Below are 72,089 nucleotides of genomic sequence, written 5' to 3'. Positions count from 1 at the left end.
CAGTTTTTTGCCTTTGATCTTTGTTGCATTTAGCGTAGGTTAGGATTAGGAAATCGGATTGGAAAAGCCTAGGGTTTGCTACTATAAAACAAGGCAAAACATGGCACAAATCATGCAAAAATGGGAAAAAAGAGTGCTTGGGATGATTAATGTCACCAAGTGAGTGATTGGGGACATCAATACCTTACCCGAGAAGGGGTTTAAGAGCCAAGAGGTCAAGGAAGAGCTCATTTCATACCCCCAAATTGAGAGAGAGAGAGAGAGAGAGAGAGAGAGAGAGAGAGAGAGAGAGAGAGAGCTCTTGGAGATTCGATTCGATCTTGCCACCAGGGAGTCCACCGTGCATTCCAGGTATATCAAGCCCTTCCCCTTATGCCTTCGTACTGATCTGGAAGCTCTTATGTGATATGATTGCACGTGTCACAATATTTGAGCAAATTAGTGTCAAAATTATGGGATTGAAGGAAAGAGTCTCACTTGTAGCTTTCTTGCTTGCACAATGGGGGAATACACACAAAGGTGGAGGCTGAAAACAGTTTTTCTCTTCTTAGTTTGTGTAAGCCAAAGAGAACTCTAGTACAAAGAAATAGAAGAACCCTATATATGGGTCTCAAACCAAACTCAACTAACTAAGGTGGCATACTAACTAAGCCACGAACTAGAGTGGATAAGGATAGCTATCATCTAGCTGTTATTCATGGGCGGTGTACCAACCGCATCTGCAGCTAACAAGTCGGTCACATAAATGCACAACGATCACCCTCGCATATCACGAGTGGAGCTCGATATCTCAACACTCCCCTCGAGCTCAATCCCAATTCCTGCACACCAAGCAGGTCTCTGAAATTGCGCAGCTTCTCTGCGCCCAATGCCTTCGTAAATATGTCAGCTACCTGATCCTTTGTGCTGACATAAACTAGATAAATAAGACCTAGTAAAACCCTCTCCCGCACATAGTGATAATATACCTCAATGTGCTTTGTTCTAGCATGATAGACTGGGTTATTTGCCAAGTGTATACTACTCATGTTATCACAATAAATGACAACTAGCCCATCTATAGGGCTGATGCATATCATAAAGTAGCTTATGCAACCAAGCTACCTCACATCCAGCCATTGCTGCACCCCTGTACTCAGCCTCTGTGCTCGACAAGGCAACTGTAGGCTGTTTCTTGCTGCTCCAAGTGACTGCAGCACACCCAAAAGAGAACACATATCCACTGGTAGATCGTCTATCAGAAATACTACCAGCCAAATCAGCATCAGTGTATCCATGCAACTGTATCTGAACCCCAGTCTCATAAAGTAGTCCATACTGCAGTGTGGACTTCACATACCTGAGTATGTATCTAGCCGCATCCAAATGCGGTTTCCTTGGAGCCTGCATAAATTGACTTACCAATCCAACAGCATAGCTCAAATCTGGCCTGGTAATAGTCATATAAATCAAACTTCCTACTATGTGTCTGTACATAGTAGGGTCTTCCAGAAGCTCACCTGCATCTGCGCTCAGCTTCACATTCCGCTCCAAAGGAACTTAAATAGGCTTACAGCCTATCATCGCATATTTGGGCAGCATGTCCAATCCATATTGCCTCTGCAAGAGCGTATCCCACTTGGTGATCTAATCACCTCAATGCCCAAGAAATAATGCAGCTCTCCCAAATCCTTCATCTCAAACTTCTACTTCAAAAGCATTTTCACATGAAGGATATCTTCATCACTATCACCTGTCATAATCAAATCATCAACATAAAGGACAAGTAGCATAATACCTTTCTCTATTTTTCTCACATAAAGTGAGAAATCTGCCCTGGAAATCTGAAAGCCAATAGTGACAAGATACTGTCCTATCTTGTCAGACCATGCTCTAGGTGCTTGTTTCAAGCCATACAAGGCTTTCTTCAACCTGCAAACAAACTCAGGATGAACAGCATGCACATAACTTGGTGGCTGCTCCATATAGACCTCTTCTTGCAAATCATCATGCAAGAAGGCATTCTTTACATCCATCTGATATAAAGACCATCCCTTTGATGCAGCCATAGCAATGACTGCTCTTACGGTTGCCATCCTTGCAATCGAACTGAGTTTTTCTTCATAATCAATGCCATATGTTTGTGCATACCCCTTGACTACTAATCTTGCCTTGTATCTATTCACAGAACCATCTGCATTGTGTTCCACCTTATAAACCCACTTATAACCAATTGCATTCTTATCTTTAGGCAAAGGTACCAATTCCCATGTAGCATTTGCTTCCAAGGCATCCATGTCTTCATCCATGGCTTTCTCCCATTTTTCTTTTCCCATGGCTTGCTCAAAAGAAGTGGGTTCTAGTTCCTGTATCACTTTGACCATATATGCATAGTGAATGGCTATAAATCCATCATATTTCAGCCTATCCACAGGATACCTAGCTCTGGTAGACCTGTGCAAAGTAGGTTCACTCCCAGGTGCTCTCAAAACATCCCTGGTCTTCCTTACTCTAGGTGTAACAATAGAAGGAATACCCAACTCATCATCAATGCTCTGTTCTGAGCCATTGGATTCACCATCCACATAAGAGTGACCTGCATTCACATCACACATAGGCTGATCTACCTTCTCTTTTCCTTTTCATGATACCTGCATACCACTATCTGCATTGCTTTGAGAAGATTCTCCTGATCTCAATCTGTCTGTCCATGGTGAAGAATGTGAACCACTGCTAGAGGACGCTCCAGGTCCACTAATATCTTGTGACTACTGCTGTGAATTCTGTGTAGCATTACCATTTTGTGCATCTACATTATCAATCACATTTACTGGTTTATACCAGCTACTCATCTCATCAAAAACAACATCTCTGCTCACTGTAAACTTACGAGTAGAAGGGTTATAGCATCTATACCCTTTTTGCTGCAGAGAATAACCAATAAAGATGCACTTCTCAGCTTTTGGATCCAACTTGGATCTCAACTCATCTGGCACATGAACATAGGCAATGCAACCAAAAATTTTCAAATGAGAAATATTTGGTTTCCTACCAGTATACCTCTCCTCTGGAGTCATGCCATGTATTGCTGTAGTGGGAGTCCTGTTCATTATGTAGACTGCTGTAGCAATTGCCTCAACCCAGTAAAAATCTGGCAGGTCTTTTTCATTGAGCATGGCACGAGATACCTCTCCAATATGCCTGTTTTTTCTTTTAGCAATTCCATTTTGATGTGGGGTATGACTACATAAATATTGCTGCTTTATGCCATGCACCTGCAAGAACCTTGCAAACTCATTTGAGAGGTACTCTCCCCCTCCATCTGACCTTAGGCATTTTACAGAACACTGCAAAAAATTCTGTCACTGCAAAAAGCATAGCTTTAGCCTCACAAAGGCAAATCTGCAAAATTGACGAAAGTGGTATTTGACCACACAGTCACTTCCTAGTGACGATTTTGCATCAACAGGCAACAAGGATGATTCTGTAACTCCCAATGTCTCTACGCACAAGCATACGATGCAATTTTTACAGTAACTTTTCACCGACCTGTAGAACAGTGGTCGCACAGCAAAAAACAAGGCCTTTTCCTGAGTGCATGCGGAAAACTTCTGCCTCCAAAATAGGCACCAAAATGGCCTCGAATCAAAAGAACAGGGCAACCGAGGGCTAAAGCTTTTGCCCGTAGCATATACTGCCCTCTTACTACACCGCGAAGGACGTCTCAATCTGAGACAATGCACTCTTGCACTTCCCGGCTGTGCTACCTACAGAGACTTGCTCCCAAAATAGAAAAATGAAAGCAACACAGGTCCTCTTACGAGAACACCGCAAACTTGGTTTGCTTTCTTGAGCTCCTTACCACAAACAAGTCTCTGATACCATGTCAAAATTGTGGGAGAGAAGGAAGGAGTCTCACTTGTAGCTTTCTTGCTTGCACAATGGGGGAATACACACAAAGGTAGAGGCTGAAAACAGTTTTCCTCTTCTTAGTTTGTGTAAGCCAAAAAGAACTCTAGTACAAAGAAATAGAAGAATCCTATATATGGGTCTCAAACCAAACTCAACTAACTAAGGTGGCATACTATCTGAGCCATGACCTAGAGTAGATAAGGATAGCTGTCATCTAGCTATTATTCATGGGTGGTGTACCAACCGCATCTGCAGCTAACAAGTCAGTGACATAAATGCACAACGGTCACCCTCGCATATCACGAGTGGAGCTCGATATCTCAACAATTAGTGCCTTCATTGCCGTCGTCACGTGCCATTCAGCCCGTCTGAGTGGCCGGTTCCTGGGCCAAGTCCCAGAATCGGCCCTCGCTCCACTTACTCTCGGCTAACTCGGCCCACTAGTCAATTCGGCCCGTCCAAGCATATCACTCGCCCCAGTCGCAACTCGGCCCTCGGCCAATCTACCCCATTCAGCCCTCGGCCCATCCAAACGAACCAACTCGGCCATATCAAAACTCGGCCCTTGGCCCATCCGAATCACCCCGTCCGAGCTTCCCATTCGGCCCTCGACCACTACAATTCGGCCTGTCCAAGCGACACACTCGGCCCACAATTTCCATTCGGCCCTCGGCCCGTCCGAATCCATCACTCGGCCCCTACAATTCGAACAAGTTGGGCCGAGTCAAAATTTTTCCAAATTTTTAAAAAATTAGACCAGACCTGGCTAGTGTTCAGCTACATAAACCTTCTGAGTCCTCCCGACGCGCAGAACTCGATTCTGGCACAGGGAATAGGCAAATTCATAGGACGCAGCCACTTAGCAGCTCGAGTAGGCTATTGTGAGACCCAAAGTCCTAGCAACAGCCAGCTAAGCCAAAGACCCTGAATAAACCTAAAAGGGGTAAGACAACGCAGCGACAAACCCCAAAACCTGACAAGACAGTAGCCAAAAGTGGGTCAACAAGCCTATCAGGCCTAAAACGAAGCGAGAGTGCATAAGCCGCTTAGATAATTGTTTTCCGCACTCATCCTGAATTTCCACACTCGAGGTACACTTTAGGACAGCTGAAAGCCTGATTGAGCACAAGTGTACGTGAAAGAACATACACACACTGAGTAGAGATAAATTGAGGATTGGATGTAATAAGTCAAGGAACTCACTCAGATAAACACCTCAAGGAACCCACCAATAGGAGAAGATCCCAAGACATAAATAGACGACCAAAGCACAGAGTAGGACCAAGGAAGCGGCGCTAGAGAAGTGGATTTGACCAACTTGCTCTACCTAATCGATAGCTTGGTGGAGCATGAGAATGTGATCATGACAGAGAAAGCTCGACCGCATGCCTAACAAGGAATTCGACTTAGGAGTTTTTCCAGAGGCAATTCAGCAGAAGTGAGCAACTACAATGTGCACCCTTGGTATAAGCTCGGTATGAGCACCGCGACAGAGCAGCAAAGCCCATCAAACAGACTTGGAGGAGGAACGGAAGCTAGCCCACAAGGCGTTGCAAGGCATAGTGAAATACAACCAAGACCAACATGCTAGGAGCTTAAAGCAAAACGCATAATTGCGCAAGGTATAGCGGGTGTTGAACCTAGCAGGTGGGAATTGAACCGATCATGAGAGAGCCCTAGAAGGAGACTTGGCATTGCATGAGCTTCTCATGAAGCGACTGCTCAACAATACAGCAGCAGAGCAGAGTGCTGCAGCACTAGCGACATCATTACTAGTAGGATTACGAGCAAACCAAGGCTCTAAGGGCTAGTCTAAAATCCCAATTGTTGCAAATCAACTCGACAAGTACCAACCCCACGATGATCCATACAGCTTTGTAGAGCAATTCAAGCAAGTCTGCGAGGCCAACGGCCTCACCAACTTGACTCAATGCTCTCAAGCATTCGAGCTTTACTTAGGCGACAATGGTAGGACTTGGTACACGAGTCTAGATGTCGGAGAATGAGCGGACTTTAATGGCCTCAAAAACCTCTTCATCAAGAGATTCTCCAAGTGCAGATACTCTGACAATCTACTAATAAGACTGATGAATGTCAAGCAGAAAGAGAAAGAGGACATCACGACTATGTCACCCACGTGAGGAGCCTCTTCAAGAGAATCCCCATGGGTGAACAACCTACTGAAAGAGTGGTGTTCACCGTGTTTATCAGTGGAATATGGAGTGAGATGCTATGTAAGGCCTTGGCAGGCAACTCGAGCTTGCAGTGAGACTCGCCAGCTAGGGTGTTTAAAGAGGCCATTTGAGTAGATGACCAGTTGAAAGAGCGGAGCTCTAGGAGCTCAAATTCAGAAGAGACCAACTCGCGGAGTTCAGAGAGAGCATCAACCTCTAATGAACGATCAAGTCCAACGGCCCACGACAAAGGAAAAGCCATTGAGATGGCTGAGGTAAAAATGGAGATAGCCAAACTATAGGATATGTTGAGACAACCAACGCGCCCACATGTTCAATGCGTGTATTGTGGCGGAAACCACTTTTCGACCAAGTGTCAAGACCCTAGGTCACAACCTTGCGCTAATTGCAGTAGATTCAGTAACGATGTCACGCATTGTAGATTACCGAGAAGACTTCCGTACTCACAACCATATGGCCAGCCATATCTAGCGAGCAAACCCCAATAATTCTTCAAAAGGGGAGCCCCATTGGCCCTTCCTGTGCCTAACAATGTTAAATCGGTTGTTCCTAGAATTGACATAAATCCTATAGGCATACCTAGACTGCCTGGTCCCTGCGTGACCCATCCACCGAGTGACGCTCCAATCCACTATTTGGAGGAGCCAAATGAGGAAGAGACTTACGTATACCCATACGTCTCGCATGACGACGAGGGCAATACAATCCTTATGGACTATCGACCAGTACTGATGATGGCGTTAGGAAGAGGCTGAGGTAGAGGCCTAGGAGGGCAGACATAGGATCCAATCATGTGTTGGACTTGCGGTCATCCACGGCATTTCTCATCACATTGTCCTGAAAGGGAGCAACCAAATAGAGACAAGGCAAACCTAAGGTGCCCTAAGTGTGGAATCACTCATCTCTTCATTGACTATCCCAAGCGAAAACCATCCTCAAGTTCAGCCAACGTCCCATCTGTCCCATTGGGGCTATTCAACATCGAGAACCTTGATGTGGAGGCCACACCTATCCCATTGTGTATCATGACCCGAGCACAAACGAAGCAGGACGGCATATCGTTGCTAGGTCCTAGTGACCTCGATGCAACCTCGATCGTCGAGAAGAAGAACCGTAGACGAAGAAAGAAGAAACCTGAAGCTAAGATCACACTAAAAATTGAGAGTGCACGACTCTACCTGTGCTAAAAAGAAGGTCACTGACGCAAAGGCAGAAACCTCATCTCCTAAGACGGCCGAAAAGGGAAGTGCTAAGGTAGGGGAATATCCGTATCCGAAGCGCCAACTAGAGGCTATCGAGAAAGTGAAGGAATGGGTAAAAGAGGTCCAAGAGCACCTAAAAGATGCTAAGCCCATCCTAGATGATGAGATCGAAGATCTATGCCCTTCACCTTCTTCATTGACTATCAAGCTTTTCTTTGTTTGGTGAACAAAAAATGCACTATAAGACACATAGCTAGATGGTTACTTCTGTTTCTAGAAATTTTTAAAGTGGTTATTTCTAGTCGAATTCTAGAAATAGAAAAAAATTCTAGATGGTTACAAGACAAAAAACTTGTGCTACAAGACACATAGCTAAATGATCCTAGCTAAATTGTTAGCATCATTACATGGCAGACCATATGTCCTGTATACCCATAAGAGAAGTTTCTAGCAACTTACTTGATGCGCATCTTTTTAGCATATTTAGTTGAATGAGACTTGTTTAGGGCTGAACTAATGTCCTATTGGGTAGATGACATAGTCCGAATCCTAGAGCATGTATTGCTTGAAAGACCTATAGAGAAGGCTAGGCTAAAGTGCCTTATCCTCAAGATTCAACCCTATCAATTAATAGTCGGCCAACTCTATAGGCTAGGACAAGATGATTTATTGTGAAGATGCATGTGTGAGCATAAGATGCATGATGTACTTGCTAAAGTGCATGGTGGAATTGCTGGATGACACTTTAGTAGAGATACTACAATATGCAAGGTGCTGCAATCTCAACTATGGTGATCCACCCTCTTAGCTAAGTTTGTGAAGCATTGTGATGAGTGCCAAAAAAGGACCAAGATCCCCATCCATAAGGACGAGATGGGCCGATTAGTTTCGCAACATAGTACTTACATGTGAAGTTATCTCATGAAATGGGTGGAAGCTTGGGCCACCAGGAAGAATGATGCTAGGATCATGACTAACTTCCTTTGGGAGTAGGTAATCTCATAATTCGGCTACCCCATTGAACTAGTTAGTGATCAAGGCATGCACTTCGTTAATGAAGTGATTGTCCATTTTGTATCCACCTTCTTGATCATCTATAGGAAATCCTCACCATACTACCATCAAGCTAAAGGTCAGGTGGAATCCACAAATAAGATCCTAGTGAATGTCCTAACTAAGATAGTCTCCACCTCGCACACTGAGGACTGGGACAATAAGCTCATGGTAACACTATGGGCCTATAAAACATCTTATAAGATGGTTGTAGGGCAAACACCATTCAAAATGACCTATGGGATTGATGCAATCCTATCAACAGAGTTCTTTGTTCCCAACTTAAGAGTGGCAGTTTAAGAGAGATGGAATGGAAAGAACGCCTGGTGGACGGAATGCTTGGTAGAGTTAGAATGCCTCTTTGAGACTTGACTCCTAGGCATCATTGCACTTATCTATGAGAAGGCAAGACGCAAGGGGTGGTTTGAAAAACATGTCAAACAACATGACTTCGAGTAGGGCGACCTAGTGCTGTTGTACTCTATAAAGGGCCATAAGCAGAACATGAAGTTTAGAGGATTGGGACCTTTCAAGGTCTGCCAACATTAGTTGAACTGGTAATGTAGAGCTTGAGATTTTCGAAGGAGAGAGCATAGGTTTCTTAATGGCAGCTGCCTAAAAAAGTACTACCCTCCAACGCATCTACTACATGAGCCTCCAATGTTGGAACCACTAGTGAACATAAGAGTTACCACCATCTCACTGAGATAGAGGACTAGGATGTGGGAGTGGTAGCACTTGCCTACATGCACATATCAGTCATTGCCTAGAAGACACATGCCTTTGATGCCCTCATTGACAAGGGAGTTGACTTTAATATTCTTACACACAACCATTGGACTCTCATTGGTCAACCCCAATTTCAACCTTCTAATGCTAAACTCAGCCCATTTGGGGGGCAGTCTTACTCACTCTTGGGAAAGTGCAAAGTAACAGTCTCTATATCGAGAGAGTGAAAGCCCTTCCAATGATCTTCTATGTGTTGCCTAACACTAAGGATGTCAGTAAGGAAACATTGCTAGAACACATATTCAAGAAACAAGCACATTGCAACATTGATTGCGACTCACAACATATTCACCTTGCCATTGGCAGTGTTTGAAGAGTGAGAGCTTTCAGCAAGGACAAAGCGGTTCCATCTAAGCTGGTATGGTGCCACCAATAGAACAACCTAGTGCCAAGCGTAAGGAGAGAGGTTGTGACTTGTCCCACCCTACCAAAGCAAACTAGCCGCAACAACCCCCAATAAACACACTGAAGTCCACTGAGCACCAGCTCAAATGGGTACCCAAATGACAATCGCCACCATCTAGGAGCCAACCCACACGAACTCATAATCCCAAAACCTCACGCCCCAAATCCCTATTGTACGCTTAAGGCTACTATGAAGGAAATAAATGGATTTGGTTGCCTAAGGCCAGAAGTGGCATGTGGGTCTCTTAGACATGCCTTTCGATCCATCTCTATAAGACAGTAAGCCAGCTAGCAATGAGGAACCACTTGACTTAAAAGGCAACAAACCCATAGGACCACAAAAAGTTTATCAACCAAAACCATAGCGCTCTACACTGAAATCAACTCAACCTAACATCTCTAGTTTCCCAACTATTCCACAAGTAGAGAGCAACACACCAACTGAGTTGTGAGACCAACCCATTGCATAAGTAACTGATAGTTACCCTATTGACTAGTCCATGAAGCAAGCATCAATTGCTAAGTTATCTAGTTCAGTCAAACCCCAACCTCTCGTAGGCCTTGAATCCTCCTACGAGTGGAGATCTATCCTTACTTTGGCTCCGAACCTGGCCGTGAATATGGGGGATGACTTGGTCACTTGCATCAGATGCTTGGATGCCACCTTCACCATGTTCACTACAAGCTACGAATTGTTGGATTTAGGCTTCTTAGATGAGCCATTAGCAATGGATGAACACTTCTTGCCATGCATATGGGAAGAATATGAATTCATGTTTGTCAAGATTCCCAAGTAGTCGAGGAATTGATCGCCAATGAGATTTCTCAAGAGCGAGCTCTCAAATAGTGGATGATCACCTTCTATAGCAAGATCAAAGTATCTATAACAAACTAGGAGCTAGCAGTGCTAAAAAATCTATCTGACTCTGATTCTTCCCTCTTGTGAAAGTGGTATGCTCTTCGTCTCCAATGGGAATAAGAGGGCTGCCAAATTATGACCAATGCCAAGCAAAGATGTGTAATCAAAACCTTCAAGTATGGCCCAACCTATGTGGCCCCTACCTTGTTTAGGGTCTTATCCATCACTCGCAATCGATTATTAGAAGATCATGTTATGGTCTACCCCTATTTGGACCAAATCCTGACCAAGGAAGAACTGCACATTGATAGTAGAATGAACTTTGGTGACTTCCTAATTGATGTCACGACCTACATTACATGCATAGGCATTAGGCCATTGTATGACATGGACTATCACACCCACTTACAGTATAACCCATAGTTCTATGATTGGCTCATGAAGAAATAAAGGCTAGCCAGTGGATGCTATTAACACCATTAACCCTTCATCCTCCAATCCTAGGAAGGATTAAGCAAAAAAGGATGGTTAAAGTAGACTTGTAATTGAGGAAAATTTTCATGAAATTCTTGTTGGAATGTGTGGACTACTTGAAACAAAAAGTTTCGTTCTATACTTGAGCATTTCATTGTTCCATAACATACAATTGTGATCCTCTTATCTTTTTGGAAAAAATAATTTCAAGTGGACTAATAGTGAGTTGTTGCATCATTACAGGTACGTGAGATGGCAGGGCACCATGACAAAGGTAGCAAGTTTCCATCAAAAGAGGAGCATACCAAATACGACCTAGCTATTGACATGAGAGCCTTCAACCAGCTCAAATATAGGAGTATTCATAACCTAGAAGACAAGGTGATAGAAGAGCATATTGTGAAATAGATAATCAATCAATGCGACCTCAGCAAGTACCTAGAGAAGGTTAGCCAAGCCATCGATTACAGCAAGTGCATGAAGTTCCTATGATCCTTTAATGCCAACAGGAAAGGTGGCATAGTGATGGTGAGGTAGGGAGGAGACCCAAAGAGTAGAAGTCAAGTTGATGGGGTAAGGGCTCTCCAGCTTGTCAACAAGCTCAAGAAGTGGCCAAAAGGAGACGTCTATGGCATGTTGGGGATGGATAGGGGCAAGATGTACACAAATGTTGGGATCAATTTAGCCAACATTCCCAATCTTGACATAAAAATATAGGAAAAAATGGTCAACATATTGTTCTCTAGCCAGAAGTACAATGCTTCGATGAGCAGGATCGAAGTACCATTGCTCAAGAGCCTTGCAACTAGATCATTGGATGAAGTAAACTGGAATGGCTACATGCATAAGACCATTGAGTTTTTAGTAAAAGCACTAGCTATGGGCCCCAGAGTAGTAGGTAGGGAGTCTTTTGCTTCCACAACGGAGACAACAAGGAAGAAACCAATGGCCAACATAGGGTTCAGGGGGTGTGCTAATCGTCCTAATCTAGGAAGCTATGGGAGATGTAGAGAGGGAAGAAGTGGTGGAAGAAACACTTGAGCGCTCACCAGCCCATGGGTCACCAATGCATTCACCCATTAGTGAGCAAAAAGAGGAGGGATCTATCCCATCGAGCCAAGAAGGAAAGGGAAAAATTAAGTTGAGAATTCCAGGCAAAAAGAAGGAAACTACAATAAAAGGGAACAGACACTTAGAAGTTGCACAAAAAGAATTAAGAAAGCTAGAAGAGGAGCGAAGGAGGAAGCAAAAAGAGGAGGAGGAAAGGATAAAAAGAGAATATGATGAGCAAATGGCTCTCACCCTCAGATTGTGAGTGGAGCAAACCTCCTGATCAAAAGATTTGGCTAGGATGAGCCTAGAAGATGCACCAGGCACCAACTCCGCAGCATTAAAAGCAGCTCAAGGACCTACAATGGCAAGCAAGGGGAAGGCTCCATTACAACCACAATTGCCTATCATGGTTGCCATGCCTACCAACACACAAGACATAGTAGAAGCTGTAGTGAACCAAAGTAATGTGATGGCTTGGGTGCAGTACCTAGTCATCAGCATAGTGCAATAGCTTGTTGGTCGAGCGCCAAGTAGGGAAGCCCCAGTGCCAGGGAGATGAAGAGGCTGGTTGGCTGTTGTAGAGGCAGAGTGACCCAAAAAATCATAGAATAGAAGCCTCAACAACATCCATACCCTTGGCCATGCTAGTGCCAACAAATTATGATGAATACATAAAAGAGCTGCTAGCCCAACTAGAAAGGGTGAAGGAAGAGAGAAAGATAGTGTTGCCAGAGTTGGAGGCAGAAAGAGAGGCATTCTCAGCTTATCAACTTGAAAATTCAAAGAAAATAGCCATCCAAAAGACACAAATAAATGACTTGAAGAAGGAGTTAGAAGTGAGGAAGGAAGAAGAGAGCGCAAAATAGTCCCATAATGGTGAGGTAGGGGAGGAGATAGGGCTGGAGATGGATTTCTCAGTTCTCCTACAACACAATAAGAACATGGAGGATCACCTCAAGCAATTGAGGAAAATTGGAGATGAGCTCACCGAGGGGTTGGAAAGAGTGAGAACTTAGGCTTATGCAAAGTTACGTAAGGAGAAACATCAAAATGAATGGCTGCTCAAAGAACTACATGATGCCAAGGCACATAAAGACAAGGTGTAGCTAAAAAGCAGTAGAGGTGGAAAAATGACTCCATTGACCCTCCTAGAGCAAGAAAACAATTGGAACAATAGCTGAACTGCCAAAACGAGTATAAGGAGGAGATGCTCAAGATCTGCAAGGAGTAGGAATAGATGGCAATGATGCAGTCTTAATGTCAGACTCGGGGCATAGAAAGGATGGAGGAGAAGGCCAAGGCTTGGGAAGAAAAGAGTATTGGAAGGCTTAGAGACCTTTCCAAACAACTTGCCTTGGCAGAAAGCGAAAGAATCATGGCACTAACAAGGGTGGAAGTAGTGGGATAGGTATAGAAGTCCAGCAAAAAGCCTTCCTTAATACCATGCTACATGTGACCTAGGCTGAAGGTGAGGACATAGTAGAAGGGTTAAAAAGGAAGCTAGAAATTACAAAAAGAGCCATAAAGTATGGCCTATAGGAGCACACCCCTGTGGCTAGCACTAGCCTAAGCACCAAGAAACAATGACAATACTTTAGGTAGGCTGGGCTCTCGATAAAAGAGCCAGAGGAGTTAGGGTTTGGAGAGGAGGAACAGCAGGTGCAGTGTCCCACTGAAAAGCTAAGAGAGCAAGTGTAGGAAGAGGGGCTAGACTTTGAGCAAGACAAAGACAAGGAAGAGCAACCACATGAACTTAGCCCACCATGGTAGGAGATGCCACTTGAAGATCCCGGGGGAAGCGCCATTCCAAAAAGGGTGATGGAAGCAAAAAGAAAGAGAAGAGAGATGGTGGAGCAAGCATGAAGGAGGCTGAGAGCCCAAGTTCTTGAAGTCTAGATTTGGCAAAGAGAAGCATGCTATCCTATAAACTAAGCCCAGTAACTAGCTGTCTTGGAGTAGTGGGAGAACAAATGCCAACATTTTGAGTTCTCCTTTCACTACCCTAGCTCCTTAGATAGGATATTGTCTCTAGGAGTGGTGGAGTAGGTGACTAGGCTTACACAATGACTAGGAAATTGATGGATAGATGAAAGAGAAAGATACCTTATAAAGTGGCAAAGAGAGCCTGTGGACTACTGGCAAGTCTAGGTTTGGGAGATCCCAAAGACCGTCAGCATGGATATGAAGCCCAACCAAAATGACAAGGATGTGTTTGGGACTTCAACCTTCATGCTTGGATGGCCTTCTATAGCACCACTCTGGAGGAGTGCAATGATCTCACCTATATGCCATATCCATAGAGCATAGGGGTAGACTATAACCTGGATGTGCATGGCATGTATGATTTTTCAAGGATCTATAATGTGAATGCAGGGAGTCGAGAGAAGTGATTAATCTTCACTAAGCAAGACATCCACCCATCCATCATGCACTTTTTTGATGAGTTTTCATCCTACCCCGACGTAGCATTCATCACTACTTGAAATTATCTCATGGTACTCAGGATTTTGCTCAAGCAAAATCTCATAGTGGAAGAGGCATGACTATCGCCACTCTTTTTTGATCTCAATGTAGGAATCGATAGTTGCATGATGACCCACCTCATAATGAGGGCCACACTCCTACCTTCCTTTTGTATGGTAGTCCTTGAAGATATGAATGATAGTCACTTCACCAAGTTCAGTCACCCCTTCCTATCAATGACACCCCTATACATAGTATCAACATAAAAGGCTACTTGCAGAGTAGAGCCTTCCTTACTAAGTCTCTTAGGCCTCCTCGCAATGTAGCTCTTGAAGAGCATTGCCAGGACGTCTATTGTGCTCTTTCCTAATGTATTAAATATTCAAGAAAGAAAGAAAGAAAGAAAGCAAAGAAAAGAAAAAGAGGAAGCAAAAGAAAAGCAAGGAATGGAGTTCTTATGTACCATTACAGTGCCATAGAAACTACATCTAGGGACAATTATCTCCCTAGCCCCTTCCCCCACTTCACACTTAGGGCATATCAAGGGCAAGACAAGCTTAGGGAGTTTACACTCACCTATGGCTAGTAGACCTATCTCCCTAAGTCATTCCAATAGCATCTCTCTTTGCATGATTTGGATCCTCCTCAAGTGTGGGACAACACCATACACTTACTTGAGCTTTGACCCAACTCTAAGTTCCATTGGCATGGACACCATACATTGCATGCTAAGGTAGACACACCCTTGGTAGTGCACTTCCTTTTTCTTTCCAGGTATATTTGATCACCCATGAACCTTGGTGCAAAGAAAGTGGAAAAAGGTGGCCCAACCAAAAAATAGGAGGAAAAAGGCCAAAAGCATAGGAGAAACTTTAAAAGTCTAGGGCAAGTGCACAAAGGAAAAGGTGCATTTTAAATGTAAAAGCACACTCTAAATTTTTGTAAGAGAGCACCAGGCTCCCTCTTGTGCAATTTGTAAATGTAGATGGACATGGGTGAAGGAATAATGTAAACAGGAAGGGAGTAGGGAAAGAGAACCTAGGCTAAAATGGCCGGTCATGTAAAAAAGGGATAGTCACCCGAGGAGGAGATAGGGCATGCAAAAAAGGCAAAAAGTGAATGAAGAAGCTCATTCTTGTGTGTGACCAAAACTAGCTCTCTTCTTATTCTTTTTGTCCTTGCTTGTGCTTGTGCTTGAGAGAGGGAGTGTGAGAGAGTGAGAGAGTGAGTGTGTGAAGGTGAGGGACCATGGTGGAGAAGCTCTCCATTTTCTCGTCTCTCGTCTCTCCTCGTCGCTTGTCTCGCACACGGCAATGGATCTTGGAGCTTGGAGCTTGAGGATCGTGCACCTTTGATCGTGGAGCTACCAAAGAGCTTGTGGAAGGAGGAAACTCAATTGGGCATGAAGGTAAGCTCACTATACTCGTAGGGAGGGTGTGCATGACTATGTGAGAGGTAGCCATTGAACTTGACTTGAAACACTTGAAACAATAAGTTGTTTGTGGGCCTTGGTGGACAAGCGTGAGTTCCCACAATTGTAAAATTATCAAGAAAGAGGGCTTGTCTTGATGGTAAGTTATTGGAGCTCAAAAGACCATGATTCTAAACTTGTTAGGAGTGGATTGTTGTTCTGGACGATTGTGCTTGTCCTTATTGCACTCGGATGGGGGTTTGCTCCTTGGATGAGGGACTTTCCCCCACCCAGACTTGTCCCTCATGTACATTTCGTGGAATAAATTAGAAGCTACCATGTCAACATGATGGCGAACCCCCACCCATACTTGTCCCTCATGCATATTTTATGAAATGGATAAGAAGCTACCATGTCAACACGATGCCCCTTCTATTTTTGCCTCTAAATGCCCCTTTGTGCATGTGTGTAACTAAAATCATTAAGAAAATCAAGATGATCATAGACACAACACAATATAGTTACATGAAGGAAATGAGAAAACTTGAATCTAGAACAACCACTTTTGTCAATATAAAAGTAAAAACGAACAATTATGTAACAACATTTTACATAAAAGAAGCACATGATCATGGGCCTTTAGGTGAATTATACACAAAACATGTATTACTAGATCATCATAGATTTCTCAACTCACTTAATGAACAAAAATCACTACAAGATACATGGCTCATACTGACGTTCAAAGTGATGCAAATGTTCATTGAAAAAATTATCCCCATCATTGCTAAAAGTGTTAATATAAGTGTCTCTACAAATTCATCGTAGAGATCGTCGCTATTAGAATTGCAATTAACGTCGTAATTGTAGCAACGTTGATAGCAATGTGTGCAGTAAATTAGCGATGCAAATAATGATGGTTTTAGTGGAAAACAAAATTTGTGGCAGTGAAGCTTACACCATGTGCTATATAATATTCTACAAAGCAATTATATATTGGATATGCAATCATCGTCAAGATGGGCATAAAAACTACTTAAAATGACAAGACTGATAACTCATAAAATAAGCACAAGGCTAGCAACGACAACTCATGAAATTATATGGAACCATGGAGAGGAGAGCCAAAATAAACATGAACATCTATATGTAAATATCACAAAGTGCGATTTTATTCAGTGGATGATAAGTACATCAAAGAAATACTACATGGGAGAGACTTGCATAGATCCAGGACCAAAAAAGAAGATGATGTGTGCTACACGAATCCAAATGCATGGTACAGATCCTCGCCATTTGAAAGCTCGTCCCGACGCAAAGGAGCATCGAACAAACTCTGTAAACTGAACAACCAGACATTAGTCCACTATATATAATACATAATTAAAAAAACTAGTGACTACCAACAAGAAAGAGGATTGACTTACTGGGCCTCGTGTGTGTACAATCTATCGATAAGTGTAGTGAGACCATATCTCTCTGCATATCAAGTCTCCAAACCTGTGGAATCACAATTTGTGATGGAGTGCTACAAAGAAAAAAGAATAGCATTGTTAGAAACACCATTGTTAGTACACGTGATATTCCAAATAAGAAAGCGAGAAGAACCATAAGAAAACTTAAAAAAGTTCTCTAAATAAGTCCTATGGCTTCCACTCCTAGATGATGCAGGACCCTTGTCTCTAATCGTGCCCTTATTACTGCCTCCTACTACTGCCACCATCGTCAGAATCTGTGGCCTCCTCCATGACTCTCCACCAATCCTTTGAGCCTAGCCACTCGGGCTTTGAGGCACCACTTTTGATTGCCTTGCGTGTTTTCTGATCATCTATTGACATGTATTCACACATACAATCCATCATCCACCCAGTGGAAAACCTCTCTGCTGCTCTGCTGCTGTAGATACTGGAAACTTCTCATGCAAAGACACCACTACATAGTCCTTGCTCCCCTCGAGTATATTCTTTCAATGGTCTGGAATGTTGTGCCTAAATACTTATTGATACAACTTCCTCATGCGAGACATCAATCTCCTTCCCTCATGCAAGATATCACCCTCCTTCCCTCATCATTCATGATTACAGCACCTGTTCTGTCATCTACGAGGTATTTGTACCCTACGGGGGTATGTTTAAGGTGTGTTCTCTCCCACCAATGGACCATGCTCTTGTGCATAACTAGGAGACCTCTATATGTCTGGTGTACCTACGGGGGTAGTATCTCTTGTAGTAGCACCCATAGGGGTGCCACCTACTATGGACGGCTAAGTGAAACTTGGAGTCACGAGAGTAGATGTCCTTACATGCATGAAAATCCTGGAGATGACAAGTATCCATTAGATCATCGAGACGGAGACATTGCATCAGTGCCTCCACAACACCCACCTAAGCCACCCTCTTTGGAACTGGTATGAGAGTGAGGAGTAGCAGCCCTCTTTGGAATTGAACGCAGGCTAACAACATCCACATCTTTGCAGTACCCTCTAGAACCACTCCCTCCATTCGGGGCTAGTCTAGAGTGTTGACCTCATCCTATTGGAAATTGAAGCCTTAGAGCATGCCAAAGTAGACCTCACACAAAACGACCTTGTCCATGGCAGCTCTTGGTCTGCCATATCTCTAAATCGGGCCATCTGATTTGGAGACATATGTGTAAATATCTCGTGCAACTCCTCATTGGTCATCCCTTGACTCATCTCGCTCTCTAGGTATCGTCAGGGGTGATTTGCACAGATATAAATTGATGTTAGCATAATTAATATAAGGATTTAGAGAGCATGATAGTATAACTTTGAAAAAAAGGATGCTAATTAAAACACATATACTAAAGTATCCTTAAAAGTGAATCATTGATGAATTGAGCAAGCGGATGCAAATACAACTCGACCTATGGCCCCATGTCAATCTCCCAGCGTAGCTCGGCATACACTGGAAGGTCTATAGATATAGGTCACCATAGAAAGAGGAGTCCAATTCATTCTTAAAAAATTCATGGCCTCTTGTCTCTTTGTCTACGTTCCAAGCACGCTCCAAGCCCTTTTCGCCCTCCACCCTCCGCAATATCGATCCCTCCACCTACATACTCTCCTCATCTACTAGGAACATTGCTTTCATCATATACTCACATACTCTAAGGAGTTGACGACACAACATACCACAATTGAGGTTGTTGGGGATTTGGATAGAAGATTGACTATTCAATATCACATATAAGAGCGAATCAACATTTGTGATTGTTTTGTATTGTGGAAAAATTTAAAAAATAGGTCATATACCTGTTCACAATGACTCGGCAACAGGATAAACATTTCGTGTAGATTCATCCATCTTTTCTCGAAATCTATTTTTAGAAATCCAGATGGAACTTGCATCGAGCTCCTTCCAATACCACTTTAAATCACCATACATCAAATATGATCATGGAGAAGCTACAATAATCCACTGAGAAAAAACTTTGCAAGTTTCCAAAATACTCTATCTACTACGATATTCAGATCTCTAGCCCACCGTCGGCTCTCTTGCTTGAACTTTGCCATGACACCACAATCCATTGTGGAGGAGCACATTTTGTCAATACGCTCAACACAAAAATGTTGCTCGCATAACCATGCCGCACTGTAGATTTTGTATTGTACATTGAAACGGTTAGATTAGTTGTTATGCATAAAATCTAGATATGACAACAAATAAAGTATGTAGTCACCTTAGGACTACATCCCCTCAAGAATTCCCACTTCTCAGTAGAGACCTCTATCCCTTCGCGAGAGAAGCTATGATCAAATCTCCATGTAACCATTGCATATACATAAACCACGGTATCTCCTCCATGCCCTTGGGATATCGAATCGGTTGATGGCATGTACTGCATCGAAATTCTAATTGTGCTTCTTCTCGGTCTTTTTTGGCCTACATGTACCATAGCATATTGTTGTTTGAATCCACCATTGGTAGCCATTCTAAAATATGCACTAATGCCTCTAACACTAGCCAACCTTCAACCATACTACCCTTTGGCTGAACTCGTTATTGCACAAAGCCCTTCAAGGTTTTCATGAAGCGCTTCAAGAAGAACATCCATCGCATATGGACAGGTTCCATAATCTTCACTTCATCTACAAGATGTACTAGGAGGTGACTTTGTATCATGAGCATGCTCGTGGGTAGGTACTTATCCAAGAGACATCAAACCATCTCCGTTGCTCTCCGCACCTTGCGGTTTCAATAGAGGATGTCTTAATCTCATTATGTGAGATCCATTGTACTAAATTTGACAACTTGTAATTTGCCTCACGTATTTTTGGAGTGAGGCACCTCATGATCATGATCGATAGTACAAATTGTCACAAATGGAGAAGCATTATGAACATCAAGTAGACACTAAATGTTGGGGGTAAAGGCGCCTCCACCTAGTCGCCCGTGTATTACTACACTAACAGTACTCGCCACTGCACACTGCAAGTGGTGGATGTTCATCATCGTCACTTTATTATTTATTCTTTTAGTGACCGTTTGAATAAAGAAAGTCCCAATCACACATTATGACTGTTGGAGTTCCCATTTGGTCTCTCTCTCTCTTTCTTGCTCTTGCTCTCTCGCCATAGCTCTTCCAAGCAAGCTTTGATCCTTGTCACCTTTTAACTAGTATCAGAGAATGGATTCATGACTACTTGATCTTGGTTTGTGGCATCTTCAAGTTCCTATTGATTACTTGTATCAGAGAATGGATTCATGACTAGTTGATCTTGGTTCGTGACATCTTCAAGTTCCTATTGATTACCTACACTCATTGGGTCTCCTTCCCGACAGCCATAGCTGACTCTCTTGAGCTTTTGTCACTCCCTAGCTTCCCAAGCACCTATTTGACCCCTTTGGGTACCCTTAGGGCATTGCATAAGAGGCTTTTGTTCATTTATTTCAAGGTTTCATTGCTGTTCATAGGTACAATAGGGTTTGCAAGATCATGGGCAGCCATAGCTCCCACCATTGGAGCTTGTTCTCATCACACCCTGCCTGAAGCCTTTCTAGGCTAGCATGGGCTTGTACTAGGCCTTCATTGGCTCAAGATTGAGCCCTTTTTCATCTAGTTTACCCTCAGAAGGAGTAGAAGAAGCCATCAGCAAGTCAACATGATTTGCACCTGTTTCTTACTGCCCTTGGACAACTCCCCTGCTCTTGCTGATGATCAAGCTTGGTCTCTTGGGCATTGTGGCACTGCTTGCATTGAACCTTGACATGTTTAAGCCTTGTAAAGGCTTTGGGGGACTGATATTCACCCCAGTTTGACTGTGTATACAATAGACATGCTGTTTATGTCTGTCACAAATCTCTACATGAAGATTGGAGCTCATCTACACTTCACTTGATGCATGTATACTAGGCCATTGATGCCTATTGGTTGGTGGATGTAATGCTAGTGTTTTGCCATGCCTTTGGACTGATTTTTGGGCTGAAAAATCTCATTTTTTAATAGTAAATCACTACTGTACAACAGTGGGCATTGAAGTCTATTACTTCATGTTTGCCTATGCCTCTTGGAATCGGGACATGCTTTGGAGATGTACTTTGATGTATTGATAATCGGGGATCAAATTTGAGCTTGATATTGCTTTGGATAATTGGTTGAGCTTGAGATCTCTTTGCATAGAATTTGGATCTCCATCTTTGATGTACTTATGGCATGCACTTCACTTATGTCTGACCGATCTTGACATGCTTGGCCTATGCCACTACTACATTCCTGTTACATTGTTTGGAGTTGGATGCTATTGAGCCTTGCTTTGGCTTGACATTTGATTTCCCAGAGCTTAGTTTGGCTATTTCTTAGCTTGCTAGAGTTATAGTTTGGATGTACTTGATATCTATGGATGCTATGTACAGATGCTACACGGCCTATATGCTCATCAGGTCTTATTGATGCTTGATCTTGGATCTTCTGGCACTAGTGCTAACATATGCCCTTGTTGAGCTTCTTTGCTTGATATTTATGGATTTTGTGCCAGTGGGAGAATCTTGATACGCTTCACACAGGTGGTTTATGATACTTAAGCATTTAGATACTTGAGACTAAGATCTTCATTTGGATGTTGCATGGTTAATATGCTGTGGTCCTCATAGATATTACAATGTGGTTGAGGAAGCACAAAGTGCTTGGAAGCTTTGGGATAAAATTAAGTACCTATATGACAAGAAAAGTCCAATAAGTCAGATGTATTGGCTGAAGCAGCTTATGGACCTATGCATGAAGGAGAATATGACAATATCTGCTCATTTGAGCCAATTCCATGCTATCCTCAAGAACTTGACTTCGCAGGGCACTACCTTCAATGATGAGGTAGTGAGTCATGGGATGTATTCCGCACTGCCTTATGTGCTCCTGCTACTATTCTAAACTTGCTTGATGTAGAGAGTGCTCTTCTACAGGAAGAGATCAACGGTAAGAACTTGGATGCCTCGTGTGTCACATGCTTTGACTGTTAGAGGCAGAGATGGTAATGGAAATAATGACCATGGGTATGGATGTGGCAGAGACTCGTAGGCGTCTAGGTCTAAGTCACGTGGTAAGTCGTACAACAAGTCTCATGGGAGAAATGCTAATGTGACATGTCATTATTGTGGCAAGAAGGTCCATATATGCCCACAATGTCATAAGTTACGCAATGAGAAGCGCAAAGAGAAGGGGAAAGACAAAGTACAGGAAAAGTCCTTTGATTGCAGCATTATGCCTGCGAAATCCAGTGTGAAAATCAAGGAGATAAATGTCATGCAGATTGATGACTCCGATGGGGAGTACATACTTGCAGCTAGTTCTTGTGATGCTACGCTGTTGACTGAGGTTCACTCTATGTATGTGCAGTGCTGGCTTTTGGATTCTGGTGCTTCATTTCATGTTACACCATGTAGTGAGTGGTTCCATTCCTACCGCACTGTCTTTGGTTCAGTTCACTTGGTGATGACAGGTCACTTTCTATTGTTGGCGTTGGGGATGTATGACTGCAATTCTCTACTAGTAATACTTTTCTGTTACAAGATGTACGTCATGTACGTGCGCTTACACACAGTCTTATGTCTGCAAGGCAACTTGATGATGCTAGATTTCATGTTTCATTTGGGGATTCTTCCTGGAAGATCACTCGTGGCAGACTTGTGCTTGTGCCAAGACTAGCAGCCTCTATCCTCTTGTAGTTGATGGGTCCTCTGTTGACCATGTTCTTTGGCATGCCCGTTTGGGCCATATGTCCTTGAAGGGAATGAAAATGCTTTTTGGTTTTTGCAGTACTTACTGCCCCTTGACTATGCATGTTTTGATTCATGTGAGCATTGTCTTTATGGCAAACGGACTAGGAACACACATAAGAAGCCTGGTAGGATATGCATGAGTGAGCCCCTGACATTGGTACATTCAGATGTCTATGGGCCCATGCCCTGTCAGTCTATGGGTGGTGGAAAGTATTTTGTGATGTTCATTGATGATTTTTTGTGTAAAGTTTGGTCTTACCCCATTAAGCTTAAGTCAGATGTCTTGGTTGTGTTTCACAGATGGCTTGCATTGGCTAAGAAACACACTGGGCATAGGCTGAAATGCCTTAGGACTGACAATGGAGGAGAATATGTGTCACATTCTTTTGAGTAGCTATGTGACAAGAGGGGTATTAAGTGTCAATTGACCGCCTCTATATCCTACCCCAGAATGGTTTGGTTGAGTGGATGAATAGAACCATCCAAGAGCATATACAAAGTATGCTTAGCCATGCAAGCCTACCACAGAGCTTTTGGGCTAAGGCAATCATCACATCTATGCATGTCATCAATAGATCACCTTATAGTGGTTTGGATTTTCAGGTTGCAAAGAAGGTATGGACTGGGAAACCTCTGTCTTATGTGCATATATGTGTCTTTGGATTCCATGTGCCCAAGGACAAGTAGAATAAGTTGGATTCTAAGAGTGTCAAATGCATTTTTCTTGTCTATGGAGATGCTAGTGAGATGGGTTATTGCCTCTGGGATCCGCAGGCGTGGAAAGTCATCTGCAGCCATGATGTAGTCTTCTACAAAGACAAGATGCATAGGCAACATGATAAGGTGGTAGAGATATGCATGGTTATGTTCTAGGAGGAGCCAGTACTCCTGCACAGCTAGTTGGACAGCCTGCAACAACAGTTGGTACACATGGCCAGGGTGTTGGACATGATGCTAGACATATAGTAGAGCCTGCAGTGAGACGGTCTACTAGAAATAGATATCCACTTGATCGATTTGAGCCCTCGATGCATTATGTGTCGGTTACAGATACAGGAGAGCTTCTCACCTATGATGAGGCTATGCGCAGGGGTGACAGGTACTCCTAAGAGAGGGCTATGCAGAGTCTGAGAGGGACTCCTTGCATAAGAATATGACTTGGGATTTGGTTGCATTGCCTAATGGCAAGAAGGATTTGCCATGCAAATGGGTGTACAAACTGAAAAGTACCCATGGACTTGTTGCTAAGGGTTTTAAATAGGAGCATAGAGTTAACTTTGAAGAAGTCTTTTCTCCTGTGGTCAAGATGACCACCTACGCTTGGTTTTAGCCTTAGTCACAGAGCTTGAAGTGGACATGTATCAGATGGATGTCAAGACTACATTCTTGCATGGGGATTTGCATGATGAGATTTACATGGAGCAGGCTAAGAGCTTTGCAGAACCTAGCAGGGAGCACCTAGTGTGCAAGTTGAAGAAAAGTCTTTATGGCTTGAAGTAGACACATAGGGAGTGGTATCATAAGTTTGATGCCTTTATGGAGTCACAGGGCTATAGTAGGAGTGCTATGGATCCGTGTCTTTACACTAAGACAACCCGTGATGGCTCATTGCTTGTTTTGGTACTTTATGTGGATGATATGTTGATAGCAGGGAAAGCTCATGATGAGCTAGACAATCTTAAATATCAATTGAAGAAGAGCTTTGAGATGAAGGATTTGGGACAAGCCTCTCACATTCTTGGTATGCACATTAAGCGCGACCGGCATTACGGACTACTCTACCTCTCACAGAGGGAGTACATTCATAAAGTCCTTGAGTGTTTTCTCATGTAGGATGTGAAACCTATTGGCTGTCCATTACCTTCTTATGTGAAGGTTTCACAGGTTGATTATCTGAAGATAGATGGGCAAAGGGCCGAGATGGCGAAGATCCCTTATGCATCAGCCGTGGGCAGTTTGATGTATGCCATGATAGCCATTTGTCTAGATATTGCCTTTATAGTTGGTGTTGTGGCGGCATGCTATATGGCTATACCCGGCAAGAAATATTGGGATGCCGTGATGAAGGGTATTGTGGGAGCTTTTGCTCAACCGCCAAGACCCACGGACCGCTTATTGATTCAAGCGTTCCAAGCCGAGCACTAATGGCTACCTCTCACATAGCCGACGCGCCATCCATATCTACGGGTGTAGTGAGCTTACCTCCGTGTCGGTTGAGTTACCTCCTCTCCCGCACACTCCGGTAGCTCCACAATCCAAGTGCAAGCTTCAAGCAAGCTCCATCCTCAAGCTCCACGCTCCAAGCTCCATTGCCGCGAGCAAGAGAAGAGAAGAGAAGAGAAGAGAAGAAGAGAGGAGAAGATGGAGAGCTTCTCCTCCTCAGTCCCTCACCCTCACACACTCACTCCCTCACACTCTCACACTCCCTCTCTCAAGCACAAGCTCAAGCAAGCAAGAACAAGAAGAAGAAGAAGAAGAAGAGGAGAGCTACTTTTGGCCACACACAAGAATGAGCTTCTCATTCACTTTTCAACTTTATATACAAAACCCTAAATCCCTTTTGGGCGGTCATCCCCTTTTCCCCTTTTTACATGGCCGGCCGTAGCCTTGGCCCTTTTTCCCATTGTCCTTCTATCTTCCTATCTTCCTTTCCACCGCCCGTCTACATTTACAAATTGCACGGGTGAGAGCCCGGCGCTCTTTTACAAGATTTCAGGGTGCGTCTTTTTATTTTAAAATGCGCCTTTCTTCTTTTGCCTTTGCCTTGGACTTTTAAGGTTGCCCTTGCGCTTTTGGCCTTTTCTCCTTTTCTTTCTTCAGTCGGGCTACCTTTTTTCCGCCTTTGCCCTGCGTCTTTTCTATTTCTTTTTGCTTTCTTCGTGTTGGGGTTAACATTACCCCCCTCCTAGACGAGTGCCAGTCCCATGGCACTCACCGTCGTAGGTAGCAGGCTGTAGCATGCACCGAAGACGTGGGTAACAAGGATGCCTGTGGTTTCCATGGAGGAGTGTTGGTGGTGGTGTGGCAGAAGGTCCTGGAGCCTGTTGGTGGCTCAGGTGGCTGGTGGAAGGTTGTTGGAGTTGGTGGTAGGGCTATGCTGTGTTGGGGTTTGCATTGATGGCCAGCACAAGTGTTGGTTTGTTAGGGATTCTGCACATGACAATTCTTTGCGGACTTGTCGGATGGTAAGGGACAAGCATTCAAAGTTGAGTGTTGATGGAGAGCGAACAACACCTTATACCTGCAATTGGAAAACCTCACATGTGGTCTCTCCTTAAGGGGTAGTGCTGGTCTTCTTATCGTGCACAAGACATATTTGATTAGTTTGGGAGACAGGTCGAACTCTAAGCAAGCTGAGAGTATTGCCCTGCACTTGAGGACCCAAACTGTGCATATACTTTGGTGCAGATATTATGTAAGTGCTTGTGCATAGTTAGATATTACGTAATTAGAAGACCGTGGGCTAGTTTCTCATAACGATGTGTGGATGAAGCAAAGTTGTCCGTGTTGAGAAGAAGTACACGTGAAGGTATATGAGACATCCTTTGCATTGTGACTGCACGATGGAGCATAATTGAATACAGGGACACCCCACTTTCAGTAGCTGGAAACTATTGGACTTGCTTGATGAGTACGGTGTACTTTTCATGGCCAATCGTGCGGTGCTTATCACCGCTGATTGCAATGGTACTAAGGCAGAGTGCAAAAGAAAATTGTGCAAGTGGGTTAGGGTGACAGGTCTAACCCTAGGCGAGACAAGCTCCCCAGGTATGTCCTGCCCTTGATGTGCCCTGAAAAATTGTGGGTGATTGTAGGGGGCTAGGGGACTAGGGACGAAGCCGGTCGACCAAGGTCACCAGACGTACCTAATTTGAGGACCCCTAGGTGCTGTGCTGTGATCGTGGGTGCTTCTTATTTTTCCATTCATTTCTTTTCCTTTTCTTTTTCTTTCTTTTCGTTTCTTTTTTTTTTTTTTTTTTTGGCCTGAGTACAACCATTACAATATGTTGAGGCTACCAGCCTTTCCATGGGTTGGAAAATGTCAAGCTTCGAAGGCTTCGAAAATGAATAGTACCATGATGATGGTGCCCTAGCCTCATTGTTAGAGAAGCAGTTGGCGAAAGGGGGAGATACACTTGAGATATTGCAACCCTCCTTGCAGCACATGCGATGTGGGTACAATTGAGGTGATGACTGCCGTGAGCCAACTATAGAGCTTGTCCCAGAAAGGGGGCGTGGCCCAGGAATGTTTTGTGGGCGATTGGCAAGGGTGTTTTCGGCAGCGTGGCTTTGCCGCGGCTCGCTGTGGGGTTATGGGTGTTGCGGTGATTGGGCATTGAGCATTTTCACACAGGGACCTGTATTATCCTGCATTCACTTGTCGCTTCATGAGAACATATGCATTGTGTATGCCACAACTATAATAAACCAGTGCAATGCAAGGAGACATCACTTATTTGAATTCTATGGTGTTGACTAGACATTTATCACCTGCACTTGATTAGCTTTTTCTTTTGCTAAAGGCGTAGCATATATTAAACGCAGATATGATAAGTTCATACAAGTCAGGAACATGTCAACACTTAACAAGTCGGGAACACTCAACCATTTAAAAACAAAAAGTCCTGGCCAGTTATCATTTGATAAGCCCCTTACGCATTATGGGCTACTCGATTTGTACGAGGCGGGGCGAGTCTGGATGGCCGGGTGATTGGGGCTCTGCTAGTGTTGGGACTCCCGCGGGGGTGAGCAGGGAACATGTCGGCCGGGATATGAATGGTGTAATCCCGGCTCGCTACCGTCTCCAGAATTTCTTTAAATAATTCATTACATTCTTCTCGTTCCCGAATTGCCCTTTCTGCTTTGAGCGTCTGGGGCCCGAGCGGGAGCTGGGAGTGCGTACCACTAGTGCTGCGGCCTGTTGCAGGTTTCGAGTCTCGACTTTCTTGACTCGAGGGTTCTTCGGCCTTCGCCCTGGCCAGTGTCGCTTAGGGCCTCGCTTCTTGGCATACCTCTTGATGGTGGGCACATAGTGCTCCGGTGGAGGGGCGTGTGCCACATGCTCCCGCCTTCTGCAAAGAGCGTCTTTGCATGCTAGCTCTCCATGATTCTCCATGCGTTCCGCCACAAAGGGAAGCCTGCAAGATGCAATCCAAGGGTCAGACTTGGATATAGGATACAACTGTTTGCATGGAAGGGATTTTAGTGTGGTTTATCAAGCGCATGTGACAAGAAGGGGAGGGGTGAGGCATGCAGTGTTTTGTCGTAACGGGATGGCCCCCATGATGATGTTCGTTTTGCCTCCAGCCATTAGCCAATATTGGCTTATGCTAAGTTGTGTGGACTGGTTGTCATGGAGTGGGATAGGGCACATCCTCGGAAGGATAGACCAAAAAGGGAAGAAGGTGTATAGAGAGGGGCTGCACCCTGTTTACACCATCAGTGTTGTTGGTCAAGGCTTCCTATGGCAGTAACGTGGGTTGCATGCCCTTTACTTGGAGGTGGGAGTGGTCACACGGTTTTTAAATGTGTGATGAGAAGAGGACTTGAGGAGGTTAGCCTGTTAGAACCAACTCTTCTCCCTGCGCTTGACTATCATTGCTTGTGTGTGTTGATATTGTTTATACATGGTGACACAAAAATTAGTGTTTATCTATATACATATCTATGAATCCATGTCACATCACGAGGATAAGAACCAAGTGTAGAACTCGGGGTTGTACCGGAGCATGGCACACACATCTAGTATTCGTGGCAGCTGACTTAATACTGATAGATATTTTGCCACGTCGAGTAGCATGGAACCTTGACCGAGTCTACTGGCAATATGTAACTCCTCTTCGGTGAGAACCTTATCAATCAAAGGGCCCTGTAGCCTAGTCCTAGCTAAGTCCGTACCCCGAATGTCAGTGAGTACTCGAAGGGAAGTTGGTGCCACATAGGTTGGGTCCCTTTGGGATCGCCATTTGGCCAATCTCTCTTCTGAGACCGTCATGATCTGAGCCCCTAGTTCGGCCATTACGACACGGCTTTCGCACCAACGCCGCTCAAATTGACTCTAGCCTGCTGACAGTCGCTTTAGTAGCTCTAGGTCTACGAGATTCGGTCGGCAGAGCACTTCATTGAACGTGACGGTTAAGCGTAGTTCATCAGCCTCCTCGTTAGGGATAAGTCGCATCTGTTCATGCAGGAGCCTGTCGTAGTGCCCGTTAAGATGTTCTTGTTCTTCCCATGATAGAGGAAAGGTCAAGTACTCTCCAAGCTGCTCCTTGGGGATCGTGCCCACGTCCGCAAGGACGTAGACACGTGCGACCACTTTGAGCTTAGCCTCTAACTCAGTTAAGAATTCTGCGAAATTTCTATGTTCAACGAGGGCTTGCTCGGTTGCTATCTCCTGCAAAGTTCTAAGAGTTTCTTTAGGCTTTAGCATGGCTGGGGGCTCAGGCCTAGATGAGCAAGATTGGTCAATGATAGGATTCCTTGTGCTCTTGGGGTTCTCACGTTTCTCCTGAGGTTTTGTTGTTATTTCGTCATGGTTCTTCTCGGATGTGACTGGTATAGACTTGTCACCCTGTTGTGATAGTGTTGTATCCACTCTTGATTGATCAATGTGAGTTCTATTGTCAGTGGATAGAGTGTTGCCAGCAACTGTTGATGGCAACGGTTGCTTTGGTTTCTCAGAACACACGGATGTGTCTGGGGTTTCACTGCTATTAGGAGAGGCATCAGTGGGTTCATTGGTGGATGGACTCGATGCTTTATTCATCAGCTCTCCAGTGCCCTTCGTCTCAATGTTCTTTGGGTCCACAACCACCTGCAACTGTTGTTGTTTTCTCTGCTTTCTCCTCTTTTTCTTGGTCAATGAAGGCGCCTCTCTCAACGACTTAGGACCTTGGACTAGATCAACCGTTGATGTGTTTGGTTGGGCCTCAGCCTTCTCTTTCTCTAGTGTGTCCTTATGGGACATGGCCGTGGCCTGCTGAATAGCCTTGCTAGGTTGTGAGAGCACAACTACCTCCCTTTTTGGAGAGTCTAGCCCCTCAGCCAACTCCCTTGTGTTTAACTCCTCCAGCCTTGGCTTTAGGCACTTTGAAAGTGTTGGAGTTGTCGAGGGATTTGGTTGCGACACCTCCTCCACAAGTAAACTACTAAGGACACGTTCCACATAGGGTATTGTCACGGCCAAGAGCTGTGACTGTTGTGATCCCTGATTGGAAGTAGTAGCAGCTAGTTTAGTGGGCTGGCTACCCTTGGTGGATTGCGGTGTCAAGTCCCTAGGGCGATCAGAAGTGGTTGTGTCTTTTGTTGGCCTTTGAGCACTCATCTGTGTAGATCAAACATGAGCTGATCTAGTCGCATTAGGTGGCTCAGGCATATCCTTGGGTCGAGAGCTACCGATGGCATCATGTCCCACCTCTTTGACGATTGGAAGCTTAGATGGAGATAGTGATTGGAATTGAGCAGTTGCCCTTGACAACTGCTGTGGTGCTTCCTGTGTCCATTTGGGAGAAGAGGGCATAGGAGATCTAGGACTCTTGGGTGGACTTGGCACTCCCTGAATGATCTGCTCGAGGTTACTAGACGATTGTGCCATTTGCTTTGTTGAGCGAGTAGCCTTGCCATGAGCAATGTTGTGCCTATGATGTTTGTTCTCCCCTTGGGAAATCAAAGGCTCATTGGGCACTAATGGCTTTTGTGCACGCTCAATGGTTACATATGACATCTTCTTATTAAGCATGCTAGGTTGAGGCTCTTTCTTTCGAACACTCATGTCTGGTTTCTTGCCTCGAGACCTAGGGTTTCTCTTAGATTTCCTCCTGTGCTTCGTAGCTTTTGATGCACTCTGGCCTTCAGTCGACTAGGGAGGTTTAGCAAGGGGTTTTGGCACCCAAATCCATCGGTTGCCTGCATAATACCCTTGAGCCCGCAGCAACGCCTTGGATATTCATCGTGGCGTTGTGCTGGCTCTCCATCGATGCCTCCGTCTATAAGGCTTGGGCTTCTTTCGTGGTCTTCTACGATATTTTTGAGTCCAAACCCTTTCCTTGGCCTTGTCTCCTAACCTTTTTGTCTCAAGTACGGCCTCACTCACTGGTTCTCTCCGTTCAACCTGCGCTTGTATCAACTCTTTCAACAACTCCTTGCTCTCATTACTAGGCTTGCTTGGTATGTCAGAATGCTCCTTCCCCTTCCTTCGAGGTTTGGTGAGGTCACCTTTGCTAAAAGTTGTGATTATCCTCAAACCTGGTAGTGTTAGGTGTATCCTCTGTGCTATATAGTCGGCTTCACACTTCGTTGCCTTTTTGAAGGGCCTTCCTAGGAGGATTTCCTTTCCACAATTCTCGCTATTTGGAGGAACATAGAACAGGACTGGCAAGCTTTCTGTTTCAATAGTTACAAGGATTCTGCACTTCCCTAGAAGTGCTTGTGGGTGTTCCCCGTAAGGGTTAAGAGTTGCATCAGTCGGTTTGAGCTCTGGTTGACCTAGTAGAGTCCATGCTTCGTAAGTCAAGATATTGAAATCTGCTCCTTCATCAATGAGAGCATCAACACTATGCTCTCTTTCTGCGGTGAGTTTGACCCTAAGATAAGCAGGTGGTACTATGTCTTCATCTTCCGGGTCCTGGCTTGTAAATTTAAGCCTTCTGACAGATGCCCTTGAGCTCTCGACTACACGACCAGATGTGGATTCTCCACTGCTGTCTTGGGTTGTCTGTGCAGTGTTGCTCAAGGTACATCTCTTGTCAAGAGTGTCATGTCTAGTCATCTTGGCATTTGTAGCTTGCTGATGTTGCATTTCTCTCTGACTAGACATGGTATGAACACAATGTCTTTGTGTTCTCGTGGCGTGGCCTTTTTGCCCTTGATGGCTAGATTGGCCCATTGATGTTATAGGGTCTCTATTTGTCTCTATTCGGGTATGGGCTTTTGGTTGCTCTATTGCAAGTGGGACTCCATGCTCAGGTAGAGCCATTGCTACGCTAGGGTCCAATTTGGAAGACCTGTCACGGCGCGCGTTTTCTCTCCAACCTACTCGGGGGAGGTGCGGAGGGGGCAGAGCCCCCTCTGCGGGGGTCCGGGGGGGGCAGTCCCCCCCGGCCCGCAGGGCCGTTACGGTAGATGCCATATGCAATTTGGAGGACCGTTTATAGCCAAATTTTGAACTACGTGTTCTAAATTTTAGCCCAGTGATGGATCTGTGATGTGCCTTTAGCTGTACATAGCCTTTGGGGTCAATTTTGGGGTTTAGATGCGTTAGAATTTGTGTTCTGGGTACCTGTCCGATTTTGACAGTTTTTGGTCCGATTCTAAGATGTCCGATTTTCAGGAGTCCGATTATCAGAATCGGACATCCGATTTTGGGTGGGTCCGATCGGACCAGTGGTCCGATTTTGGTCACGTCCGATTCTAGGAGTCGGATCAAAAAGTGGTCCGATTTTAAAAGTGGTCTGATTTTGGGAATCGGATCGGACAGGGTGGTCCGATTCTGGCAGGTCCAATTCTGGCAGGTCCAATTTTGAGCTGGTCCGATTCTGGGAATCGGACGGCCTGGTCCGATTGTGAGTGGTCCGATTATGGACTCGTCCGAGTGTCCGAGTGTCAAAATCGGACAAGTTGGTCCGAGCATCCGATTCTCAAAATCGGATGGGTTGGTCCGAGTGCCACATGGCACGTCCGATCGGGTTGGTCCGATTCTGGGAATCGGACGGTCCGACTCCCGAACTTGGGTGGTCCGATTCTGGGAATTGGACCACAGCGAGTTGGTCCGAGTGCATCGGCGGTGGGCGCGATTCCCGCGCGTTTGTCCCCTCCTCACTGTCTAGTGCACACGATCACCACAGCCTTTCTAGATTTGATCAAGGCACTTGTTGGAAAACATCAGACTCACCTGGAGCAGCACGAATCACCGATGCCTAGGAATCAGGGCAGCGCTTCCTCGTCCTGTGAACCAGAAGTTCTCTCTCTCTCTCTCTCTCACACAAGGCAAACCAAGGAAATGAGGTCTGTCCTGGCCTCCCAGGCCTCTTAAGGTCCTTTTCAAGCACTGCAGAACCTCACAGCTAGTTCCTTGTCCGTATCTTACCCAGAAACTTGAATCAGGTCCCCTGTTTCCCTGTTTTAGCCTGTTATACAGCAACAGAAAACCCCACTGTTTGCCTGTTTTTTTCCTCTTTTTCTTTGTTTTTGCCTACCCTAAATGCATCCAAATCACAAAATAAATACCTACACTACTCCATTTCACAACATCTCAGAAAGCAACAAACCTACTTGCCAAGGAGATCGAATACCATCTTCAACCCCCTCGCTTCCTACCTATCTACCTCAAGCACCGATTCGGGGGAAACCCCTTACTTTGATGCTCGATTCGAAGCGCGCAAGCGCTCAAGGCTTGAATCCGTTGGTCCCGGCAACGGAACCAAAATGTGGGAGCTTTCGCTCAATCGCCAAGACCCACAGATTGCTTATTGATTCAAGCGTTCCAAGCCGAGCACTAATGGCTACCTCTCACATAGCCGACGCGCCATCTATATCTACGGGTGTAGTGAGCTTACCTCCGTGCCGGTTGAGTTACCTCCTCTCCCGCACACTCCGGTAGCTCCACGATCCAAGTGCAAGCTTCAAGCAAGCTCCATCCTCAAGCTCCACGCTCCAAGCTCCATTGCCGCGAGCAAGAGAAGAGAAGAGAAGAGAAGAGAAGAAGAGAGGAGAAGATGGAGAGCTTCTCCTCCTCGGTCCCTCACCCTCACACACTCACTCCCTCACACTCTCACACTCCCTCTCTCAAGCACAAGCTCAAGCAAGCAAGAAGAAGAAGAAGAAGAAGAAGAGGAGAGCTACTTTTGGCCATACACAAGAATGAGCTTCTCATTCACTTTTCAACTTTATATACAAAACCCTAAATCCCTTTTGGGCGGTCATCCCCTTTTCCCCTTTTTACATGGCCAGCCGTAGCCTTGGCCCTTTTTTCCATTGTCCTTCTATCTTCCTATCTTCCTTTCCACCGCCCGTCTACATTTACAAATTGCACGGGTGAGAGCCCGGCGCTCTTTTACAAGATTTCAGGGTGCGCCTTTTTATTTTAAAATGCGCCTTTCTCCTTTTGCCTTTGCCTTGGACTTTTAAGGTTGCCCTTGCGCTTTTGGCCTTTTCTTCTTTTCTTTCTTCAGTCGGGCTACCTTTTTTTCGCCTTTGCCCTGCGTCTTTTCTATTTCTTTTTGCTTTCTTCGTGTTGGGGTTAACAGGTATCATGAGATATCTAAAGGGCACCTCAAATATGTGTATTTGCTATGGCGGCAGCTAGGATACAAGAGTTATGGGGTACATAACTCCGATTATGCAAGACATGTAGATAGTAGGAAGTCTACTTCTGGCTATGTATTCACCTATGCTCTGGAGGAGCTCTCTCTTGGATGTCTAGAGTTTAGAAGTGTACGACTCTCTCTACCAGTGAGGCCGAGCATGTTGCAGCCACTGAGGCTTGCAAGGAGGGCATATAGTTGGGGCGTTTGGTTCATGACCTTGGGATTGATTCTATATCTACGCTGCATTTGGATTCTATAAGTGCTATTCAGCTAGCTAAAAATCCGGTCTTCCATGCAAAAACAAAACACATTGAGGTGAGGTATCACTTCATATGTGGGGTCATGGAGGACAAGTCTGTTGACTTTGTCAAGATCTCCATTGAAAAAAATCTTGTAGATCTGCTCATGAAAAGCCTCACTACTGAGCGCTTTGCCTTCCTAAGGAGATTGATGGGCATTGGATGAGATGATGTTTTTCCTCATCGTGTTGTACATGTGTACATTGTACTATCTTTTCTTTTTCTTTTCACTCCTCACTGGGGAAGATTTGCCTTTAAGTGGGAGGCTGTTGGGCGTAAAGGCGCCTTTGCCTAGCCACCATGTATTACTACGTTGATAGTACCCGCCATTGCACACTACATGTGGCGGGCGCTCGTTACCTTTACTTTATTATTTATTCTTTTAGTGATAGTTTGAATAAAGGAAGGCTCGGTCACACATTGTGACTGTTGGAGTTCCCATTTGGTCTCTCTCTCTTTCTTGCTCTTTCTCTCTCACCATAGCTCTTTCAAGCAAGCTTTGATCCTTCTCACCTTTCACTAAATAGCGAAATATTGAGGCTACTTGCTGCCAATAAACGTGATATATCTTATGCTAGTCATGGGATTTTAGACCTAATAGCTAGTTGTCTTTAGAGAAAGTAGATCTAAGAGAACACATCATATTGGAGGACCCTGCCACGGCTATAATATTGAACACAAACTAGGGCAAAAGAACCTTCGAATTCTATGAGTGGGGTGAGCCCATGATCCCAAAACTGCAAACATATCTCTTAAAAGAAACCATATCCATAGTGATATAAAACAACACTGTCATCTTCATCACTTTCATCATTATCTTCCATAGCTTTTAGAAATAAAGAATGAAGAGAGAGAAAGAGAAAGAGGAGCAAAGCCAAATACAAATATTTTGCACACCCAAGAGAAGAGAACGTGTGTTCTGAGGAAAGAGAGGGAGAGAAAGAGACACACAACCACTTGTGTCCTCAATCCACCCTTTCACCCAAAAAGCACACCTCTCCATATTTTATTATTTCTTTGAATTTTTTTATACATTTGATATTATAAGACCTTTGCCCTTTAATTTTGAGTATTCTTACCCTTTACAAATGCATTTTGTGTATACCATTTATTTATGATGGTGGATGTGGATGTGGCCTCCTCATGTAAGTGTGTATTTTAGTGATTTTGGAACAATGTAAATGTTATCCCCTTTACAAAAGATGAAATTGTGATATGTGCATGGACATTTTTGTGCCTTGTTTTTATGCTTCTTTTGGTGTCATCATATTCCTCCCACACTGAAATGTGAAGTGTCCTCGTGAACCTTGTCAAAGAAGAACCATTGTCTAACACAAAACATTTCCAAAATTGTTAGTAAAACAACTTCAATCATAAGGATGAGGCCTAGCCATGGTAGGGTATGGGGACTCCAAATCCATGACCACCAGAGTAAGGGAACTCTTGCCTCGGTTACTCCCACATTGAAAAACTTGTATAATCTCCAAAAGATAGGGTTCTATCTTTCACAAGAAATCATGAGCACAACTCCTCCATTTCAATGGAGAAAGAAATAAAACTCCATCATGTAGCTCCAAAGGGGCACTTGAGAAAACAGGGTTTAATTGTATATGTTGCTTCATGTATCTTCTGATGTGGGGGTTTATCTTTATGTATATTCTCATGGAGTATTTAATAGTGTTGTTATATATGAATGTAAAGTGAAAACTCTTGAAATATTAGCTTTGAGAGAGTGGTAAAGAGTTGTCACTTTTGAATGTTAGCAATGGATTAGGAGGGTTACTAAGCTTTGATCCTTTTAGATTCTTAGTTTTTTTTTCTTTTAGTCTATCTTATCATTTTTCTTGATGGTTGTTGTTTGGAGGAAAAAGAAAAAGAAGAAGAAAGATGTAAGGGATGGTAGCAATATATGCTAGAAGGAGAGGTTGATGGTGATTATGGGTGGAGGAAAGCACCACTTATAGAAAAGTAGGTTGGCAATATTAAGGTATTATAAATAGTTAGAAGGGCTAAGGGGTGGAAGGAAGTGCCACAATTGAAGGGGCAAATGAGGAAGGGGGTAAGATGAAACGTAAGAACAAGGGTGCTTAATTAATTTAATATTAATATTAATATTTTATTTTAAAAATTAGGTTAAGGATGGGGGGGATATGACGAGATAAGGAAAGAAACACATGGCTACCATGTGGAGGATGAGGGAGAGAGGGACAGATAGATGAAGAATGTCTTCTAACAAATTCTACACAAATTTTGCACAATCGATCATTGTGCAGGGAGATCGAGACTGGGAACAGAGAAACACAAAAAAGAAACATGTGAGCCATCGATCAAAATGGTAGACGCTGATGGTGCCATCCCCTCTTTCTTTCTCTTCTTCATCTTCTTCTTCTTCCCTGTGCTCCTACTACTTCTTCTTCTTTCGTGTCTTCTGCTAGACCCTTGGGCCGCCTGGTGAAGGAAACCTAAAGCTTGAAGGAGGGCGAGTGGTGTTGGTTGTTGCTTGCCTTGACTTCGAGGCACATAGCCTTATGACGCCTATCTGACAATAGTAGAGTGCCATTATTTATACTGAGGGGGATGGAGAAGAACTGTGGCAACCTGCCTGGTGTGTCACAAAAGCTCTTTCGTAATGCGAATCCACTACTGCGGATGGTACATTGTGTAGGAAAAACCAAGTTAGAGAGCCACAGGGGGATCCGCAAGGTTGTGTTCGGAAAGTGAAAAACTGTATGGAATCTCTGACCAAAACCCACAATTTTTACTTGGAGGCCACAACCCACATGAGGTTTTGGCCAAGAAGCGCCAATCGACATAGGGCGAAAAGCTCCGACATCAAATTGTGCAAAGAATGCTGGTTAGGGTGGCAGATCGAGTACATACACCTGTGGATGCACAGGCAGCATCAGCATGTATGTAAGAAGATGTGGAGGAGGCCCTGTCTACAATGTAGAAAGCAATATGCCACGATGGTCGAAATATGGCCGTCGTGCAAAAGATTCCCAATGATGTGCCAGTAATAGGTTGATCCTATTTAGCAATATCACCCATGTTTCTGTCCAATCTATGGCATCAGCGAAGGGGACCAAGCTTTAATCGCCACGACCACAAGCAAAGAAGTAGCATCTCTGCACAGGACTCTCAGAAGCTGTTCAAGGCACTATAGCAAGCTATCAGCAACGACTGCTTCTGATGAAGGTTCATACGACGACACCATGGTGGGCAAAACCTGTCTTTCCTTCCTACAATGCAAAACCCCTTTGTTGCCCTATGCTGCTGCTTCACCATATTCTTCTTCTTCCCTCTAATTCTTCTTCCTTATTTATGTTTCTTCTTCTGTCTCGTTGCTAAAATCGGTCAAGATCTCTCTCTCTCTCTCTCTCTCTCTCTCTCTCTCTCTCTCTCTCTCTCTCTCTCTCTCTCTCTCTCTCTCTCTCTCTCTCTCTCTCTCTCTCGTGGCCATGGCCATGGCCATCCCCATCATCATGGCTATAGATACTCGCCCTCCCCCAATCATCCTTTGCCATCCGATCCCTTATCGATCCGATGGCCCTCGCTAGCCCAAACACTTATGGTTAACTTTCAGCATGTAGATTCCTCCTTTGGACTGAACGGATAAGGAACAAGAGGAAGGAGAAGAAGAGGAAGGCGTACGAAGATCTCTTCCTCTTATCTTGTTCTCTATTTCCCTTCGAATGAGTGAAGGTACATCCTCTTTGCACAATGGTTCCTCTTCCACCTTTCTTTCAAGCCCCTCTATTTGCAGCTTCAAAGATCCAGTTCTTTCCCGGCCAGTGCACCAAAAACATGGAGGACCCTGCCACAACTATAATATCGAACACAAACCAGGGCAAAAGAACCTTCAAATTCTATGAGTGGGCTGAGCCCATGATCCCAAAACTGCAAACATATCTCTTAAAAGAAACCATATCCATAATGATATAAAACAACACTGTCATCTTCATCACTTTCATCATTATCTTCCATAGCTTTTAGAAATAAAGAATGAAGAGAGAAAGAGAAAGAGGAGCAGAGCCAAATACAAATATTTTGCACACCCAAGAGAAGAGAACGTGTGTTCTGAGGAAAGAGAGGGAGAGAAAGAGACACACAACCACTTGTGTCCTCAATCCACCCTTTCACCCAAAAAGCACACCTCTCCATATTTCATTATTTCTTTGAATTTTTTATACATTTGATATTATAAGACCTTTGCCCTTTAATTTTGAGTATTCTTACCCTTTACAAATGCATTTTGTGTATACCATTTATTTATGATGGTGGATGTGGATGTGGCCCCCTCATGTAAGTGTGTATTTTAGTGATTTTGGAACAATGCAATGTTATCCCCTTTACAAAAGATGAAATTGTGATATGTGCATGGACATTTTTGTGCCTTGTTTTTATGCTTCTTTTGGTGTCATCACATATCCATTGGGGTGCGGACAGACCTGATAATTTGCTTCATGAGGCACTCTTCTTTAGTGGATAGACCTAAGAGCGTGAGGTAGTTGCAAGGAACCATCAATGCTCGACTCTAGCCAAAGTGCCTCCATCTTGCCTATCTCCTTCAAATCGATTCATGCCCCTACAATGTCTCTCTTTCTTGTGATGTGCTCTCATAATAAGATGCCAACATTCTTGAAAATATGCATGGGATTCAAAAATGGTTGATTTGTAAGTGGGTCCAATACGACAACTCGTAGAAAATTGAGAATCATCACATTCCACTTGGATGTGACTCCTTGTGGACCATTTTCACCTTGTACTAGCTTTGTGCATTCATTTTTGTTGGAGGTTGTCCAAAAAAATCTTTCCTCAATTCATGATTCTCTGACAAGAAACTTCATATCCTTGATATACCACCTTCTTCATGGTTTGTGACCTTTGGAAGTTTTAACTATGGCTCACACAATGGACATGAATGATAACTTGAGGTAACTAGATCTATTTGAACACCCCTATCTAGTCAACATAAACTTGAACATACTATGTTAGATATTACCAACGAGAACAAAAGCCCATTTACCTCAGCACTCCCCGAATCCTAGAAAGTCATGCATGGTCCACATGAGAATGGATCATATATTAGCAAATTATTGACCATCGTGCTTGCTCATGTCTTCCACAGTGACACCCTCCTCTCCCACAAAATCTTGAGCTCATCAACTAATGGATGGAGGTAGACATCCATGTTCTTGACTTTGTAGTGCCCAAGAATGAGCAAGTTAAGGATCAGGTGTTCTTTCTTTCTTCACAGAAAGCCATTGGCGGGATGTTATATTTAACAAGGACTACAAGCCACACATTGTAAGAAGTTGAGTGGAGACCAAATGGATTCACGCCATCCATAGCAAGATTGAGACAAAGATTCCTTGGCTCTTGTGCAAAGCCTAGAAAGATGGAGTTAATAGGGCTCCATGTGTGTGAATTTACTGATATTTGTTGGACTCTATCTGTGGATCTATTCTGAACATGCCATGTTGTCAAGCTCGCCATGCCTGACATATGAAGCATGTGATGTATATGCGGTATAGGTGGAAAGTATCTAAGAACCTTTTGAGAGGAGGGATGGTTAGAGAGGGAGAGAGAGAATTAAAAACAATGAGAGAAATAAAATAGAGAGGGAAAGAGAGGGGAGAGAGAGGGTCTTTGAATGTCATTGTTTTATAAGATTTTTATTTTCTATCTTTGTTTTTTATTGTAATGAGATGTGTTGAGTGAGAGTGGAGAGGAAAAGAGAAATAAATAGAGAGAAAAATATAGGGAAAGAAAAAGAGAGAAGTGAGAGTGAGAGGGAAGATGGGGGAGAGAAAGAAACATTGAGAGAGAGGAGGGGGAGAGAAGGGGGAGAGTATGAAAGGAGACAAAAAAAAAAGAGAAAGAGGGATGGGGAGAGAAACAAAGAAGGATGAAGGGAGGTAAATAAAAAAAGGGAAAGAGAGAGAGAAAGAGGGGTGGGGAGAGAAATAGAGAGAGGGATAGATAAAGACGGAGAGACATAGAGAGAAAAGGAATGGACAAAGAGAGATGGAGGGAGGCAAACAAACAAAGGGAAAGGGAGAGAAAGAGGAGTAGAGATTAAAATGGAGGAAGATCACCAATGAGGGGAACAAAAACCTATTGTTTGCCGTAACATAGACCAAATGGAAAACAATGATGGTCGTGATGTCCAAGATTGAGAGGCATATCTTAATTAGCGTGTCTTGTGTCCTTGCACTCGATGTAAGCTAGTAATCTAACGAAAGTGTCGCTTGTCCATAGAACACGTACGATACTTTGGCAAGTTTCAATGGGAGATCATTGATCATGCAATCTTAGACTTTGAGCGAATGGTAAGAAAAGTGTATATCAATCATGTTTTACATTCGCAAAGTAATTGAATATCATATACAAAAATATTAGACGTACCCATGAAATTTGTATAGAGAAGTGATGCTTTATCCCAAGGAGAATGTACCTATTTGAAGCCCTTATTAGAAAAGTTTGTAGGCATGCAATGGATGGAGTGCCTGAGCCAATACACCAATTGGAGGGCATGCCACAGACTACACTCTCGATACCAAAGGAGACAATGGGCCTTTTGAACCTTCCTCCAATCTTGGAGCCTGAGATGGAGGCAATGATCAATGCATTAATGCCCATGGACGTCGAATCATTTGGTCCATTGAGAGAAGAAGCGTCTATACCATTATATGATGGGTGCAACCTGAAGACATTACTTGCACTCCTACGTGTATAGACAAAGTACGGGTGGAGCGATACAAGTGTAACTGAGTTGTTCAGGTACATTCCACGCTCTATTGATTTTTTTGACTCTATTATAAAAAGTAGAAATACTTCTTGTGCTCTTCAAGGCATCTTCTTATTTTTTTTAGGTTGCTAAAGTATCATATATTACCACCTAGAAACATGATGCATAAGTCTCGTGATGATGCACAATTGGTGTTACGAAAGCTTGGCATGGACTATAATAGCATCCATGCATGTGTCAACGATTGTGTGCTATTTCGAGGAGACTACGGGACTATGGAGACATGTCCAAAGTGTGGTGCTCACAGGTATCAACAGGACTCTGTGTGCATAGTAGGCTAGACTAGGTCAGTGCACTACAGTGGCGGCAGCGCCAACTAATAGCAGGCCAGTTGGGAGGTGGCTGCTCAGGTAAGTTACTCATGAAGATATGTGTGCATCACGTGGGTTCAAAATAATGTATTTTTAAATTACCATTTTTGTACATTTTTTACATATAGAAGGGTGTAATATAAAGGGGTTATTTACTGATTGAATAGAAAAGGGTTATATAGAAAATTTTGCAGATAAGGATATTTATAAATAGGCCTTGAACGCACGTGATGTGGAGGATATACATATAGTAACTTCCTCGAGGGTGGCTGCGAGGTTGGTGAGTGTAGAGAAGCCTTAGAGAAGCGAGGCAACTAGGTTTTGGATGAGGTGAGAGAGAGAGAGAGAGAGAGAGAGAGAGAGAGAGAGAGAGAGAGAGAGAGAGAGAGAGAGAGAGAGAGAGAGAGAGAGAGAGAGAGAGAGAGAGAGAGAGAGAGAGAGAGGGTGAGAAAAAAGTTTAAGAGAGAAAATTTGAGCAAGAGAGAGAAAGATGAGAGAGAGAGATAACAAAGAGAAGGAAAAAGTAGGAGAGAGAAAAAAAGAAAAAAGAGGGGGAGTGAAAGGGGGAAGGGGGAAAAGAAAGGCACAAATGCCAAATTATGTGTCTATGAGTCCAAGCTAATATATCTTAATTATTAGTCTCCTAAAATGTGATTCAACATACGATGAGACAATATCTTTATGAGCCATTGTTGAGGCTTGAATGCTGCTAGTACCCAAGCAATTACTTCATCATCCACATTGATTGAAAAACTATTGTGGCTGAACAAGAACTCCATGTCCTAAATGTCAATTCAATAGCCCATCACTTCTTGATGACATCATGTCTTATTTATGGAGTTGTTGATTTAACTCAATGCCCTAGATGTTGTAACTAAAGTTGAGTACAACCTAGATTTCTATAGCTGGTGAATTTGGGAACTTTTGTTTGCTATGTATAAATAACAAATCTTCACTATAAATAGTAATAAAACAACTAAAATATAAAAAATACTAGTATACACTATGATCCACTCTCTCAAGTTAGGAAGCTTGATACCATTTTGCAAGGGGGAGAAAGGCAAGACCGAATAGCTAGGAGTTTCCAAGATTAGACCAAGAAATTGACTCCAAAAGGACCAAAAGTCAAAGCCTTCAAAAGACCTTCAAAGACCACAACTAAGTAACTATCAATTGTGAAATAAAGATAAATGATTGGTAAGACTCATAATTTTAGGTTGTGTAAATCCAATTCTTCAATTTTGGTAAGAAAGACAAAGTCATATGATTTAAATTTTTATTGAGATTGGGTTGCAATAAGTTCCTTTTTGCTTGTAGATTATATCTACACAAGTACCATTCCTCTTAGTCATATCATAATCCACACCCTATTAAATGAAGACAAACTAGTTCTCTCTAATAAGAGCTAAAATTGGAGGTAGGCATGTGGGGATTAGGCCACCTCAAGTTTCGAGTTCTCGCCAACCTAAATAATCTTGTTGAAATATACGAGAGGGCTAGGTAACTGATAGCCAATTGCGATATTAGAGACTACATTAGAGCTACTTCCACTCACATTCACTTTTTAACTTACTTAGGATCAATTGAGAACTATGGCTGAACTATTAGATATAGCAGGTTCAGATGCAACATACAAACCAATGAGAACTATGATGAACGGGTGGCCAGCTTTGAGTTCACCCCAAAGCTAATGGAAGAGACATTGGGCATCAAAAAAGGATCATGAGAGTATGTCAAAACATAGAAGACCCCTCAAGTTTCTCAAAGATGGGATGAGAGTTTAGTAGTTAGAATTGAGTGGATTGTAGTGATAGTAGTCTCTCAATGGTGGGATGAGAGTTTAATAGTGAGAATTGATGGAATTGCAGTAAAAGTAGTGGCCAGTGGTATCAAAGTGGCGCCACTAAGAGAGACTGTTTTTGAAGGCTAAAGTGAAGGAAAAGGAGCAAGGATTCAAGAAAGCAAGACATTGGTAAGAAGGTCTTTTATTCTCTCTAGTTTTCCCTTGGATAGTGCCTGTGGAGGCAACGAAATCAAGGTAGAGTAAAAGTTTCAGATTGTTGTGAGATTTGGTGTGCAAGTAGAATGGTTTATATTCTATAGATAACCTATTTCAGGGCTTATTCATTAAATTTTTGGCAATCTAAGGTTATTTCAGGCCTCGTTTTAGCTTTGTAGTCTTTTAAATAGTTGTAACTTCAACTATGTTAGCCGTTCTCAAGTGCATATGTTAGAAAATTCAAATCTATAAGTTTTGAGGTGTTTTTCAAGAACCAATCACAAGGTTTATCTACAAAAGGATTGTAGATAGTATGTATTATTGAGCAATTAGTGAAAAAGACTAATTGGTTCATTGCTTGCACATCTTGTGAAGGGTTGCAAAAGTTTTCCTTGCTGTTTGGTACTCAACTGTGTCATAATGGTTGAGAACAATGGAAATACAATTATTGAGAAGCTAGACAAGAATAACCATCCATCATGGAAGTTTTGTGTGATGAACTTTCTTATTGGAAAGGACCTCTATGAGTTTTTTTCAAGTGAAGAACTAGAGCTAAGTGATCCTGCAACTATAGAAGATTAAGGGAATGGAAAAATTGGAATGCAAAAGACAAAAAGGTAATGCATTTGTTGTCTACATAGTCATTGATAACACTATGCTGGGGCATATTAGAAATGTAAAAAATTCACATGCAGGTTGGACAACCTTTGAGAATATAATTTTAGTAAATACAAAGGCATGGAAGATTTAACTCAAGTAAGAGTTGATTACTTTGAAAAAATTGAAGATGTCTATAAATGAGTATGTTTTGAATGAGAGGTGCTTTATTGATAACTTAGCAACTATTTATGCAATACCTAATGATGATGATTTAGTTTTGTCTACTTTGGGTGGCCTTAATAATAATAAGGCCTAGAAATCTTTTGTTACTTCTGTGTATGTATAGAAGCCCTTTCTAGATTTTGATAAGTTGGTCTTTCTCTTTAATGATCAACATGGAGAGAATCATTTGAAAGAAATGGTGAACATGTCGAAGCATTTTACTCAAGTTTAGAAAGGGGATGTGGCAGATCCTCTTCAAGAGGTTGTAGTATGGGTCATGTTGGTGGCTACAAAATAGTAGCTTAAATCAATAGTTTGGTGACATGAATATTTTGGGAGGGTGTAGAAATTCTAAAGCTAAGGGAGCTCTAGAGAAAGAGGTGGATGGAAAAACAGAGGTCTAAAAATTATGGTAATGCCATCCATTATTATGCATTAGAAGAACATGTTATATTGTAGCCCAATGTTTTGATAAGCAAGATGACATTCATAGTGGTAAAATGAGCAAGGAAATTATGCATCATCTTCAAGAGACAGAATGATGACAAATTTGAGCATTTGTATGTCATGAAACATACTTTGAGTGCTATTATAGGAAAACATGCATGTGATGATGTATGGTATGTTGATTCAAGTGCATTTAATTATATGATTGCCATGTTGAATGGTTTGAAGAGATGAAATATTTATAAAGTCCAAATTATGTAGAGACGGGTGATAAATGTATCATCTTATGATTTTATATGTTAGAAACATTTCTTTAACCTTGCATGATGGTCAGACAAAGTGTTTGTTAGATATTTTACATGTGCCATCCATCACAAAGATTTTGGTATTTGTTGGTCAAATGGTAGAGTAAGGGTTGGAGGCTAGATTCAATACAAAGGGCTACAAGCTAGATTTAATACAAATGGTAGAGTAAGGGTTGTAGGCTAGATTCAATACAAAGGGTTTTTTTGTTAAAGATTTTAATAATAAGTGCAAGTTGGTTACAAAAGGAAGTAGAGTTGGTTGCATCTTTACGTTGGATGCAAAAATTCTAGTTATAAATGTTGCTTTGTATGCTAAAGGTAAAGATGTGGTTATGAATATTAAAATATGGCACAAACATATTGGATATGCAAATTTGCAAAGGTTAAAATTAATGCAATTGAAAGGGTTTTAGCCTACGTTTAGAGCTACATAATTACATAAACTTTGTGAAGCATGTTAGTTTGGGAATAAGGCAAAGCATCCATTTTTGCATGATAGAGATGTAATCAAGAATGTACTTGGTTGATGTTGTGCATATAGATGTTTAGATAGATACTTGAAATGTATCTCTTGGTTGCAATAAGTATTTTGTTACATTCATTGATGATTGATCTAGGAAACTTTGGGTATATTTCATAAAGAAAAAGAGTGAAGTGGATGGGCACTTCAAAACCTTCAAGAATATTCTTGAAACAAAAATAGGCTTGAAACTTAAGTGTTTGAGGTCAGATAGAGAGAAAAAATGCCTCTCTAATAAATTCATTACTTTTTTGAGGTCTCATGGGATAGAGCGATAGTTTACATGAAATATATTTCACAACAAAATAGGGTTGCAAAAAGGAAAAACATAGATATTGCAAAAGCTACACTGACATTGATGGTTAAAAAGAATATGGCCATGAATTTTGGGTGTGAGCTTGCTTATACTACTATCTACATTGTGAACAGGTCCCCCATAGTTGTAGTTCATGAAATGTCTCTTGAAGAATGTTTTATAGGAAACAAACCTGATGTATCACACTAGAAAGTGTTTGGTTGTATTGCATACATTCATATTTCTGATGAATTAATGAATAAATGGGACTCAAAGGCTAAAAAATGTATTTTCACTGGATACTCTATTGAGTATAAAGGGTATCATTATTATAGTGGTGAGTTTTGGGTGAGCAGGGATGTTATTTTTTATGAGATGAGCAATTAGTATGCATTTAATATAGATGCATTGGATGATGTTGATGATCATGATAGTCATGTGTAGATAGAAAAGTAGGAATCTCGGGCTCTTAATGGACCAAAGACATAATTTGACAGTAGATCTATAGTCAATCCTTGGTCTAGGAGACTAAGGAGCAACCCCACATCTTTAGGTGCATCTACTAGTGTTGCAGGTAATGAAAAATAGAAGAAGAAAGTGTCGAATGTAATCATGCATATACTAGTCATGCAACTCATGATGGAGACTCTATGTGAGCAAAATTTAAACACCCAGGAAATGCCAAAAAGGAGTAGAATGATGCAAAATTTACAAGGGAATTCGAAGCCGACAAAAGCGAAAGACACGGATTCGATAATTTTAAGAGACCATGGAAGACGAGAATGCAAATTTTAACAGTTACAGTGGTTGCAAAATTTTCATAAATTTTCCAACTACCAGATTGAAGCAAGACAACTTCACAACCATTCGGGACCTAAAGTCAGATGCGCAGGATTTTTCAGATTGCCAATTGGACATCGAATAGAGAAGAAGCTGAAAGTTGGGCACAAAGGGTCAAGAGGAAGTGTGAAAGTGACTTGGGGGGAGAGAGCTGAAAGGTCATGACTTTAAGGCCTAGCTCCCACAAAAAAATAACGAATCATGGGGGAGGGCCATTTTCTTTTGTTTAAAAAAAGGGGTGCCTTGTTCGTCATGGCGATTTAGTGGGAGAGAGGGTGGAGAGGCTGAGAAGAAGGCATAGAACCAATGATTGCCATGGAATCCTTGATTTTTTCACCTCCAATCGCCACCTTCCTCGTGTGAAATGGCTACCCGAATAGAAATATGAATTTCTAGTCTTTCTCTCTCCTCTCTCCTCTTTCCTCTTGATGTGTGTTTTCATGCTTTAATCTATCAGAGAAGAGGGTAGACTGAGACAGGAGATATAAATGGTGGGATGATGTGGGAGCATGAATGAATGTAGATCAAGGTTTGGAGGAGTGTCAATGGCTTTTGGAAAGTGTCAACGGCCTTCCAAAATGCGAAATGCGTGTGAAATAAAGTGTGGTTTTATGAGTAAGTCATAAATTTCATCGTTTTATGATAAATTCCCTTTGTAAATGGTTGAAAATGGTTGTACTTGGTTGTCAGTGTTTTAATCTATCAGAAATATTAAGAAAATAAAAACAAATCAATCATCTAATAATTTTACCATAAACTTGCAAAATCCGCAACATTGTAGTTTTAAGGAAAATCATGGGTTTTTGGGGTTTTGTTATGTATATGGTGTTCCCATGAAATGGAAGGTGATATGAAAATAATTCTCAACAAGCCTAATCAATTCAAATCAGTGAATAAAAAATATCGATATTTATTAATAAATAAATAGCAAAAAATAGAAAAAAGAAAAAATAGGTTTTTTACATCTAAAAAATAGAAAAATATTACATTTGTGTTTGCGAATGTATGATAAGACTGAGGCATGAGGGTGAGCCTGAGTTTAGCCCTATCTTTTTGTTAAAGTGGGTATTTACTACTTTTATGAAGAAAAAATACATTAAAAATACTCTGTAAACCTAGCACCGAATGCACAATCTTAAGTGATAGGAGAAGGGGGGTGTTAAGGGGTAATAATGCACTAAATTTAGATTTTTTTTAAATGCATGGCATATAGGATACGTGGTTTTGAAAATTGAGAGGGTCCAGTAGCACGAGCACGCTCCGTGCCGGCCTTATGCAACACAACAATTACATTTGGAGTAAAGGCACGAAAAGAAATGTTTTTACACCTTCACAATGTTGGTTGTTGACGGGAAAAATGTTTGAGCACCATGAATCATACACAATTGCATTGCATACAACACATGATATCATTCTAGATGCACAACAATTGTCTTCGTGAACATTGACCCACGTTGAGGAGGTGAGGTACCCTAAGCTGTAGGGCTAATAGTGATCGATGTTGGGGGTAAAGGTGCCTTTGCCTAGCCACCCATGTATTACTACACTGATAGTACCTGCCACTACACACTGCAGGTGGCGGGCGCCTGTCACACGGTGACTTTATTCTTTATTCTTTTAGTGATAGTTTGAATAAGGGAAGGCCCAATCACACATTGTGAGTGTTAGAGTTTGCATTTTGTGTCTCTCTCTTTTTTGCTCTTGCTCTTGCTCTCCTGCCATAGCTCTTTTCAAGCAAGCTTCGATCCTTCTCACCTTTCAACTGGTACCAGAGCATGGTTGCTCGAGTATTCTAACTTGGTATGTGACTCCTTCCACTTCCTATTGATTATCTATACTCATTAGGTTTCCTTCCCACCAGACATAGTCGACTCTCCCGAGCTCTCGTTACTCCTCGGCTTCCTGGCCCCTTTGGGCACCCTTAGGGCATTCCAACAAAGGTATTTTTTCATTTTCTTTAGGATTTCATGCTAGTTACAGGTCTAGAGGTCTGAGAAGTGAAAGGGGGGAGCACCATTGAAGCTCTGGTGCTCCATATCTTAACATAGGCTTTACTGGGGCACCTCAAGCTTGTTGTGTGCCTTCTTTGGCACCCACTTGAGCTTCCTACCACTCTGACCAACATAAAAATGTGAGCAACAACACCATGCAAATTTGCACCATTTTTCCAGGTGCATTTGTAGCACGTAATCACTTGTTTGATCTCCTCTAACTCATTCCAATCATTGGCAACCTCATTTGGGCACTATACACTTGGTTTATGCTTGGCATTTGATCCCGAGCCTTGGCATTGAGCATTGATCTGATTTACTTCAGGTTTGGGACTATTATACACAGTTTACAGGCAGCCTACAATAGTGTTACATTAGCATTTTATGTCTGGACCACTTTGGCATTGACATTGGTTGCCCGGTTGGTCCCGAATGCGCCCCGAATGCTAGGGGAATGTATGCTATGATGTGAGATGATTTTGGGGCTGAATTTTTTCAGTCATTGACTATTCTACAAAGTCCACAAGTAGCCCAAAATAGGGCATCCCTTTGTCATTACACTTTATGCTTATGCTACATAGTCATTTGATGCCCGATTATGCCCGATTGGTGCCTATACATATGGAAAAGTATGCATATGGTTTGTCTATGGTTTTGAGCTTGGATTGAGCCATTGTTTACTCAAATTTGAACGTTTATTTACTGCTAGAATATTCAAGACTAAAACTCTTTTTCTTATGTTTGGATATGCCTATTGGATTCAGGCTATGTCTTGGATGCCTACATTGATGTAGTGATTCTTGGGGATCGACATAGAGCTTGGATTTGCTCTCGGATGATTGGTTGAGCTTGAAATTGCTTTGTATAGCATTTGGATCTCCATCTTTGATATACCTATGGCATGTACTTTACTTATGTCTCTGACCGGTCTTGACATGCTTGGCCTATGCCACTACTACATGCCCGTTACATTGTCTGGAGTTGGATGCTACTGAGCCTTTCTTTGGCTTGACATTTGATTTCCCAAAGCTTACTTTGGCTATTTCTTGGCTTGCCAAAGTTACAGTTTGGATGTACTTGATGTCTATGGATACTATGTATGGCTGCTATATGGCCTATATGCTCATGAGGTCTCATTGATGCCTGATCTTGAATCTTTTGGCAGCACTGGTGCTATCATATGCCCTTGTTGAGCTTCTTTGCTTGATATTTATAGATTTTGTGCCAATGGGAGCATCTTTGGATACTTGACAGACATTGAGAAGGTGGTTTATGCTACTTGAGCATTCAGACACTTGAGACTGGGATCTTCACTTGGATGTTGCATGGTTGATATGCTGTGGTCCTCACAGATGTACTTGGGCTGATTTGGGCTTTGCACTCCCTGAGCATACACCTCTTTGTGTCAGGTCTTGCTAGTGTTGTGTACACTTTGTCCTATTACACAGAGGGTGTGCCGGCTTACTGACGGACTGACATGCTTGGGTATTTGCTTGATGTCCGTATGACTATCACATGCTGACTTATGCCCACTTGATGCTAGTTATGATTTGACTTGACTTGGTGCATTCATTTTTCCTACAGTAGTTTGCTCTCATTGTATCGGGCTGTAATTTATTACAGCAAGAAGTTATGCATGGAGTAACTTGGAATTTTCATGCTGAATCATCTTGATTTGATGTACTTTTGATGGTACTTGGTGGGCAACATCATTAGCTATCAGTTCGTGGTCATTTTACCTTGGTTCTGGTGGTATTTTGGCTATTTACAGCAAAAAACAATAAGTAGTTTTGAACATTCTACACTATTTTGGACTCCAATATGGCATCTTCTTCCATTGACAGTGCTATCTTCAACATCACTAAGCTTGATGGTATGAATTATGCCTATTGGAAGAGCCAATTTTGGTAGGTATTGGTGCAGAAATCTTAGATCAAGCCACTAAGGATGCATGACGAGCAGCCTGAAACTATGATTGATGATGAATGGGATGAGCTTGATGAGTTATGCAAGTCCACCCTCATCTTGTCTCTCACTAAATAGGTGCATTACAATGTGATTGAGAAAGCACAGAGTGCTTGGCAGCTTTGGGATAAAATTAAGAACCTCTATGACAAGAAAAGTCCAGCAAGTTAGATGTATTGGCTGAAGTAACTTATAGACTTGCGCATGAAGGAGAATATGACGATGTCTACTCATTTAAGCCAGTTCCATGCTATTCTCAAGAACTTGACTTTGTAGGGCATTATCTTCAATGATGAGGTTACTCCATTGTTTTTTCTTGGGACTCTAAGTGAGTCATGGGATGTATTTTGCACTGCCTTATGTGCTTCTGCTACTATTTTGAACTTGCATAATGTAGAGAGTGCTTTTCTATAGGAAGAGATCAACTGTAAGAACTTGAATGCCTCTCATGTGTTGCATGCTTTGACTGTTAGAGGTAGAGATGGTAATGCAAAGAATGACTGTGGATATGGACATGGCAGAGACTCACAGAAGTCTAGGTCTAAGTCATGTGGTAAGTCACACAGCAAGTCTCGTGGGAGAAATGCTAATGTGACATGTCATCGTTGCAATAAGAGGGTCATATATATCCACAGTATCGTGAGTTGTACAATGAGAAGCACAGAGAAGGAGAAAGAAAAAGTATAAGAAAAGTCCTTTGATTGCAGCATGGTACCTACGAAATCCATTGTGAAAATAAAGGAAATCAATGTCATGCAGACTGATGACTCCGATAGCGAGTTCATACTTGTAGTAGTTCTTGTGATGCTACGCCGTTGATCAAGGTTCACTCTATGTATGTGTAGTACTGCTTTTGGATTCTGGTGCTTCATTTCATGTTACACCATGCCAGGAATGGTTTCACTCCTACTGCATTGTCTCTGGTGGTTCAGTTCACTTGGGTCATAACACGTCACTTGCTATTGTTGGCATTGGGGATATACGACTGCAGTTCTCTATTGGCAGTAATTTTCTGTTACAAGATGTACATCATGTACCTGCACTTACACGCAGTCTTATGTCTACAGGGAAGCTTGATGATGTTGGATTTCATGTTTCATTTGGGGATTCTGCCTAGAAGATCACTTGTGGCAGACTTGTGCTTGCTAGAGGTGCTCTATTGACCGTGTTTTCTATGTCAGTTCCATCCCACATGTATCTCTTTGGCATGCCCGTTTGGGCCATATATCCTTGAAGGGAATGAAATTGCTTTTTGGTTTGCAGTACTTACCGTCCCTTCACTATTCATGTTTTTCATGTGAGCATTGTCTTTATGTGGCAGAAGACTAGGAATACACATAAGAGGTCTGGTAGGACAACATGAGTAAGCCCCTGTAATTGGTACATTCGGATGTCTGTGGGCCCATGCCCTATCAATATATGGGTGGTGCAAAGTATTTTGTGATGTTCATTGACGATTTTTTGCGTAAAGTCTAGGCTTACCCCATTAATATTAAGTCAGATGTCTTGGTTGTGTTTTAGAGATGGCTTGCATTGGTTGAGAAGTAGACTGGGCATAGGCTAAAATGCCTTAGGATTGACAAAGGGAAAAAATATGTGTCACGTGCCTTTGAGCAGCTATGTGACAAGAGGGGTATTAAGCGTCAGTTGATTGCCCCCTACAAAACACCCCAGAATGGTTTGGTTGAGCAGATGAATAGAATCATCTAGGAGCATGTATGCAGTATGCTTAGCCATGTAGGACTACCACACAAAGATTTTGGGCTAAGGCAGTCACTATAACTGTGCATGTCATCAATAGATCACCTTCTAGGGGTTTGGATTTCAAGGTTGTAGAGTAGGTATGGGTAAGTGGACTAAGTTGGATCCTAAGAGTGTCAAATGTATTTTTCTTGGCTATGGAGATGCATGCGCGAGATGGGTTACCGCCTCTCAGATCCACATGCACGAAAAGTCATCCGCATCCATGATGTAGTCTTCCATGAAGACAAGATGCATAGGCAACCTGAGAAGGTGGTAGAGATATGCAGGGTTATATTCCTGGAGGAGCCATATGCACCTGCACAGCTAGTTGGACAGCCTGCAGCAGTAGTTGGTACACATGGCCAAGGTATTGGACATGATGCTAGACATGTAGTAGAGACTGCAGTGAGACGGTCTACTAGAGCTAGATGTCCACTTGATCGATTTGAGTCCTCGATTCATTATGTCTTGACTACAGATACGCAAGGGTGACATTCACTCCTGGGAAAGGGCTATGTAGTTTGATATGGACTCCTTGCATAAGAATATGAATTGGGATTTGGTTGCATTACCTAATAGCAAGAAGGCTTTGCCATGCAAACGGGTGTACAAGCTAAAATGTATCCCTGGGTACCCCAAGCCGACTTATAAGGTAAAACTTGTTGCTAAGGGTTTTAAACATGATTATGGAGTTGACTTTGAAGAATTATTTTCCCTTGTGGTCAAGATGACCACCCTACACTTGGTTTTGGACTTAGTTGCACAGCTTGACTTAGACATGTATCAGATGGATGCCAATACTAGATTCTTGCATGGGGATTTGCATGATGAGATATACATGGAGTAGCCTAAGGGCTTTATAGAACTTGGTAGGGAGCACCTAGTGTGCAAGTTGAAGAAAAGTCTTTATGGCTTGAAGCAAGCACCTAGGGAGTGGTATCATAAGTTTGATGCCTTTATGCAGTCACAGGGCTACAACAGGAGTGCTATGGATCCGTGTCTTTACACAAAGAAAGCCCATGATGGCTCATTGCTTATTTTGGTACTTTATGTGGATGATATGTTGATAGTAGGGAAAGTGGGCGTTGGATGAGATGACGTCTTTTCTCATCTTGTTGTATATATGCACATTATTATACTATCTTTTCTTTTTTCTTTTCACTACTAACTAGGGTAGATTCACCTTTAAGTGGGAGGTTTTTGGGGGTAAAGGTGCCTCTTCCTAGCCACCCATGTATTAGTATATTGACATTACCCGCCACTGCACATTGCAGGAGGTGGGCACCCGTCACCATCACTTTATTCTTTATTCTTTTAGTGACAGTTTGAATAAATTAGGAAGGCCCAGTCACACATTGTGATTGTTGGAGTTCCCGTTTTTTGTGTCTCTATTTTTTGCTCTTGCTCTCCCACCATAGCTATTTTCAAGCAAGCTTTGATCCTTCTCACCTTTCAATTGATCTCCTTAAGGAGTGTGCAATGAGGAATATATTACATATCTTGGAATGATTGATTAAAAGAGTGGAGTATGTATAGTATGTGTTCTATGTATGAGCGGCATATCTTGGGGCCGATCCTCGAGGTGTAGAAGAGCAGTTGTGGAGCCATGGCAATCAACCGAGGGGCACTCTCTTTGTGTGTGCTTACATGGTATATTACACCAATATGTTAGGGACTCTCTCTGTGAGGAGTGAGGAAAGGGTTATCCATTGGATTACAATCCATACAAATGCAAAGTTCTATATTAGGGGTTAGGGTAGTATACATCTTATGCTCTCCCAGTGTAGACGTGGGGTGGTTTGGTGCATAGTAGAGGTTTGAGTAGTGCCATAGAGAAAGTGTTGGGCCCGTTTTAGGTCCCAACAAGTGGTGTGTTTTTCGGGAGTCACTAATAAGTGACAGTATTCGAATATCAACTGATAAGGACTAGTTTATTAGTGAATCTCAATGTCAATGTTGCTCTTGTTGACATTGATATGGCTATTACACAAGTAGAGGAGGTAGAGTAGCAATTACAAGCGTCCTATATCTTTAGGGCAAGATGGAATCTGAGTCTAGGTGGTACTTTTAGCATTGACAAATGGAGGTCAAGGGACACCCATGAGTACTTCCAATGTGAGAGGAAGCATGATTCCAAATGTGCCTATGTTACCAACCCCTCCCAGTATGACCATGCCTATGGCTAGTCAGATGGCTCCACCAAGTGTTGGAGACCAAGCAATAAATCCTAATGTTATTCTAGGGAATCTACATACCAATTCCCAATCAAGTGGTTAGACCAATGGAATGACAGGTAAAAGATTGTGGCTATGAGTCAAGTGCCTTGAATGTCCTTGGCAAAGTTAAGAATATACTATACTGACATGATCACTGAACAATATAGGCAAATAGCTATTGATGTCAATTTCCTTAAGAATTAGCAGAATTTATAGAGGAGTCCATACCTGACGAGGGTGGCCCCCTCAAGATTCAGTTGTAAGTGGTGCAGTGGCCAACATTTCCTTAGGAATTGTCCAAATGTTAAATGTGACATACGCAAAAATTTTGGCCACTTAGCTAGTACCTATTAGAGCAAGATTAGCTCTCTCCAGTAATGAAGTAAATAGCTAGGTCTAGTTAACCATCGAGCACAATGGAATAATCTCCAACAAGATGAGGGACCAAAACAAATACTACAAAGAGGTAAGGCTATTGTAGAGAAATTGCCTAGTGGTAGTGGAGCGAGCTGTGATAAAATATGCAGGATCTAGAGCATGCTAGATGCGAAAGCTATGGAGGCTGAAAGAGGAAAAAGAAACTCATGAAGACATTGACACTGACTAGGACAAATTGTTACACAAGTGAATTAGGTTCCAAGATTGAGACTTGGACTCATAAACACAATCTTGTGTATTGACAGTGACATGACACTTACTGGAAAGAAAAGAGTACTATCATTGCATTAGAAAAAGAGTGCAAGTACAATTCTTTATAGGATTTGAGTGGTAGTACTTTCTCCTACTGTGCATATGGGATTTTGGTCCTGAGCCCTCACTGCTCCTCACAAAGGGACTAAAGTAGGTGTGATTGCAAATATCTCAATACCCCTCCTCAATCACAACCAAAATTACAAAGTGTGTAGAGGCTTTAGTGAAAGCAACACCTGTAAAGTGTGGGCCACCATAAACATGGCAAAACACTAGAGGCTGTCGTAGAAAAGACTAAGTGTGGGTACCACAAACATGATGGACATCCAGAGGCTTTAGCAAGGGCCTCACAAAGTGTACAAAGGTTGTAGTATAAGGATAACTAAGGAGTTTATAAGTTTATGTTTGAGGCATTAGGGCTAGGAAATACATAGCTAAAAAAGTCTATCTGAATAAAAGGACTGATGAGGTTTGTCCTTCTCCTGGTGGTCTTCTTCTTCTTCTTCATTTTCTTTGTTTTCTTCTTCTTCTTCTTCTTTGATTGCAACTAGATAGGCCTTTTGGGACCTCTTTCTAGCGTGGAAAAACTTCTCAGTGTGTCTGGTCTTCTGCAGAAATCACATAAGAACTAATCCTTCTTGCCTTTGTACCTGTTACCAACATATAATGCATGCTCATCTCTAGAGGTACTTGGTACTTCCTTAGTTTTTAGCTTCTTTTCCTCCTCTAATAATGATGCCTGGATATCAACAAGTTCAGGTTTTGGTATATTAATTAGAGTTGTTGATACATTATTATATTCAGGAGGCAAACTCTTAAGTAGAACACCGATGCAAACAACTTCTTCAATTTTAATATTGATTCCTGCAAGTTGGGTTAGAAGTCCTTCCATGTAATTTAGATGTGTGGCAAGTGATGTGCTAGACTTCATTTCAAGCTTGAAAAACTCAATCAGGAGACCATACTTTGATGATTTAGACTATGCACCGAACAAAGTGTTCAGTCTTTTCCATGTATCCTGTGAAGTCTCACAGTTATCCACATGGTGGATATAGCTGTCATCTAGCTCTAGTTTGATAATGGCCTGAGCCTTATCATTGTTCTTTTTCCAAGTGATAGGAAGATCCGCATCACGAGGCTTCTTTTCTTTCCAGTGGTAATGGCCCAGAGGCCCTTCTTCATCAGGATCAGTTTGATGTGGGTCTGCCAGGTATGAAACCCGAGTCCTTTGAAACGGGAAGTTGGAGAATCTTTGCCCATGTTCGACTTGAGAGACCAGCAGCAAATCAACTTCAAACTTATCAAATTTAAGCAGCAGAAGAGTTGGTTGAGATGTGTCAAGAGACACAAGTGTTTAGATCACTAAAAATGAGTGTCAATAGACATTATGTTTATTCCTTGAGTCTTTCAAACCTGCAAAAATCCTTCAAGTTCTTTCAGATCCAAATCTTCCCCTTCTTGATTTGATGATGGGACCTTTAGATTTGAGTGGCAGTGGGTTGTTCCAGTGGCAGAAGAGAGAAAATGATGATACTTTTAAGCTTGGTGAAGTTTGGCTATGGCTGTCCTGTCAAAACAGGGACCAATGACTAGTAAATGAGCTCCCACAAGCTCCACAGATTGAATATGCTCAAACCCTTTGAGATAGATGACCCTCATTAATGGGTCTAACTCCTGCTAAGAGGGTTTGTACTCATTTTGCCTGAATTGAGAGATCTAAGCCTTCAAAGTGGTCGCTATCAAAACTACACCTAGATTTTGGAAAATGCAAATGTGGGCATGGTGTGCATCAATCTCCTTGATTTTTGTGCCAAGAAGTTATGCCTTGACCTGAAGAACAACTCTCGAGAAGAAATCTTGAAGAGATATGGCCTGATTGATGAGATATGGCTGCTTTAATAGAGGTAGGTAGGTGCTGTCCCCATAGACACAATTATGGTAGCAACTCTGAAAAGAGGCAATACTGAAGCTATAGTTGCCCAATCTCAATGATTGAGGTGCCAAGGAGGAGCTCTAGAAGTAGAGAAACACTTCTCTAGAAGAAAGTTTAAAGAGATTTGGCATGTGGAGAGAGATATGAAAGCTTCAAGCTGATAGGGTGCTGTTGGCTATGGCTGCCATGGAAGCTTCATTGAAGGTAGGAATGCAAATGAAGTTGGAGATAGGGTCCAATACTTAAACTGAGCTGAGCTGAGATGGAAAGGAGCTGAAAGGAGTGAAAGGAGAGTTGGGCCATGCTCAACTGAGCTCTGATACCATGTGAAATACGTGGGATCTAGAGCATGGTAGATGCGGAAGCTATGGAGGTTGAAAGAGGAAAAAGAAACTCATGAAGACATTGACCCTGACTAGGACAAATTGTTACACAAGTGAATTAGGTTCCAAGATTGAGACTTGGACTTATAAACACAATCTTGTGTATTGACAATGACATGACACTTTACTACAAAGAAAAGAGTACTATCATTGCATTAGAAAAAGAGTGCAAGTACAATGCTTTATAGGATTTGAGTGGTGGTACTTTCTCCTATTGTGCATATGGGATTTTGGTCCTGAGCCCTCACTACTCATCACAAAGGGACTGAAGTAGGTGTGATTGCAAATATCTCAACATGATCCTTATTGAAGTTGTACATGTCGATGAAATTGAAGCTTCTAATTTACAAGTCATTACAAGGGGTCAAAAGGGTAAAGATGTTAACAAAGACACGGTAAACCCTGTTGAGGGAAACCCTAAGCAAGATGATAAGGGGATGCAAGTCATTTATGACATGGAGGACTAACCTCTAAAAAGCCATTGAAAGTAAAGCTGACACCAAGAAGGATAAGGAATTGCCAAAGAAGAAGGCAAAAGCCAAGAAAGAGGCACCAAAGCTTGTTCAAAGACCAAAGGAGTGAATGGTCTGTGGCGGGAAAAGAGAGCTATTACTAACTATCATGAATTTGATTTAGCAAGTTCTCTTTGAAAGGCTAAGCTGAATGTAAATCTCATGCAATTGATTAAGTTTTCTCCAAGAGTGTGGAAAGAGTTTAAGAAGATTCTTTGCACTAGGTATATCACTGAACCCTTGGGAATAGCTCATGTAGGAGATGATTAGTTTGAACATGCCAAAAAGAATTGCCCAAGGGTGGCAGTATACATTGATGACACGATATTAGTGGATCATGCTATTGTAGACATAGGATCCTTCGTCTCAACATTATAAGTTCAAAATTGATAGAAAGGCTGGGACTAGAAATCCAAAAAGATGCCTCCACAATTCTCCGAATGGCTGATGATAGTTTAAGACAACTTGAAGCTTGCATCACTAAAGTCCACATGACCATTGCCAATGTGGAATGCATTCTAGACTTTAGGGTGATTAGGTTTGCAGGGTAGCCTAGCTATCAAGTCTTGCTATAGGCACCATGGATCTTATAAGTGGACCATCATGTTGATATACCCGCTAGTCGGTTGATCTTTGAGACAAAGGTGCTAGACATGTAGTAGTATATGCCTTCCCTGAATCTCCTCAAAGTGAGAGAGTCCCTTTATCCTCTACAGAGATAGATACATTGGAGGATGCACCTAGCAGTAAGATGTCATCAAGTGACAAATCCAAGGAGGGGTCCACTACAGAGGATATCTATCAAGTAACTTTGAATGAGCCAATAGAGGCTTAGGAGAGGATAAGAGATGAATACTTAATTAAGTTAGACCTTAGTACTCTGAATGATTCACAACCAATTAACTTAGGGTCCTGGAAGAAAGGAAGGACTATGTGTCCTTGATTCACGAATTTTGCTACATCTTTGCTTGGAGTTATGACGAGTTGAGAGGTATTCCTCCTAGCTTGCTGGCTATTCATACCATTCCCCTAAAGGAAGGTAGCCACCATGTGCGACAAAAAGTAATGCGTATTCCTTTTTAATTAAGGGATATGCTATTCGAGGAGTTGACAAAATTATGAAAATCTGGCTTTATATTTTTGGTACAACACGCAGAGTGGTGTTCACTAGTCATTATTATGAAGAAGAATAGTAATCATATTTGGATTTTTGTAGATTTCAAAGATCTTAATAAGAATATGGTTAAGGATTACTATCCATTACCATTTATTGATTAGATTTTAGATCAATTAGTGGGTAGGGAAATCTATTTATTTATGGATTGCTTTGCTAGATACAACCAAATGGCTATTGCGGAGGAAGATAAGCTGAAAATGATGTTTATCACTATCTTTCGTACCTTTGCGTATCATATGATGGCCTTTGAGTTATGCAATGTGCTAGGGTCTTGGCAATGTTTAGTTGATAAAACTTTTAGCGACATCTCCCTAGAGGAGTCAAAAGTTTTCATCGATGACCTGGGGGTTTTTTAAGGAAATGTTATGAGCATTGTAGATAGTTATGCATTACTCTTAATCCATGAAAGTGCAACTTTGGGGTGCCCTATGGGTTCTTACTAGGCCATGTGGTTAGCTCGACTCGTATTGCGACTAACCCTAAAAAGATAAAGGTTATAGTTGTTATGAGTTTGCCATGCACTCCAAAAGAGGTACATAGCTTTTTGCTATCAATGGGATATTATCGAAGATTTATCAATGTATTGGCAGAAAGAACATTGCCATTGACAAACCTATTATATTTTAACTAACTATTTAATTGGAGCAAAAGCATATCATGTATCCTTTAAGGATGTGAAGTAGGAACTACCGAAAGCACCAATCCTAAAAGTACGCAAAAGGGGCAATGTCTTTTATATATTTTCAGTAGCAATAATGCATAGTATTAGTTGCTATTTAGTCCAAATTTGGGAAGAGAAATGGTATCATCCAATTGCCTTTACTACTCACGTAAATTGGGGATATCTGAAGTCAACTATACTTATATGGATAAATTGTGCCTTGGAATGGTTTTTATGATAAAGAAATTTAGGCACTATATTCTCTATGAGAAGGTGGTATTTTTTACGAAGGCGGAAGGACTTAGACTGTTGATGAACAAGTTATAGCCGCCTGATCATTTAGCAAAGTGGTCAATCACTTTGAGGAGTTTGATTATGAGATTAAGAGTAAGCCACCAAAGCTGCAGGGCATTGTGGAATGTCTTGTGGATTTCCCGAAGCCAAAGGAACTTCTGGTTGAAGGAAGTGACATTAAAGTTTTATTCAAAGTCGATACAACATCCATCCCTCCTTGGTATGTAGCTATAATGCATTATCTATCTATAGGAGAGGTTGGGGCTACTCTATCAAAGTCTGAGAAGAGAAAGATTAAGCAATGAGCACTACACTTTTTTATTATAGCGGGTGTCTTGTATCAAAAAGGTGTAGACAAGATTTATTGTCGATGTGTAGTACCTCATAAAGTACCATTTACTCTTGAAGAATGCCATGATTTAGCATGTGGGGGACATTTTGCTAGAAGGCTTACTACCTAAAAAGCTCTCTATGTTGCTAGATATTGGTGGCCATTGAATTTTCAGGATGCTTTCAATTATGTTAAGCGTTGTGATGACTGTCAAAGACACAATGCCATGAGAATCGTAAGTGGCCACTAAACCCTATTGTAGTTACATTACCCTTTGAAAAATAGGGTATCAATTTTTTTGGACCAATACACCCTTCATTGACTACACAGAAGCGTTACATAATTGTAGTAGCAGACTAATTCACAAAATGGTCTCACAAAGTGGTCTCAAGCTTGAGCAATGAGGAAGGATAACACTAAGGAGACAACTAGTCTTATTATGGAGCAGATTGTTAAGCGTTTTGGTCCCCTTAAGGAGTTAGTGTCTGATTGAGGGACACACTTCATGAATAAGGTTATAGTAGCCTTGATGGAACATTTGAAGATTAAACACAATAAAACCATCTCGTATAATCTGCAAGAAAATGGTCATGTTGAGAGTATGAATAAACAACTTGTAGGGATCTTATCTAAGATAGTGTCTAAAAGTAAGCATGCTTGGGATAAGAAATTTTATGTGGCAGTTTGGGCTTACAATATGAAATTCAAGAGAGCTACATGCCACACCCTATTCAAGCTAGTATATGGGGAAGAGTGTGTCGTACCATTGGAAATAGAGTTTCCCACTGTATGATTTTCACTCAATCATTCATTGGGTGAGAAAAACACATTGCAAGAAAGATTTATTTCTCTTGCACATCTTTACAAAAATTTGATTGCAAGCTTTATTACATCAAGAGGTAGGGAAGAAGAGAACAAAAACACTTCATGACCTTTAGGTTAAGAAATATAAATTTGTGAAGGGTCAGTTGGTGCTGTACTATGATGCTTGTAGTGAGCTATTTCTTGGTAAATTAGAACCAAATCAGATGGGCTGTATAATATTGTTTGTATAGGGAGGAATGGCTCTACAGCCCTTTTAGGAGACTTGCAGGAATAAAGTTAATTTTAATAACCTGAGCCTTACTACATGTAAGGGCTGACGTCAGACTTGGTGCCTATGTGATCATTAAAGATCCCCGACATAGGGTTGTTATGAAAATGGGAGTATATTTAGGACACTCTTTTACTAATAATATGGTAGAATACAAGGCTTTGATTATGGAGCTCAATATAGTGTGATGTGGTAGTATCCACCGCTTTTTGGTAAAGGATGACTCACAATTTAGTGATCAACTAGTTGAATGGGACCTATAGTGTGTGGGATCCCATCCTACAAATGTACCATTGTGCAGCCTTGGATATGTTGCATATTTTTGAGATGGTGACTTGTTAGCTAGTTCCTGGACAATGGAATCACTTTGCGGATTCCTTAGCCAATTATGCTTTTGTTGAAGATGTCTTTTTCAATTGTGGTCAAGGGGAGCTTTTACAATTACCTTCTAACATGAGCCTAGGACTACTTTGGGGTCTTCTTGTTGACATGTCCTATTTTGGTTGTTAATGGCTAGTTTGGGTCATGAGTCAAGTAACATAAAAAAATGGAGGTGTGTAAAAAGGGGTTCTAACACGTAAAATAGAAAAAACAAGAAATAAAAATCATAAGAGGAGTTGATCATTGTATTGTGAGGGCCTGGTAGGTTCTTGAGGATGGGCCAATGCCTTGTCTTCCTAGGGATGGCATCTAGTTGGAAAAGAAATACAAAGGAAGGCTAGAACAATAAAAAAAAGGGTGCCAAAGAGAAAAAAAATTCAGTGTCACCTCACAAGGGCTTGGTAGGTTCTTGGGTATTGAGTTAGGACTTGAGACCAATGCCCTGTTCTCCTTGGGTCGCTACGCTCAAATTCCTCCTTTTTACACGCTTGAGTATGGAAATATTGAAATAAAAATGTGTTAAAGTGAAAATTTATGATGACCAGGCTATAGGTGTCCTTGTCTAGTAGGAGTTCTTGGTCTAGTTTTCCTAAGTTGGGAAGGTAGTTTAGGCTGACTTCTTTGATGGCTCTTTTAAGCTAGGCTATGTTGGAGAAATTGGTTAGTGACTAGCTCCATCAGATTATGTTGGGCCTATCCCTTATGAGTTTCATGTCTTGATTTTGTCAGGGAATAGGGTGAGAGTTGTTCTTGTGCTTTGTTGAGTACCTTTCTTATATTAGCTTGATGCTTTTTACGGTGGTTGTTTTGTGCATATCAATTTGCAAGATTCGACGAGCTGAGTTGCCCTATCCCATGGTCACCAATGAGAACAAAATTTAAACACCCAAGGCATGTCAAAAAGGAGTGAAATGATGTAAATTTTACATGGGAATTCAAAGTGATGGAAGCAGAAGATGCGAATTTGACCATTTTAAGAGACTATGGAAGACACGAATACAAATTTCGACAGTTACAGTGGTTGCAGATTTTTCATAATTTTTTTAAATGCTAGATTGAAGCAACATGACTTATTTACCATTTGAGACCTAAAGTTAGATGCACATGATTTTTCAAATTGCCAATCGGGCACCAGACGGAGAAGAAGTCAGAAGTCGAGTGTTATGTCTCTGCAGAGGCATAACACTTTAGCGATCTTGTAGGATTTGTGGGCAAAATTCTCATGATTTAGGCATCAAGCTTGGAACCAATTTTTTCATAATGAAAATTTCAAGATCTTTCAAGAATTCAAGGATTTTTTGCATTTTCACCCATTTTTCTGCACTTCTACAAGTTGTAGGTATTAGGATATCCCTGCATAAGAAATACCCTACAGTCAAATTGCTTGGAGGATATCTTGAAGTTCTTGTTCTTGAAGAATTCAATCTCTTCAAAAGTTCTCAATGCTATGGATTCAAGGTAGATTATTCAGGTTTTATCTTTCTTCTTGAAGATCTTGTTTTCAATTTAGGCTGAAATTGTAGATCTGTCATTATTTTGGGAGTTTCAAGATGGTGTCATCATATCAAGCTATCAAGATGATATATTCATAGAGAAAGAAGGTTATGAAGTTCAAAGAAGGGAAATACTGATTTGCAATTTTTAAGACAGCATATTGTTATGAACAATTATACTCTGTACCTAAATGGGCTATAATATCCATGACAGTGCATGCCTACAGCCAAGTATGATGTCTGTTATAAGTATAAATGGCATTCCTCAAAATTTTATGTAGTTTATGGTTGTTCTTTTATTCAATGAGTGGTATGATGCATTATGGATATTTCAAGAGTCCTCAGACTCAGACTTGCTAGTGCAAGAATGGTGAAATCTCAAGATGTCTTGAATTTTTGGGTATAACCAGAATTGCATGGAGTTTCAAGCTGATAACCTGAACCGCATGAAGTTTCAGGTTGATAACCTGAATTGCATGAATTTCCAGGCTGATTACTTGAATTGCGGAGTTTTAGGTATAACTTGAAGTGCAACAGTTTCAGAGGGCTGTAAAACTTGATAAACTTGAGAAGTCTGGTCAATAAAGGAGTTTTCAGGAATTTTCAAGAAGTACCTATAAAGGAGTATTTCAGGTAGCTTGAACTGCTAGAATTGCATAAGTACCCTGAGTATTATAGGCTGAAGACCTATTACTCCATCATTGCAAAAGGAGATTTGTAACGTGTCCACTTGTCCACTTGTGGGACACGCCTTAATAGTTCATCGGAGTCTAGAAAGTGCCACCTGGCACTCGCAAGGAATGTCACAGGGTTTGCGATCTAGGTCTTGTCGAGTCTACCTCGAAGCGGAAGTATCCAGCCGTTCCCACTTAGGACCGACCTAAAGTCAGGGTTTCTTTCCTATCAGCCAAGTCTCTAGGAAGCAGCTAGCGTCGAGCTCCAGATGAACCACTTTGCGTAAGAACAACAGAGTTGAAGCGGATACTCTCTCTCTCCCTCTCTCTTGTAGCCTTTCGGGGTCTCCTTATGCTCCCTTGTGCCTCCCCATGCCTCATATTTATAATGAATTAGAGAGGAGGGGATAAGTCCAAGAACAAGAGTGGAGGGGCTCTTAGAAGACTCAGTGATCTGATGCTCAGATCATAAATCTGATGGTTGCATTGGCTCCAAAAGGGGGGTAAAACTCTAAGACACTTGATTAGAAAGCTCTTAGTTCACTCCTTTTCTCTGTTCGAAGTGCTGTCTACTACCTGTAGACTGTGATTTGCCAGTCACTTTTCTTCATTTCTCTTTTTATAAAATCTCCAAAACTAACTAAAACATCACTTGTCTTTTCTTTTAAATGACTTTTAGTTCTATCTTTTTAGGATAATATCTAAAATATAATAGTTTTTTTTTCCCCCAAGAATCTAATATTTTTGGACCATTCAAACTATACACATTAATACTAGTGATTAATATGGCTCATAAGTCCCGTTCACATTGTACTTTTCGTGAAGGGTGGTTACGGTCCTTATCAATCCGAGAAAAATGTCAGATTTATGACTCTCAAAATTTTTAACATATTTTTAATTGAATGAAAATTATTAGCCATTAATGCTAGTTAGTTTTTACCTTAGTCTTTCAATTAGTAATCTTACTAACTTATTAATTGACTAACTAACTATCAAGCTAACCAACTAACTTTTATTGCGTGGAAATATTACCAGATTGGATCAAAGCAAAGTGGATTCTTTTTCAAACTATAGAAATGCTTCATTATGGGTAAATCCAAGAAGAAGGAAAAGAGATGTAAAGTCTACTTTGAGCATGGGCATGGTTCCAAATGTTGTCCATATGTCCATGAGTCATGTGAAAGCGGGAAGTCCAAATACTTCTGCATGTTTGATCTATGTCAACAGTTCAATGGTATCCGTAAGAAGTTCTCTTTAGCAACCAAGTAGGGTTCCAATTCAAGACTGGATAGAGCATGGGAACAATTGAGTTCTTTTGAGAATGTCCTTGATGATGCTTATGAATGGCATGATGACCATGAAGGCCAAAAGATTAAGTCTTGCTCAAGTTTGAAGCATGTTTGGAGATTGGTTAAAGCAGTTGAGAAGCTCAAGGAAAAGTATTATGATGCATTGGATTTAGATTAGGATTCAAGTTCAAGTGATGATGATGATTGCTACCCTTTACCTATGGATTTGCCAGAGATTGAGGCTGAGGGAGTCAGAGAGGATAAGAGCCAAAGTAGCCACGGATCCTCCAATGCCCCAAACCTAACACAGGAGCTTACCGATGGGAGAGTGGAGGATCACACACCTTGCATTGACAACTTGAAGGTATTTTCCATATTTTGGTATTTAGCATATTGCCATAATCAATGTCAAATTAGCTTTCATGAAGAAGAAAGAACTGATGAATTTATCATCAAGGAAGTTGATCAGTCTGTTGATCAAGAAGATAAGTTACATATTCAAGAAGATGTTGTTGTCATGGATGACAAGCATGAGGCTAATGTTTTTCTCAATGAGGATGCTATTGTGGATGATTTTCTTGGTTCTCTTGCTAGTTTTGAGGAAGATTATGCAGCCAAGGAGTCAGATTTCATTGAAGGGGCTTTACAAGTACTTGAAATGCCACTACCTGTAGTACAAAATCCATCATTTCAAGATGTATTTTTGCAGGATACATATATTTACAGCATGTTGAATACTATTCCATGTCATATCACTGTTCAGCCTGAAGAAATTCTACAAGTTACTACTATTGTAAACTCTCAAGTTAATTGCGTGTATGAGCAGTTTTCAAGATAGCAAGCTTTAGGACAATAAGTGATCAATTTTCAGCAAGTTTCCGGGTAGCAAATGAACAATTTTCAGCAATGTCCAGGTTTACAACAGCAAGCTGAAATTCAGGAATTGCAGCGATTACTTGGTTTGTGTGGTTTCCATGATGATCTAAATGAGTTATGCTTTATGAATCAATCTTCAACTAAGATGATCCAATGGCTTTAATCTAGGTTGGAAAATGAGAGGAAGGAAACCAAAATTGCAACAGTTGAAGCTTTGTCTGTTATTTATCGATTTCACATAGAGAAAGCATTGCTTCAATAGGAGGTTTCTCATTTCAAGAATGCAATGGATTTGCAAGTTTCTCATTGTTCAGAGGTTATTGATGTTCTTGAGAAACTTATTTTGCTGAAAGGTAATGAAATTGCTAACTTGTGTGGGAGCTTTCGCTCAACCGCCAAGATCCACGGACCGCTTATTGTTTCAAGCGTTCCAAGCCGAGCACTAATGGCTACCTCTCACATAACCGACGTGCCATCCATATCTACGGGTGTAGTGAGCTTACCTCCGTGCCGTTCGAGTTACCTCCTCTCCCGCACACTCCGGTAGCTCCACGATCCTAGTGCAAGCTTCAAGCAAGCTCGATCCTCAAGCTCCACGCTCCAAGCTCCATTGCCGCGAGCAAGACAAGAGAAGAGAAGAGAAGAGAAGAAGAGAGGAGAATATGGAGAGCTTCTCCTCCTCAGTCCCTCACCCTCACACACTCACTCCCTCACACTCTCACACTCCCTCTCTCAAACACAAGCTCAAGCAAGCAAGAAGAAGAAGAAGAAGAAGAAGAGGAGAGCTATTTTTTGCCACATACAAGAATGAGCTTAGCCTAGGCCCTTTTTCCCATTGTCCTTCTATCTTCCTAGCTTCCTTTCCACCGCCCGTCTACATTTACAAATTGCACGGGTGAGAGCCCGACGCTCCTTGAATTAAACCATGATGTGCTTGCGCTCTTTTACAAAAGTTTTGACTTGCGCTTTTCCTTGTGCGCCTTTCTTCCTTATTTAGGACTCTTCTCCTTGTGCGTCTTTGTCTTCCATTTCTCTTTGCCTTGACCTTTGTCTTTTTCTTCTACTTTAGCTTTTCTAAATTTTCCACCTTTGTTCGTTTGAGGGTTAACATTACCCCCCTCCTAGATGAGTGCCAGTCCCATGGCACTCACCGTCGTAGGTAGCAGGCTGTAGCATGCACCAAAGACATGGGTGACAAGGACGCCTGTGGTTTCCGTGGAGGAGTGTTGGTGGTGGTGTGAAAGAAGGTCCTGGGGGCCTGTTGGTGGCCAAGGTGGCTGGTGGAAGGTTGTTGGAGTTGGCGGTAGGGCTATTCTGTGTTGGGGATTGCATTGATGGCTAGCACAAGTGCTGGTTTGTTGGGGATTCTGCACATGACGATTCTTTGCGAGCTTGTCGGATGGTAAGGGATAAGCATTCAGAGTTGGGTGCTGATGAAGAGCGAATGACACTTTTGTTGGAGCCTTCAACACCTGCAATTTGAAAACCTCTCGTGTGGTCTCTCCCTAAGGGGTAGTGCTAGTCTTCTTATCATGCACAATACATATTTGATTAGTTTGGGAGACAGGTCGAACTCTAAGCAAGCTGAGAGTGTTGTCCTGCACTCGAGGACCCAAACTGTGTATATACTTCGGTGCAGATATTATGTAAGTGCCTGTGCATACTTAGATATTATGTAGTTAGAAGACCGTGGGCTAGTTTCTCGTAACAATTTGTGGATGAAGCAAAGTTGTCCATGTTGAGAAGAAGTACATGTGCAGGTATATGAGACATCCTTTGCATTGTGACTGCACGACGTAGCATAATTGAATATAGGGACACCGCACTTTCGGTAGAGCTGGAAGCTATTGGACTTGCTTGATGAGGACGGTGTACATTCCATGGCCAATCGTGCGGTGCTTACCACAATTGATTGCAATGGTATTAAGGCAGAGTGCAAGAGAGAATTGTGCAAGTGGGTCAGAGTGACAGGTCTAACCATAGGCAAGACAAGCTCCCTAGGTATGTCCTGCCCTTGATGTGCCCTGAACAATTGTGGGTGATGCTAAAGGGCTAGGGGACTAGGGACGGAGCCAGTCGATCAAGGTCACTGGACGTACCTAATTTGAGGACCCCTAGGTGCTGTGCTATGATTGTGTGTGCTTTTTTTTTTCTTTTCTTTTTTCCTTTTCTTTCATTTTCTTTCTTTCTTTCTTTTCTCCTCTTCTCTTTTTTTTTTTTTTTTGACTTGCCTGAGTACAACCATTGCAATATGTTGAGGCTATCAACCTTTCAGTGGGTTGGAAAATGTCAAGCTTCGAAGGCTCAAGAAATGGATGTTACAGTGATGATTGTGCCATAGCCTCGTTGTTAGAGAAGCAGTTGTTGAGAAGGGGAGATACACTTGAGATATTGCAAACCTCCTTGCGATACACGCGATGTTGGTACAATTGAGGTAATGACTGTCGTGAGCCAACTATAGAGCTTGACCCAGAAAGAGAGCGTAGCCCATGAATATGCTTTGGTCTATGCGATGTGGGCAGTCGGCAAGGGTGATTTTTGCTTTCGGCAGTGTGGCTTTGTCGCGGCTCTTTGTGGGGTCGATGGTCTTGCGGTGATCGGGCATTGAACACTTTCGCACAAGGACCTGTATTATCCTGCATCCACTTGTCACTTCATGAGAGTATATGCTCGCTTGTGTTAAGTGCATCGAATCAAATGCAATCATGATAAGATATAATTTTTCAGAATTCTATGATGTCTATTGGGATGCCTATTTCATTGCTTGTTAAGGTCACATACATTAACGAGAGGTAACGGGAATGTGTACAAGTGGGGATCTTGCCCCTTTACTCATCAAAAAACAAAATGTTCTAGCATGCTGACTTGTCGAGCTACTTGTACATCATAGGGGTTTAGTTGATAGGTACGAGGCGGGGTGAGTTTGGTTGGCTAGGCAACCAGGGTGGTGCTAGTGCAGGGCTTCTATGAGGCTGGGCAGTGAACATGTCGGCCGGGACATGAATGGTGTAGTCCTGGGCCGTTACCGTTTCCAGAATGTCTTTAAACAATTCATTAAATTCTGCCCTATCCTTGGTTGCCTTGTCACTTTGTGAGCACCTGGTGCCCGAGCGTACGTTGGGGGTCTGTGCAACCGGCGTTGCCACATTTTGTGTGCCTCCCTAAGCGTCCGCTCCCCTGGCCCGCGGATTCTTCGGCCTTCGTCCGGGGCGGTGTCACTTGGGGCCGTGTTTCTTGGCGTACCTTTTAAGAGTGGGCACGTAGCGCACTAGCAGAGAGGCGTGTGCTGCATGTTCCCATCGGCTACAAAGAGCGTCCTTGCAAGCTAGCTGCCCTTGGTTCTCCATGCTTTCCTCGCAGGGGGACCTGTAAGATGTGAATCAAGGATTAGGATTTGTTACATGATAAGACCATTCATATGTAAGGGATTATAGAGCGGGTTATCAAGCGCATAGGACGAGAAGGGGAGGGGTAGGGCATGCAATGCTTGTTGTAGAGGGATGGCCCCCGTGATGTATATTTAGCCTCCTGCCATTAGCAGATCTTGGTTCACACCGAGTTACCTCTGCTGGTGGTCATGGATTTAGGTAGGGCTCCTCCTTGGAAGAATAGACCAGAAAGGGAAGAAGGTGTATAGAAAGGGACTACACCCTATCTACACCATCAGAGTTGTTGGTCAACACTTCCTATGGCGGTAATGTGGGTTGCATGCCCCTCACTTGGAGGTGGGGATGGTCACACGGCTTTTAAAAGTGTGATGAGAGGAGGACCTGAGGAGCTTAGCCTGTCAAACCCAACTCTTCTCCCTGCGCTTGACTATCATTGCTTGCGTGTGTCGATAGTATCTATACAGGGTGACACAAAAATCATTGTTTATATATACATCTATACATATACAAATCCATGTCACCTCACGAGGATAGAAACCAATTGTAGAACTCAGGGTTGTATTGGAGCGTGGCACATGCATCTAGTATTCGTGGCAGCTTACTCAATACCGATAGATATTTTGCCACATCGAGTAGCATGGAACCTTGTCCGAGTCTACTGGCAATATGTAACTCCTCCTCAGTGAGAACCTTATCAAACAAAGCGTTCTCTTGGCTAGTTCCAGCTAAGTCCGTACCCCGAATGGCAGTCAGCACTCGAAGGGAAGTTGGTGCCACATAGGTTGGGTCTCTTTGAGACCGCCATTTGGCCAATCGCTCCTCTGAGACTATCATGATCTGAGCCCCTGGTTTGGCCATTACAACGCGGTTTTCACACCAACACTGTTCAAATTGACTTCGGCCTGCTGACAGTCGCTTTAGTTGCTCTAGGTCTACGAGATTCGGTTGGTAGAGCACTTCATTGAATGTGACGGTTAAGCGCAGTTCATCAGCTTCCTCGTCAACGATGAGTCACATGCGTTCATGTAAGAGCTTGCTATAGTGCTTGTCAAGATGTTCTTGCTCTTCCCAAGATAAAGGGAAGGGCAAGTAATCTCCAAGCTGCTCCTTGGGGATTGTGCCTACGTCCGCAAGGAGTAGACATGTGCGAACACTTTGAGCTTAGCATCCAACTCAGTTAAGCATTCCGTGACACTTCTATGTTCAATGAGGGCTTGCTCGGTTTCTATCTCATGCAAAGTTCTAAGAGTTTCCTTAGGCTTTAGCATAGCTGGGGGCTCAGGCCTAGATGAGCAAGATTGGTCAACGCTAGGATTTCTTATGCTCTTGGGGTTCTCACGTTTCTCCTGAGGTTTTGCTGCTATTTTGTCATGGTTCTTCTCGAATGTGACTGGTATAGATTTGTCACCCTGTTGTGACGACGTTGTATCCACTCTTGATTGATCAATGTGAGTTCTATTGTCAGTGGATAGAGTGTTGCAAGCAACTGTTGATGGCAATGGTTGCTTTGGTTTTTCAGAGCACACAGATGTGTTTGAGGGTTCACCACTATTAGGAGAGGCATTAATGGGTTCATTGGTGGATGGACTCGATGCTTTATTCATCGGCTCTCCGGCGCTCTTCATCTCAATGTTCTTGGGTTCCACAACCACCTGCAACTGTTGTTGTTTTCTCTGATTTCTCCTCTTTTTCTTGGTCAATGTAGGTGCATCTAACAATGACTTAGGACCCTGGACTAGGTCAACCATTGACGTGCTTGGTTGGGCCTCAGCATTCTCTCTCTCTAGTGTGTCCTTATGGGACATAGCTGTGGCCTGCTGAATAGCCTTACCAGGCTGTGAGGGCACAACTGCCTCCCTTTTCGGGGAGTCTAGCTCTTTAGCGAGCTCCATTGTGTTTAACTCCTCCAGCTTAGGCTCTAGGCACTTTGAAAGTGTTGGAGTTGTCAAGGAAGTTGGTTGCGACACCTCCTCCACAGGTAAACTATTAAGGACACGTTCCACAAGGGGCATTGTC

Source organism: Lygodium microphyllum, chromosome 28 (genome assembly GCF_053477565.2).
Source record: "Lygodium microphyllum isolate KBCC chromosome 28, Lygodium_microphyllum_v1.1.10, whole genome shotgun sequence".
In the NCBI taxonomy this organism is placed as follows: domain Eukaryota; kingdom Viridiplantae; phylum Streptophyta; class Polypodiopsida; order Schizaeales; family Lygodiaceae; genus Lygodium; species Lygodium microphyllum.
This window is presented reverse-complemented; position numbering follows the sequence as displayed.